The sequence below is a fragment of the Lactuca serriola genome, chromosome 1 (assembly GCF_051521515.1).
Source record: "Lactuca serriola cultivar US96UC23 chromosome 1, Lser_US96UC23_V15, whole genome shotgun sequence".
Taxonomy (NCBI): Eukaryota; Viridiplantae; Streptophyta; class Magnoliopsida; order Asterales; family Asteraceae; genus Lactuca; species Lactuca serriola.
The window spans coordinates 33,353,291-33,425,379 of record NC_136408.1 but is presented as its reverse complement, the minus strand read 5'-3'; the positions used below and the strand labels follow the sequence as shown (position 1 = coordinate 33,425,379).

The 72,089-nt window shown below is 35.0% G+C and overlaps 4 protein-coding genes, 1 long non-coding RNA gene and 3 other non-coding genes across 9 annotated transcripts in view; 3 read left to right on the top strand and 5 right to left on the bottom strand.

Moving 5' to 3' along the window:
- The first annotated feature begins 14,699 nt into the window (after positions 1 to 14,699).
- Positions 14,700 to 16,518, top strand: LOC145082073 (plant UBX domain-containing protein 10-like). Its single transcript, XM_079023296.1, has 4 exons — positions 14,700 to 15,330; positions 15,542 to 15,715; positions 16,011 to 16,082; positions 16,155 to 16,518. The coding sequence occupies exons 1-4, from the start codon at positions 14,797 to 14,799 to the stop codon at positions 16,383 to 16,385; spliced, it is 1,011 nt and encodes a 336-aa protein (XP_078879422.1). The 5' UTR covers positions 14,700 to 14,796; the 3' UTR covers positions 16,386 to 16,518.
- Positions 16,519 to 23,052: 6,534 nt separating this feature from the next.
- Positions 23,053 to 25,068, top strand: LOC145082047 (uncharacterized). Of its 2 annotated transcripts, none has more exons than XM_079023294.1 (4): positions 23,053 to 23,395; positions 23,505 to 23,556; positions 23,856 to 24,280; positions 24,520 to 25,068. In XM_079023294.1, the coding sequence occupies exons 2-4, from the start codon at positions 23,530 to 23,532 to the stop codon at positions 24,878 to 24,880; spliced, it is 813 nt and encodes a 270-aa protein (XP_078879420.1). In that variant the 5' UTR covers positions 23,053 to 23,395; positions 23,505 to 23,529; the 3' UTR covers positions 24,881 to 25,068. The 2 variants fall into 2 exon arrangements, with proteins under 2 accessions (XP_078879420.1, XP_078879421.1); XM_079023295.1 differs by having other exon boundaries at positions 23,478 to 23,556.
- Positions 25,069 to 26,436: 1,368 nt separating this feature from the next.
- LOC145080615 (U6 spliceosomal RNA) lies at positions 26,437 to 26,539 on the bottom strand. Its single transcript, XR_013695214.1, has one exon. It is a non-coding gene; the product is annotated as a U6 spliceosomal RNA (small nuclear RNA).
- A 1,168-nt stretch (positions 26,540 to 27,707) lies between these two features.
- LOC145082036 (uncharacterized) lies at positions 27,708 to 29,987 on the bottom strand. Its single transcript, XR_013696578.1, has 3 exons — positions 29,707 to 29,987; positions 29,006 to 29,108; positions 27,708 to 28,149 (listed from the first exon to the last, which is right to left on the bottom strand). It is a non-coding gene; the product is annotated as an uncharacterized LOC145082036 (long non-coding RNA).
- LOC145080616 (U6 spliceosomal RNA) lies at positions 29,807 to 29,909 on the bottom strand. Its single transcript, XR_013695215.1, has one exon. It is a non-coding gene; the product is annotated as a U6 spliceosomal RNA (small nuclear RNA).
- A 1,218-nt stretch (positions 29,988 to 31,205) lies between the features above and the next one.
- On the bottom strand, positions 31,206 to 34,755 carry LOC145082019 (uncharacterized). Its single transcript, XM_079023293.1, has 5 exons — positions 34,429 to 34,755; positions 33,766 to 33,814; positions 32,604 to 33,005; positions 31,688 to 32,028; positions 31,206 to 31,580 (listed from the first exon to the last, which is right to left on the bottom strand). Exons 1-5 carry the CDS (start codon positions 34,507 to 34,509, stop codon positions 31,365 to 31,367), a joined length of 1,089 nt encoding a protein of 362 aa, XP_078879419.1. The 5' UTR covers positions 34,510 to 34,755; the 3' UTR covers positions 31,206 to 31,364.
- Positions 34,756 to 65,014: 30,259 nt separating this feature from the next.
- On the top strand, positions 65,015 to 65,117 carry LOC145080614 (U6 spliceosomal RNA). The gene has a single exon (XR_013695213.1). It is a non-coding gene; the product is annotated as a U6 spliceosomal RNA (small nuclear RNA).
- An 820-nt stretch (positions 65,118 to 65,937) lies between these two features.
- LOC145082003 (protein MICRORCHIDIA 6-like) overlaps positions 65,938 to 72,089 on the bottom strand; it is a 6,165-nt gene continuing 13 nt past the window's right edge. The window contains exons 1-19 of the mRNA XM_079023292.1: positions 71,723 to 72,089; positions 71,401 to 71,475; positions 71,257 to 71,291; positions 70,925 to 71,003; positions 70,726 to 70,815; positions 70,565 to 70,640; positions 69,846 to 69,951; positions 69,642 to 69,761; positions 68,682 to 68,780; positions 68,501 to 68,602; positions 68,285 to 68,422; positions 68,100 to 68,192; positions 67,942 to 67,993; positions 67,732 to 67,843; positions 67,377 to 67,648; positions 67,187 to 67,272; positions 67,038 to 67,102; positions 66,860 to 66,902; positions 65,938 to 66,727 (exon numbers count right to left, since the gene is read on the bottom strand). The exon at positions 71,723 to 72,089 is cut by the window's right edge and continues 13 nt beyond it. Coding sequence (XP_078879418.1) covers positions 66,602 to 66,727; positions 66,860 to 66,902; positions 67,038 to 67,102; positions 67,187 to 67,272; positions 67,377 to 67,648; positions 67,732 to 67,843; positions 67,942 to 67,993; positions 68,100 to 68,192; positions 68,285 to 68,422; positions 68,501 to 68,602; positions 68,682 to 68,780; positions 69,642 to 69,761; positions 69,846 to 69,951; positions 70,565 to 70,640; positions 70,726 to 70,815; positions 70,925 to 71,003; positions 71,257 to 71,291; positions 71,401 to 71,475; positions 71,723 to 72,056 — 2,103 coding nt within the window. The 5' untranslated portion in view covers positions 72,057 to 72,089 and the 3' untranslated portion in view covers positions 65,938 to 66,601. The remainder of the gene's footprint in view (positions 66,728 to 66,859; positions 66,903 to 67,037; positions 67,103 to 67,186; positions 67,273 to 67,376; positions 67,649 to 67,731; positions 67,844 to 67,941; positions 67,994 to 68,099; positions 68,193 to 68,284; positions 68,423 to 68,500; positions 68,603 to 68,681; positions 68,781 to 69,641; positions 69,762 to 69,845; positions 69,952 to 70,564; positions 70,641 to 70,725; positions 70,816 to 70,924; positions 71,004 to 71,256; positions 71,292 to 71,400; positions 71,476 to 71,722) is intronic.

Below are 72,089 nucleotides of genomic sequence, written 5' to 3'. Positions count from 1 at the left end.
TATATTAATAAATCATAATCAATCCTTTCTCTCCATAATTCATCCTATCAAGTTGCTTTGGTGAAGGCAACCCAAAAGGACCATGCACCATCGGGTCAAGTATATACCAAAATAGTTATGGACTTAGACACTAATCCAACACATCATTGATGATAAGTACTTTGAGAAGCATCCAGAGTTGTAGAAGAAGCTTGATGATGAAATCAGAAATGATTACCGGGGCTATTGATTTGGATATTTTGAAATACACAAATATGAATTTGATGGATGTTGTCATGTTAAATACAACCGTTATTTTTTGTTCTTTTGATTGTGTAATGTAGTTAACAAGAAGTAATGTGGTTATTAGTTTGTAGGGATTGTACTTTGAAATTTTGAACTAGATGAACCACTGTAATGTATTTTTATGACTTAATGGAAGCTTGGTTTGGTATCTTACTTACTTTTATCTATATAATAAAAATGAAATAGTTACACATGTTATGACCAAAACAATTCTGAAATGAATATACTTGTTGATGAAATGCTAACAAACTGTACAAGTCTGACCAAAATTCCCTTGGTGCAAATCCAGATTCACAAATTATAAAGACCAAACATTATAAAGACTAAACTTATTGATGAAACGAATTAAATTAAGATGCTAAAACAGATTCATAGATTCACATGTTCACAAATTACACAAATTATCACAGATTCTCATAAGGGATAGTTAGATTCATCATAGGTTATGACCAAATTGCCCTTTGCAAGGTTCTTTATCACAAGGGATAGTTACATTACAAAATAGAATAAATTACCCCTTGTTATTAAATGAATTTAAGGTTTGTTCCCAAATTTATTCAAAAGACATAAATGATAAATATTAGAAACTTAGTTAGTGCAGCCTCTGTAATCGACAATTTTTGGCAGGACACACCTTTTTTTCTTTCCAAATACCACGAGTTTGTAATCGACAATTCAAGATTTAAGAATGGAAATTGTGTTATGTTCTAGATAATTGAATGAACAGTGGGATTAGAGGGAAGCCTGATATAGGCTTAATAACGTAATGTGAAATTAAGAGGGGGGGGGGGGGGATCATTCAATTTTTTCATCCGTTACATTAAAAAATGTGTGAGTCATGATTTTACAAATTCTTATTCGATGCTCCCAGTTGATTCTATAAAGTGTATCGGAATGTGTTAGGATGTCAAACCCAACAAATGATAGGGGTACAACAGACTCCAAATACACTTCTTTAATGCACTAAAAAGTAGTACAATGCAAGCAGCATCGAACCATAGAGACACGGGACCAAAGTCTATACCTCTTTGCACAAGGTACTTTGATCACAAAAGGGGGATTTGTTTGCAAAAGTGAAATAATAAAATAACATTCTACTTTAAAAACATGCACAAATTGAAATAGATTTGTGAACAAGTTGTAAAAGTGCTTCCAGTTCTAGTTCTCAATGTTGCTGTTCAACTTGATTATGACTTGATGTAATTCAAGATTGCTATTCTAAGTTGGTACTGAAAGATATTAACACGCTCTAATACCTCTCACTTGCCAAATTATCTAACCAAAATACGCTCTTTGACTAGACCTAACTTCATTAATTCAACCTAAACACGCTCTTAGATTGTATTGGAAAACTGCATTAAGTTTTGTTCAAGTTTCCGAACAATGTTCATTTCTTCTCATACGCTCGGAAGTGTGAAAACATGTGATATATGTTTTACAATAAGAAAACTTACGCTTGTTACCAATTATTAACTTAATAGAACAATTAGGTGCCGTAAAATTTAATTAACTACAGAAAAATTCAATTCATGAAAGTGGCCAATCAAACACAAATCAAATTTAAGGGTTCTAGTTTAAACAAAAACATAATCACTAGAATAGAATCACAAATCAAACATCAAATCAAATGCTTCAAGTCAAGCAATCAACATGTTTTGAACAAGAACTAGAAACTAAGGTTTCTTAGCCACACATGGCTAAGAACAAATCAAACAAGAATAAAGATGAAATTAAAATGTTTAATGCTTACTAAAATGAAATCAAAAGTGTTTGCAATGATTAGGTCTTCTCATAAGCTCCAAAAATTCTCCTAGAATTGCCCAAGATCGCCCTAAACTGCTCCAAAAACCATTATGCCTTCTAAAATGTCGACCTCCTTTGTTTTATTAAGTTCTCACATGCATTCCGTAAGACCATGAGTTTTTGGCATGGCCAGGCCTTTTGCCCATGTGTTTTTGGTATGACCATTTGTCTTGACTATGTGTATTTGGCATGGCCCATGCTTTTTGCTAAAAATCAAATAAGTCTTCAGTGTTGGCTCCATCTTCAATCTAGCTTCACCACGAGTTATGTTGCTCAAATATGAGATGATAAACGACAAACACGACCCGTATCAGTGTGAAAAGAACCGTATTTCAAACGTAGTCATTTGCTATGATGTTAATGCAACAATTACTCGGGTTATGTCTTCATGTTTTCTGCCATGGAATGACCGGTTCATCTTCTCTTCATGCTCCAGAGCTCCAAGCTCCATCCTCCATGCTCCATGCATCTAAGCTCCAAGCTCCATGCCCCATAATGCCTACAAAATAAATCAAAAAATAATGAAGTACCAGACATTCTTAATGAAATGTGCAATTGCCCTTATAATCAACTAAATGCAAGAATTAAGAAGTAGAATGCTATGAAAGGACGAGAATAAACATGAAAAATCGGTGCATAAAATGCACCTATCAGACCTCCCCAAGCTTAGACCTTTCTTGTCCTCAAAAAAGAACAAAATCGAGAATCACCCTAGAGAAGACGATAGGCGACTAAAAAGAAACTAAGAAGAAAAGAATGGAAGGAACGAAAAGGACTTAAAGGGAATTAAGAGTGGATGCATGTAATAAAATAAAAACTAATGAAAATGATATATGTACAAAAAGATGCTTAAGAAAAATGAACCGAAGAAAAATTCAAAAACACAAATAATTTTTTATTTTTTTTTATACAATCAGACTTTACATCAATAGGGCTCCAATCACTAATACCTATGCGACCATCCTGCTACCTTTCACATATCACAGACTCCCAAAGTGAGGAAGACCCAAAACGGTGTAACCCAATAACCCAACCATAGTTTTATTTAAACTTTATACCTTAATTAGCTTTGTGAGCGAAAATAACATAGTTCGGGATCTCATGTCCTTAAGACTAGATAGTCAAGAATCAAAATCGACGCATCCTTAAGAACCCATCACGGCGAATCAGCTTTTGCTGAAACAGTGAGCCCACCCGAAGGGGTCCAGCTCCTATGCTTTCACTTTTTCGAGAGCCACAAGTATCATATCACACAGTTCTTCATTCGCCAGATTTGACTTTAAGGCGGCTTTTGATTTTTTATTGAACTTGGATTTGTATCTTCATTTTGAGCTTGAATTCTTCAACCAACTTTTGAATTTATGATAATTTCTTCGTTTTGGCACTTGAAATTTTGATTTCGGTTATAGATATGACAGTTGTACCCTTCCTTCATTCTTGACTGTGTGGATCTGATACTTAAGCTCTCTATTACCGCGAGGGTAACGCGTGTCAACAAATAGGTCCGTGTTCTGTGGGTCCAGATTTGTCGATAAAGATTCTTTTTAAACATTCAAAAGCAAATCATCCTAAAGCTGTTATTACCGCCCACAAAAACGTTTCAGTATGCCATTTTTTTTATTATCTACGACTGGGGTCTCGAATTACGGTGTTTAGGTCCCCTAGTTATGACAGCTGATTCTACACTTCCGGTAACTATCCGGTCGCTTCGGTATTTTTTTCATTTTCCCACTTCATGGAGCTAATGTATGTAAAGATTTTCCTCATCTCTTTTTTTTTGTGATAAACAATGCAAAATGAAAAGAAATTGAGAAAAAGAAAAAAATGATTTTTTTTAATGCTTTGAAATGAATGCACGAAAATTGAAAATAAGAAAAGAAAAATCTTTTTGGATTTTTTTTGAATGATGAAATGCATTTAGCAACTCGAACCTAATGTACAAAGACCCCTCCCCAAGCTTAAGATTAAGCATCGTCCTCGATGCTCGGAGAGGGTAGGGCAACCTACTTACCACGAATGTATAGCTATATAGAGCATATGAACAAATTCTCAACAATTCTAGTCAAACAATCTTAGGATTCGTGCATCAAACTTGAGATATGGAAGGATTGTACCATTCAAATGCTTGAATTTGTGATTTGTTCTTGACCTTTTCACTTCATCTTCAACCTCAAGAAAAGTTGAGCTCTTCAATGGTGGAATGCACAAACGGAGGTAAAAGCTTCCCTTATTCTTTCCAAAATACCACCCCAAACTTGCTCTTGAAACCCTACAAAAGAATTTTGAAACCTAATACAAGAATCAAGTCAAAATTTACAAAGAAAAAAAAACTAGGGTTTTATGCAAGATTCGATTTGTACACTTTCATGGAGGGAATTCTACATAGATGAAGAAGAAGATGGAGTTAGGAACTTAAAACAAAAAACCTTTGAGCTTTAATGTTGGATTGATTGATGAAAGTCAAAAGTTTATAAGTGTTTAGGAGGAGAGAGTGCACGGTCGCGAGTTGTGAGGAGGAAGAATGACACAAAACACATGATCCAAGCCAGACCGTGCTTTTTTATGATAGCCCATGCTTTTTTAGCATGGGCCGTGAGTTTTTATGAGTACCCCGTGTACATTGTGTTTTTGTTCACAAAATTGCGATTGAATGGCATGGGTGAACCCAGGCCGTGCATTTTTCAGTATAACCCATGCATTTTTAGCATGGCCCTTGAGTCTTGGCTTCAGCCCATGCGTTTTTAACAATTAGCCGTGCAATTTTTTTTTCTTTTGAAACCTCAAAAGCCACACACGGGTAGAAAATCAGGCCTTGTGTTTTATGCCTAGCCCATGCATTTTTTGTACATGCCCATGAGTTTTCTTCTATTAACCTCAAAAAATCATTTTTTTTACCTCACAAAAACGTTTTTTTTTTATTTTTTTTAACACATGACTCACTCTCAATCTTTTAGATAGTTTTTTTTGGAACTCTAAAAAGACTCAAAAACATTGCAACACAACAAAAATAAAGTAATTACATAAAAGAATAATGAAAAGAAAAAACTCTCCGAGTTGCCTCTCGGTTAGCCGCCTTCAAGTCACAAAGACTTGACAACAAACATTACCGAGCATTCCAAAGGAGATCAACTACTTGGAAACATCCTTCATGCATTAAGTTTCCTAATCTTACACAGATTTATTGAACAACTTCCACCTATGAGATCATTTCCATATTCCCCTTTTGACTATCACTTCTGAATAAGAGTTGCCTTTTTTCAGAATATGTCAATATGGTCCTTCCAACAATTAACACTATACTTCCAACTGTCTTTGAGTAACCAATCTTTGTTAAACCTTAGATTGTCCTCAAAAATTGTTTAATCCTTTTAGTCATATCCAGTTCTAGACCTTTTCCATTCTTAATGCCCCAGGCATTTGAAATTTTTTAGAAAGGATGAATATAGCACATGTAATCGATCCTTTATCTGAAGCATATGAGACATGATTCATGATGTCTCACATAAAGACTAAACCAGTCTTTTGCTATAATATTTCCATTTCAATTTGCCAAGTTCTCATAATTCAGATTATGAAAAGGGATGCCGTAATCATAATCGAATTTTAGAACGCAAATAATGGACCCATATATAGAATTTTCTTATGTTGAGTCATTCCAACATAACATTCATATATATATATATATATATATATATATATATATATATATATATATATATATATATATACTTGACTAAATACGATTAAAACCTCAATCTAAGCTTTTAGATTTGAGATGAAGTATAATTTCCTCTCCCTTAATTATATCAAAACAACTCTTTCACAATTGAAACCTTTTGTTTTCTATAATTAACATTGCTAACTTGCAACCTTTATTAGCATAACACTTATGCTCCCACTAGCTTTGACATGTACTCAAAAATCAGTTGGACTTCTAGAAATCAATACTTTATTGACTTTCTTACCAAAGTTTAGATTTCTGATACTAGATTGCTTTGATAAAACTTTATCAATATCATACACCTTATCTTAGATAGCTCACATGTGTGTCTAAACAATTTTAAAACCTGTGAAAAGGGATGCCGCAATCATAGTCTCGATTGTTTAGGCCTTTGCCACTTCTCGCAAGTCCATGTTAGTGTGTCGGTTAACCACACATGCTCCACTAACGACTTTGAGAATGCAAATATCACAATTGCTATCTAGCTAAAATCTACTTAGTGAAAGTATTTCCTAACCATCATTTTCATGAATCGGAGAGAAACCTTATGACACTTAGATTTAATGGTGTATGTGTTCTTATCCATGTGAATTGTCAAAAGCATAGTCGCAAGACAAGGATAATGACAAATCCAAACTCATATGGACTGAACGCAATCTTAATTTCTTGCCATCTGGCAGCTCAAGGGCCTGCCATTGCTTCCAAGTTGTTGTGCAACCAATTGATAACTCTAAGAACTCATATGCAAAGCCAACTTTAATTGGAATAGGCACAAAATATGTCAACACGATAGGTTATAAACCTCAATTCGTGTGCTAGTGAAGAACTTCAGGTTTTATTCTTGATTAGTTCTTGAGACTTTCAAGACCTTTAAGACTCCCACTTTCCTCTTGACATATAAGACTTTCTTGTCAGATATTCAAGAGATTGTGTGGATTCTAATCAAGATAAACACTTCACAAAATTGGCCTTAGTTGGTCTTTGTTATATCCAAAACATCACAACTTACCAATTTCAAATGTACAAGAGTAGAAAATTTTTACTCTTACATTTGACAAGTGTTTTAAACCTTCTTTAAGACATGTCACTCAAGTTACAATTTTAGAGTATAACTCTAAGAATTGTTTTTGGAACGAAGTATGAATCATCTTCTTGTTTTAACCACTTCAACAATTCATAACTCTTCTTCTTAACTATCAGAATCCACTTAGAGGATGAATTGTGATAAGGTCTCAAAATCATTAAGATGGTCTTAAAACATGATACTAAAGTACTCTCCCATCTTTTCAGATTTGAGAAACTTTTATCTTTCTACCTAAGTTGATTCTTCTTATTCGCTCTGTCATACATTGGAACATTTTCCAATGTCTTAGAATTACACTTAAGCTTGTAAATATAACCATATTTACTGAGCTATAGACGAATAGTCTTATCGATCTTTTGTGGTGGACTTAACCAGTGCACAAGAATGTGTACTCGATCCCTTAGTCCTTTACTTGAATCACACATCCATGTGAACAAGTAGTTAGTCTTAAATTTTCCAATGCTCGAAAGTTCTCATCCATCATGCTATACAAATTGCATGATTCCAAGTATCGGTCCAATTGAAACCTTGGGTGACGAGAATCTTTCCTTATTTGGTAAATTTAGACATTACCACAAATGAAAGAATCAAATTCACTTTCCAATATTGCTATCAGTGGAATCTTATAAGCAATAATTTTTCACAAACGCCATTGTAAGGATACATAAAATAACTAAAATCAAAAGTTTTACCTTTTATTTTAAAACTTTGCGGAAAAACTTATCCTTACAATCCATATGAAAACTTGTTGTTATATATTCCTAAGCAATATATATCATAACTCTTAAGTAACAGCCCAAAAATTCTGATCATCGAACCAGCGAGTGAAATCCATCTTCGCGATCAGAATTTGTATATACTTCTTTTAAGTTTCTACACTTTTCCTTTGATTCTTAACCACCAACATGTGACCCAGTCACATCATGTAATAAGAATCTCCAAGTAGGAATTTAATAGAGTTAGACAATGGACTTTACCTGAAGTAGAGTCAAACTTATTGACTTTAACATCCTTAGGTAAAATTGGTAGCTTCGCAACCAATGCCCCTTTCTTTAGCAATGTAAAGATATGGACCCTTGATAATGGGACTATCACAGACTTAGCTTTTCTCTTTACCATTTGGTCAATCGAGTTGACTATGGCCGATCCCTTTCCATTGGGAAGAGAAAGCTTTACTGGATATCCAATGTCATCATTGTCAATGTCCATAAAGTTTTGGAAGTTGATCTTAGAAAATAGATAAGATCATTAAGGGTCTTGTCATAGTCTGTTTCATAGGAGTCCCAAAGGAACTCACTATGTGACTTAGAAAGTAGTAGAGCCACCAACTTTCTCAAGACTTTGACACCCAACTCTCCCGGCTTGTCAATATGTGACTTCATCTCCTAGATGTGATCACACCTAGACCTTGCATTTCCAAAAGGGCTTGAGTGACCTTGAACTTGTGGGTTAGGGAGAATAATTGGAGGAGGTGGAGGAAGTGAAGTTCCAATAGATTTGGGAAGATCATAGATGCCTGAACTAGATTTTAATTGGTTTTTGAAACTCCTAGATTCTTTTGAGATTCATTGAACTTTTCAATGGCATGTTTCAGTCTCGAGTTTGCCCTTTAGGTTTTGTGACTGGGATGCCGAGGATCACAAAACAAGGTGTGAAGTAACCATGCAAATTACTTGGTACTCTTAAGTGTTTACCCCTCAATCGATGTGTCGGTTAACCACATACGCTCCATTGATATTATGATAAACATTAAGTTACCCTTTGCATACCTTGTTAAATACGAGTTAGTGTGCCGGTTAACCATACACACTCCACTAACCGACTTATACAAAGTGCAAAGTGTAATTTCATGGGTTAGCACCTTATTCACATTTTCCTAAGTAACTAAGATTGGGTATTAATAAGAGTTTAGTTACTTAGTATTTATCATTAATACTTTTAATGAAGGGGGAATTATAGTCCTTGTCCTACCCGTTTGGCTAACGACCCTCCATCAGTCAATGAAGCGGTGGGTGAGAGTGGACACCCATTAAACTGCCATTTTATAGGCAGTAACCTTATACCCCTTTATAGACCGACTTTGTGAGTGAGGCCTACTAACGATAAGACTGACTTTACTCTTATATATATATATATATATATATATATATATATATATATATATTATGAACTTATAATATTATAAAGTATAAGGGTTGAATTTTAACTTATAAAATTCTAAGGGCTTAACTTGGAATTAAAGTATTCATAAGAGAAAACTTTTAAAATTCCAAAACTTGAGGGCAAGTTTTGAAACCATTCAAAACTATTCAATTTCCATAACTTATGTGTTTAAAGTAGTTTTAATCCAAAAACTCTTCAAGTTCCATAACTTAAGGACAAGTTATGGAAGAATTTAAACTATTAAAAGAATGTGATTTTTCTTTATTCATAACCTATGGAAATACTTATGAGTTTTATGAATCTTAAATGTGACTTTTCATATAACTTGAGGGCAAGTTACAAAAACACATTTTAGAATCAACTCTTAGATTAAAATGGATTGAAAAAACATAATCAATTAACTTTTCTGTTAATCTAAGCAACTCATATGAACAAAGATAATTCACATCAAACTTTTTCATGTAATTAGCATAACTCTTAAACTAATACAAAACATGAATCTATTGACAATTATCTTTGAAATTGGATTAGCTTGAACATTACCACATCAAAAACAAGTTTATAAGTTGAAAAACAGCTTATGGTAATGTTCCTAATACATGAACTTGTCGAGTTTTCTACCAGAACTCGTCGAGTTTTCGGCCCTGACAGATTCTTGGCTTCGAAAAATCTATTTGCATCAAGTATAAGAGAAAGCAAGTCTAGGCTTTGATACCACTGTTGGGTTTTGAGCATTCTAACACTCCTAAGTGTACATGCAACCCTAAATACCTTGGATCTATGTTTTCTCTATTACACATGCAAATATGAACTTTCCAAGGTATTCATCCTAACTAGCATAATAACATTGATTTATATGAATATATCAAGTTAGAATTACATACCTCTTTGATGTAGAATGTCTTCATGAAGCTTGAGTGCCTAGTGCCCCAAGTATGACAGCTCAAATGGTTCACACAACACCAAATACACTTGGAATAGATTAGAGAGAAATCCACACTTCATGGAAATCGGCTAGCCTTTTCTATCACTCATAGTGCTGATTTTGTCAACAATAAGATGCTTATATAATTAGTGACAATTAGGGTAAACCCTAATTGTCATGGCTTTCCATTTCCTTGGATCCATGGGTTCAAATATACCATGGAGCATCCATGGAGCATCTTATGGGTTTTAGCCCAACTTGACAATCCATGAAGCATTAGTCCACTATACGAGTATGGATGATTTACACAATCAACCCATATATTTAATTAGTCTTCTTTTGATCACTTAATTAATCCTAGATTAATTCTTGATCAATACTAATTAAATAATCTTATTAACATATTAGAACTTATAATATATTAACAAATCTTAAGTGTTATTTCTCTCATTATAGTCTATCCAAATGCATGATGCCATGCAACCCAAATGGACCATGTCGGGTCGAGTCAAGTCTTACCAATTATAGTTATGGACTTAGACATTAATCCAACACTAGCTTCACTAATTCAACCTAAACACGCTCTTAGATTGTATTGTAAAACTGCATTAAGTTTTGTACAAGCTTCCCACCAATGTTCATTTTTCTCATACGCTCGGAAGTGTGAAAACATGTGATATATGTTTTACAATAAGAAAACTTATTGCTCGTTACCAATTATTAACTTAATAGAACGATTAGGTGCCCTAAAAGTTAATTAACTACACAAAAATTTAATTCATGAAAGTGGCCAATCAAACACAAATCAAATTTAAGGGTTCTAGTTTAAACAAAAACATAATCACTAGAATAGAATCACAAATCAAACATCAAATCAAATGTTTCAAGTCAAGCAATCAACATGTTTTGAACAAGAACTAGAAACTAGGGTTTCTTAGCCACACATGGATAAGAACAAATCAAACAAGAATAAAGATGAAATTGAAATGTTTAATGCTTACTAAAATGAAATCAAAAGTGTTTGCAATGATTAGGTCTTCTCATAAGCTCCAAAAATTCTCCTAGAATCGCCCAAGATCGCCCTAAACTGCTCCAAAAACCGTTATGCCTTCTAAAATGTCGACCTCCTTTGTTTTATTAAGTTCTCACGTGCATTCTGTAAGACCATGCGTTTTTGGCATAGCCATGCCTTTTGCCCATGTGTTTTTGGTATGACCATTTGTCTTGACCATGTGTATTTGGCATGGCCCATGCTTTTTGCAAAAAATCAAATAAGTCTTTAGTGTTGGCTCCATCTTCAATCTAGCTTCACCACGAGTTATGTTGCTCAAATATGAGATGATAAAAGGACAAACACGACCCGTGTCAGTGTGAAAAGAACCTCATTTCAAACGTAGTCATTTGCTATGATGTTAATGCAACAATGACTCGGGTTATGTCTTCATGTTTTCTGCCATGGAATGACCGGTTCATCTTTTCTTCATGCTCCAAAGCTCCAAGCTCCATCCTCCATGCTCCATGCATCTAAGCTCCAAGCTCCACGCCCCATAATGCCTACAAAATAAATCAAAAAATAGTGAAGTACCAGACATTCTTAATGAAATATGAATTTGCCCTAATAATCAACTAAATGCAAGAATTAAGAAGTAGAATGCTATGAAAGGACGGAAATAAACATGCAAAATCGGTGCATAAAATGCACCTATCAGAATGAATGAAATCACAATTCATAGAGTTGAAGAAAGAAACGGAGGGGAATACTGATTGAAGATCTTCGACTATGCTATCTGGGTGATCAATGGAACGGGGAAGGAATGGAGGAATTGGGGGAATTAGTTGTTTATCAGATCTAAATCAAGTTATGTGCCACATAATGTATGTATAATGCCACATAATATCATTTAATGCCACATAAAATAAACTAATGCCATGTAATGTGCCAAATCAACTTAAACCTATGATAGTCGGTCATATTACTTAAGTTTGAACAGGTCAAACAAGTTCAATTAGCAAATGTATACGAAAAAAACATTGTTACCTTAATGTGAACAAACCCTAAAGTTGGTTACCTTTCTAGATCATTAACCCGCCTTAGTTTGCCTCGGTTTTTAAAGCTTTGTTTATCTCCCTTTCTCACTTTCATTACATACATATTTGTTGGTATTTAGATAACATTGTTTTAGCAGCGATCATTTGGAAATTAATCACTTCAAATTTGTCTTGTGTTCGAATTCCACTGGCTTTATCCATAAGTAATCTGATGAAAAAAATAGACAAATTGTTTTATGTATTAGATACACATATTTAAGAATTTTTATGGTTGCTATCTTTATGAAAAATCTAGATGCTACACATATCAACTTACCAAAGTTAATTGCTTTTTCGAGCTACATGTTTTTTATTTGGATTTTGTATTATATAGTATAACACACTTTATATAGTGCTCCATATGCTTATAAGACTTAAGAGAGTGTTCATGTTCATGTTCGTTTAACTTTGTTAATGTTCGTTCGTTTAACTAAATGAACGGAAATTTGTGTTCATATTCGTTTATTTATTATATAAATGAACATAAACGAACTTCCTGAAGAACTGTTCACGGAACATTCAGTTCGTTTACAGCCCTAATGATTGCAATCACTTTCCAAAATTTGTGATTTCAACCCTATAGTCGGGGTATCACGAAATCAGATTTCAGATAATCCAAAGAATTTCAGTTTAGAAGTCAGACCACTTCTAAATCAGAAACACAAAAAATACATTGTTGTTTGTGTTCTTGAGAGATAGAACAAGTCTTAAAATAAGATTTTGAGAGTATATGGTTTTTTAACCCATTTTCTAGAATATGAAGAATGTTCTTATATCAGAGGGGAAATGTTTATGGCGGTTGTCACCAAATTTAGCGTCAAAACTGGTAGGTATTAGACATAACTAACGTTTGCATCATCAAGATGTCATCAAGTGAGTTTTAGCCGAAAAATGCATGGTTTCGGGGCGTTGCCCCTAGACCCCGCCAAGAGGCTACAACCCCTTGGAACCTTGCATCAAGAGGCGCTGCCCCCAAAACCACATATTCCCGAGTTCACATTTATCACTCCGACTATGCACCCCATAGCTCCTATCTCAGTTAATAAATTAAGCTCAGTCTATCTTATAATTAATAATAATTATATCAAAATATGTTGATAACACTAATATCACCAATAGATATATATTTGATGATGTTTCAGTGTAAACTTGCATGAAATGAAAGTGGTATGTCTTATTGGATCTTCATATCTAGAGAATAGTGATGTTATGATAACATGCACATTATGAATAAAAGTTGTTCATTATTTTAGATTTGAGAATTTCCTGTAACAGAAGAATTACGGTTGAGAAAGATACGGTGTATGTTTACTTTAAAATTGTTATATGTTTTATGCGGTAAAAGTAGTGCATTTAAAAATTTATATCGAATTCAACTATTTAATCAAATCAAGAAACATGGTTCTTTTAATGATTGTTAAGAATCAAATCCCAAATAATTAGTTGTCATAAAGTGAATAAAGTGGGAGATATTTGATTTTATATTTCTTTCGAAAATAAGTTCTTTGCAACTTTTAGATTTTTTTAACCAAATTTAATAGTCACTAAAAACTAATTATTACGATTTTACAACATCATAAGATTGTGGTGCGACTTTGGATAGAATAGATTCCACAATAGGACCAATTGACCATCATAAGATTGTCCACCCAAAGACCATCATAAGATTATCCAACTAATGAGTAAAGACCAATCTCCATCATAGCGTCAAGCTCATTTTGGTATCCCCACCTTAAAGTTTTTTTTCTTCCCCACAAGCAACAATTCTTACGATCAAAGTTGTATTTCATACAGTAAAAGTAGTTATAGATAGTTTCATACCAACTGGTTTTCAATTAAAAAGAAAAGAAAAGAACGAGTCAATAGGCGATTATGAGGCTTTGAAAATGGTGGTCTGTGTCGTATCTTTATGGAACAAAACAACTCTAGTGCTTCTACAAGTTGAGATTTGCCTTCAATCGGAAGGAACCAGGCTGGAAAATGAATGCCGGGTATTGGTATGTATGCATATTTATTTACGCGAACTCATACATATTAATATGACTAATTAATAAAGTTTTGGTATCACATACCCACATTAAATAAAGAAAATATTTATAATATTAAAAAAAAAAGTTACTGATGATTATAACAGTTCATTCAATTACCTTCTTGTCCGGTTTCTTTTGTTATCGATATACAATGACATATACTCCTTTTTCTGTTTCTTCCCTCAAATACGTAACGACCGACAAATCACAAAATAGTACTCATACTATTATGTGCACCATCTATATAGTCAAAAAGCAATATACTCCCTGTAAATAAATGACCCTACAAAAAGGATAACCTACAAAAGTTTTCTAATAAGTAATATATAGTCCATTTCATATCACTTTTTTTAATCCTTAAATTCGCAAAAAACAACATCAGTATTGAATCTTGACTACTATATATGCAAACTTTGATAAATCGACTTGAAATCTTGATTACAAGAAAAATATATTGCAAATTCTTGAACAAATATTATGTAAATGTCCTAGAAAACAGTCATTTTTTTAAAATGCCTACTAAAAAACAAAACTACATGATGACAACCATAGAAACTATTGCTAATTGATCAAATAGTCAAAAAGCAACGACCTTTACCACATTGGGTTCCCATTTACTTTAATCTCTTCCAAGTTTCCATTTTGTCAGAGGAAATGCTACATAGGCAGTGATGCAAGTGTTGTGGCTCGACCCAAAATGGCTAATCCACTAGAAATGTTGGAAGCCTCATGCACTAGATTAGTACGTCGAATGGTTAGCCTCCCACGAGCCATAATGGATCAAGGACTAGACCTCATGAGAAACCACCACCAATTCCCACCACCAAATGTTCCTGTCTACAACCACCAACCTCCACTAGATCACTCCATTTCTAATCATCTTCAACCAGATCTGAGTTTTCTATCATGTTTTGAGCAACACTTTGGCATCATCCATCCGTTCTTCTATGCATGTAGGTTCGTGGAGGCGTTAAAGATGGCTCAAGATGAACACAAGTTTGTGTTCTTGTACTTGCATTTGCCTAATCACCCATTTACACCACATTTTTGTAAGGAAACTTTGTGTTCTGAAGTAGTGGTGCAGTTTCTTGATGCAAATTTCGTGTCATGGGGTGGTATTGCTGATCAAGGTGAGGGTTTGCATATGGCTACAACACTTCGGCCAGCTAGCTATCCGTTTTGTGCGATTGTCGCCCCTGGTTCAAACCACAACTTAGACGTGGTTCAACAGGTATGTTTGAACCACAAACCAAGATTTTGATTTCTTGTAGTCTTGCTTTATAAAAGTTTCTTTTTGAATAATGATGAAAGAACAATAAATTTGTCATCATTTACTTTTCACTTCCATTTCTAGAAGTATATATGTCGCACGTTTTCTCGTATATTTTTAAATTTCATTTATCTTTAATGCAATCGGTAGTTCTGAACATATTATTAAGTAGATGGAAGGGCCGGTGACCCCAGAAGAACTAGTAGAAATACTACAAACGATACTCGAGGAGCAACAATCAGCGTTCAGTAATAGAAGGGCACAAGCTGAAGAAAAAAGAAAAGCCGATATTCGATTGATACAAGAACAAGATGCCGCTTTTGCTGCCTCTCTCCAAGCGGATCAGGTTCGTTTAATTATGCATTTTTTTTATATATATTTCATGGGTCCCACACCATTCATATCACTCGGACTAGTCATGCATGTCTCATTGTCAAATTCCACTAGTATTTTTATATAGTCTGATTGGTATATAATGTCATTATCATTTATCATCCATCATTCCCCAATGCCCAAGTCAAAAATAAATTTAGATCCACTATCGTATTTTACAAAAAATTGTAATATACAAGCAGTTAAAGCGGTTATGTTTAGGTTCCGGAATTTTATATAACCTTTTATTTTTATTTTTTTGGCTTTAGGAAAAGATGTCAAAACTAGAAAATAAAGCTCAACACGAAGAAAATGCAACTGCCAATGGTCAACATTCCCAGGTTTGTTTTGTAAGTCATGGTTGTATAATTGGCTTATAGACCTGTACTTGATGTACGGTTTATCTTCTTCAGATTTTAATACGGTTTCCAAATGGAGAAAGGAAGGAGAAAACATTCTCGAGTTTAGACAAAATGGAAGCCATTTTCAAATTCATCGATTCACTAGGCATACCGGGAATTGGTGAAAACTACAGACTCGTATCAAGTTTTCCTAGAAAGGTTTACGGTGTTGATAAGGGAAGTATGACCCTTAAAGATGTCGGGTTTCATTCAGAAGCAACTTTATTTATTGAACTTGTTTGATTATGTTTCGTATTGGAGTATATTTAAGATTATTCCTAGACCATTTTTTTATTGTGAAGCATTCAGTTGTATTATTCATGTACATCTATCATTTCTTGGAGAAACCAAACCGAAGCTATCATTTTAAAATAAATGGACTTAGGTCATCCATTTCTGTGCAATGTCATTAATCTTTCATTTGTGCCACATAAACTTTGCAATGAATACTTACATTAATGCAATAACATTCATCTTTCAAAAGTGGTCCCTACGGCCACCTCATTTATCATTTTATAAATATTTAATCATTAGAAATTTGGAAATTTAAAATATTCATTTAATCATTAATATTAACATATTAAATTGTTATTAGTTAATAAAAATTATACTCCCCCCGTCCTAATATTATAGTCCATATTTCCTTTTTGGTTTGTCTCAAAGTAATAGTAGACTTCTAAAAATAAATATCATTTTTACCAAAATACCCCCTCATTAGTACTTAACCAACTAAACATTTATTAGAACATTAAATGCAAAGTAAGGACAAAATTGTCATTTTATTGTATAAAGTTAGTGGTCGTTAATGTTTCCTTAATTTGTGTGTTTTTTGTCTGTGGACAATAATATTGGGACAGAGGGAGTACATACCTAGTTAATTATCTTTAGGTTTTAACAGTATGACTATAATTACATAACAATAACTTATATACTACATTTTAATAATATAATTATAATTAGATATACAATAACTCGTTTATCAAAAAAAGGAAATAGTATTACAAGGTAAAATGGAGTTAGTGATGGAGCCCATATTTTCATTTGCAAGGCTTTCATAAGTTGAAAGATCTAAACTGAAGTGATAATTGAAATGCATTTGCAAGACTATTGCAAGATGTGATGTGATGACATGTGTAACATTTAGGTGTTGTTTGTTTTTTCGAAGAGAAAATGTGTGAAGTCTGCGGACCACCTCTGCAATCCTCTGTAGCAGAAGATATGGAATAAACGGTTGCAACATGTAATAAAAAATATATTTGTTTTTTAACGTCTGCAAACTGCTGCAGTAAATTAAACTATGGTGTGAAGAGGTTTGAAGCAGTTGGTTTAGTGTTGCGCCACGCAGCACACATGCAACAGTTTTTAAGTCAGAAGTCTTCTGAAAAACAAACAGCTGCGAATGGTCAAGTGTTGCGTGTGTGCTGCGCGGCGCAACAATAAGTGGTCTAAAATGGTTCTTAAAAAAAACAAAGAGCACCTAATGTTACACATGTGGAGCCCATATTTTCATTTGCAAGGCTTTCACATTGTGGTGACATGTGGAGCCCATATTTTCATTTACAAGGCTTTCACATTGTATTAAGATATTAATATTATATATATATATATATATATATATATATATATATATTCGAATAAAATGTATCGTACACTCGAATAATGTTATAGAGTTTTTACATTTAAAAGAGACTTTCACAAATAAACATTCATCTGGATATATTTATCTTTATAAGAATCTATCTTTATAAGAAGAGAAATTAAATATTCTCTTACATTTTGCTCCTACATATCATCCTACCCAATTAAATTGTGACATGTGTAACATTTAATGTTCCTTTAATGAAATTCAAAGATATTTTAGGATAGTAATATGACGCATGTCATTATTTTAATGGATATGAGCATTTGTAGGAATAAAAGGTAGGATGATATTTAATTTCTCAAGAAGAGATTGATTTATGCTATAATTTTTCTATAATAAGAAGACAAAATTGCAAAAATGGTCCCTGTGGTATGCATTTTTTGGGGGTTTTGGTCCAAACCTCGACTTTTTTGGATCGGTGGTCCTTATGAGCTGGTTTGCTTGTAGTTTTGGTCTCTCAAAAAACTAAAAAGACTAAAATACCCTTGAGGTATATCTTTTTACATTTTTCATTCATTTGTTATCTATTTTTATAATTAAAAAATTAAGAAAACTCTCTCTCTCTCTCTCTCACATTGCCGCCTTTATTCTCCTTTCCCACATTAATAAGAAAAACATCAAAAAACACCCTTCTTAGCCTTAATTTCTCCCAGTCAAGGCAATTCTTTCTTGAAATTATGGCTCCTTATCACTCAGACCTTTAGCTTCACGATGATTACTCCCTCCATCCAATGTTATGTAATTAGGGGCAGCAGTCCGTGATTGTCGTAGTGTCTCCCTTTTTGCCCTGATTGCATCGATCATGGCTTGATCAAGTATCACACCTCCATCTAAATTTCACCATTTTCCACCTAATCCTATCCTATTTGATTCTTCATCGTCTCCTTTTGTATTCTTTAATGAATCATCAATAATCATATCCTATTTGAACAGTTCACCTACTATCAGCCCATCATGGGTTGTAGGTCAAAGGAAGAGGCAATTTTGCGATTCGTTATCAGTTGTCTTCAATTGACGAAATGAAGCACACAACTGAAATCGCGTTGGTGAAGTTAAAGAGACCAAGACGGCGAGAGCTTACCAATGACGGCAACAGTTGGTGGTGGACCGGAGATTCTCAACAGCAGTAGTGGTGGTCAATGGGTGAAAGGAAGCAGTCCTCCGGCGATGATTTGCAAAGGGAGGAAGTCGGAGACAATCGTTGTAGTCGGTGGTTCAAAAGATGGCGATAAAGGGTGTTTGGGCTGCTGTAATAGACGAGCAACAACCAAGAAAGGAAAAGAGGGTGTTTGGGTGATTCAGTCGACGAAATGGATAAAAGGAGGGTGAAGACAGTCGGTGGCGATGAGCTATTTCCGGACACCTATTGACTGATCTGTTAGTGAAATACACATGGGAGGGGGTTTGGTGCCCCTTATCGACGAAGTGACAAGGAGGGTGTTTGGAATCCTACACAACCACACACACATACACACAGAGAGAGAGAGAGAGAGAGAGAGAGAGAGAGAGAGATAGAGGGAAGGCTGGCCCCTTCTTGCTTTATTAATTATTAATATAAATATATAGGTATTAGATTTAAAAATAAATGAAAGAAAAATAAAAAAATAAATAGGCCAAGGGTATTACAGTCATTTCACTATTCAAAGGTATTAAAAATGCAACGAAACTAGCTCAAAATGACCACGAAGCCAAAAAAGTCATGGTTTGGACTAAAACCCCAAAAAAAATGCATACCACATGGAGCATTTTTGTAGTTTTGTCTAATAATAATCAAATCTTCAAAATTTCATAATCTAATAGATTTTCTATTTTTCCACTTCGATTGATTTTATGCTATAATTTCTCTATAATAATTATTTTTACATAATTCAATTCTTAAATATAACTTAATTTTATTAGTAAATTAATTTAATATATTTTGTGGATATGATTACTATATATATAGTCATATTGAAACATGTGATCTAAGTTTCTAAGTTTTAATTTATCATTTATAAGCTAAATGTAAACTAATATGTTAGATGGAAATGGTCCTTGTAAAATTAAGGAAAAATTACGCAACGGTCTTATTATATATTTTGATTTTACCCTTTCAGAATTTAAAGTTTTTTTCTACTAATATGTTAGATGGAAATGGTCCTTGTAAAATTAAGGAAAAATTACGGTCTTATTATATATTTTGATTTTATCCTTTCAGAATTTAAAGTTTTTTTCTTGCCTTTTAGGGAATAAAATTGATGTTAATCTGTTTTTTTAGTCACTCCCACCTAATATACAAAGTTACATGCACTTAAAGCTGATGTAAATGATTGGTTGACTTAAATACACACGATTGTGAATAGTGTAAACACCACCTGCTTTTAATCAAGTCGATTTCCATAAAAGTCGAAGGTATTAGTGTGGAAACCATTGTCAAGCGGCACCAGGGTAATTCCTATAACGTTACTAAAAGGCCAAAAACATCCACCTTTAAAACTTCCGACGCCACCATTTTATCCATCGATTCCATCTTTTTCAATTTTACTCCCAAAAACAGAAATGGACATCCAACAAAATCAATCACCAACCAAACTCATGTCTCAATAACACTCGCAAACCACCTCCTCTCCAAGAAATCCCCAAACCCCTACACTGTATTTTCTCCCCTTTCCATCCATGGCGTCCCCAACCTAGTCGTTGCCTGTTCTAATGGCCAAACACTCGATCAGTTGCTATCTTTTTTCAAAACAAAATCCATCGACGACCTCAACTCTTTTTCTTCGCAGCTTGTGTCCTTGGTCTTCTTCGACGGTAGCCGAAGTGGTGGCCCTCGTTTATCTTTCGCAAACGGCATTTGGGTTGAGCTAACCCTTTCTCTCAAACCTTCTTTCAAACAAGTGTTGGATGATGGCATAATGGTGGGTGAGGGAGGAAGAGAAAGTGAGAAATGGATGGGTCTCGTGTTTTTCTTTATAGAGAGAGAGAGACTTTAGGTTTGACTCTGTAAAATCAAGAAACACAACTATGTGGCAAAGGGGTAACCGAGCTACCCCTTCATTTTGTCAAAAGTAACCAAATCAACTCGACAAAAAACAGTTTGTTCCCTTAAAAGGCACGTAAAAAAATTTAAGAACCGAAAGGGTAAAATCGGAATACATAATAGGGCCGTCATTTTCCCTAGAATTAATCATGCTTTATGTTAAATTGCTAAAAAGCATGGTATATTTTGAACTACGAAATATTAAAACTTATTTGCAACCCATCTCAATTCAATTTTTTAATAAAAAAACCAATTTATCTTTCATCTATCTATACAACCCAACTCAATTCAAGTATTCATACTTGTTGGCAATCCAAACCAATCCAATTTTATATTAAAAAAATATTTTAATATTGGTCTTGTTTTGTAGAGAAAAATAAATTATATATTTCAATATATTTTATTTGATTTTTTACCAGGTATTAAATTTAGTTATTAACTAAATTAGATTTAAATATAAAAGTTAATTTAAGTCCACCTATCTAAAAGGGAGACTTGACAACATAAAGAAATAAAACTACACAAACCTTTTAGTGAGACTTTTGATGAACTACTCGATAGGGCAAGCCTAGATCACCAAATATGTTTCATTTTTTTTTTTTTGCGTTTTTTGGTGAGCCAGTCCTAAAAGATCACCAATGGTGATAGTCTAAACGCCGATTAGTAAGGATAGCGGAAGAAGTTGGGTGTAAATAGAAGAAAGTTCGAGAACATAACTACACAAACCTTTTAGTGAGACTTTTGATGAACTACTCGATAGGGCAAGCCTAGATCACCAAATATATTCAGTCTCTTTGTCTCCCTACAACAATGCTCAAATGGTTCAAAGCTTGTGGTTTAATTTAGTTACATACAAAGGAGTGGTATATCTTGGACCCAGTGGTTGTAAAAACCTCTTTTTATATTTTTTGTAATTAGTTTTTTCTCTAGCTTCTTCTTACTAGTTTCTATTTATAAAAATGTGACTGTTCAAAGAAAAGATACAAGGGAGTGGTGCGAATTCCATGTTATAGTGTTTGCTAAGGAAAAAAAAACCGTAAGAAAATGAAGAGATGGCACAAAACCTTACCATATCGAACACAGTGTTGCCGAGGCCACATCATCTTCCATACAAATGTTGTCGAGCCACTCCACTCAATTGGATTGGATTAACTGGGTTGGATATTTTTGGCACCATAGCTACAACTAAAATTTGCAAACATACTCAATAACGTCTTTAATAGTAGTGTTCAGCCCATATGCTATTGGGTTTGTGCAGAACAAGCCAACAAGGCTTTATTTCCCATTTGGGCTTTGTATTTTGTCCCTGGGAACTCTCGGGTAACGAACAAATAATTTAAGGTGCGTCTCGTTTGCGAGTTTCAAAAAATTCGGGATGTTATTTTTTTATTATTGCATATCAAACATAACTTAATTATTGTAAAATTATTTTAAATGAATGATAACGAGATTGTTGATGATTCTATTTTACAGATAATATGACGCTTTTATTTGATATCTAAGTTAGAGTAAATTACACAAATGGTCCCTATGGTTTGGGGTAATTTGCACGTTTGGTCTCTAACTTATTTTTTTAACTCGGAAGGTCCCTATAGTTTGTTTTTGTTGCGCACTTGGTCCTTGTCTTACCTAAAAAGACTATTTTGCCATTTATTTTTTAATTTGTTTAAATAAGGTGGGGGTAGGTAAGGTAAGGTAAGGTGAGGTGGAAGTGAGGTTGGGGGTGTGTTCGTTTAAATAAATTAAAAAATCAAGGGCAAAGTAGTCTTTTTAGATAAGACAGGGACCAAGCGCGCAACAAAAACAAACAGAAGGGACATTCCGAGTTAAAAAAATAAGTTAGGGACCAAACGTGCAAATTACCCCAAACCATAGGAACCATTCGTATAATTTACTCTCTAAGTTATTAAGTTTAGTTTGGTTTCTGGATGAGATCAGATAAAAATAACGTTTAATGATTTGTTTTAGTCACTAGGGCCCTTGCAAAACCCATATAAACATGTACTCTTAATGGCGTTCTATATATATAAGTTACACAATTATGAAGTAGCTTGACAATAGCCAAAATCCACAAGTCGCACAAATTATTTGAAATATTTAACTGATATTTTATTTTTTAGGTAATCAAGGTGATCCAAATTAAATGGTATATTCAACTACTTTGAATAACTAACTACGTTTTTGAGAGCCCAAAAAAAAAAATCAATTTGAGTCTTGTATGAATCTGTGATCTCTCAAAATCCAATCAAACCGCCTTTGTGCCATCGTTATCCTGATAACCTTCACCGACATGAATTATATCTCTTTCTCTCACTCTCTATCGTCTTCACTTCTTTCGAGTTCCATTTACCTGTCACATTTTGTGCCTCCATTGATCCATTCGATCCCAATTCCCAAACTCGTACTTTATCGTTTGTTGATGTTCTTACTTTTACATTCATGTTAATCGCAGTTGTCGATTCATTTTAACCTTTGGAATTCATCGTTTTGTTCCAATTTACCATGTTTGATTTATGAGCAACAGATGAATATGTGGATTTTTTAAGTACATTTTGGAGATTCAAACAAGAGCAGTTTTCTTCCTCTGAATAGGTGAATTTCAGAAGTACTTTGTCTAAATTCTTTTGTTGAGTTTTGTGCCCTAATAGAGGATTGACTAACACATTTGCTTCCGCTGTTATCTATAATGTGGATGCACAAGTGATTGGGTGCTGTCAAAGGGAATAATGGCCTTGGTGACCCATCAGGTTCAGGTAGAAAAAATGCCCAAAATTTTGTTATTGTATTCATATATTAAGGGTGTGGTTGGATCTACTTGTTCAAATTGATTACCACGAGTTCTAGAATCAAAATTACACAATCATTTTGACCAAAAGTAGGCATATAATCTCAAAGATTCTAATACATTTACCCTAAAAAATCAGAATTATAATCACTTTTGCCAAACACTATACAATTCGATTATCTCCCCAGGTTGCCAAACACCATATAATTTGATCACATTTACCCTAAAATTTGTATGGAGTTTTGATAGATTTTATTATCTTTCAAGGGTGTCTATGCTCCATCAAGGCCTTCTTGGAAGAGAGGGACCAAATTGAGCCAAAATTCAAAGGCATTTTGCACATTTCAGAAGATAGATATCACCGTATATCTTAACAGTGTGGGCCCGCCTTTTATCCATGGATCAAAGCGGAAATCTCTAAGAGTATCATCTTTTGAAGGTAGTGATCAAGGTGATGAATACATAGACAGAGTGAGAGGGTCAAAATGGGCAAAAAGTCCATACATCTCCTCTAATGGAGGTTTGACATCATTGCCCACATCGTCACCAAGTCAAGATCTTACATTCGAAGGGCATTCCTGGAATGAAAGAGTGGAAACAGACCATGAGCTCATGAAATGTGGGATTTTAAAGAGGGTATGGTGCAACTTTTTGAGTTTGGATGCAAAAATAAAGATCCCCATGATTATATTGTAAGTAACCTGTATCTAATATATTCCAGAAAAACATTGTAGGTTATAGGTTGTTAAGTGTTTTCACACCTTTTTAATAATCCAACATGCTACTAAGGTAGTGTTTGGTGTGATGGAATCGAGGAAGGAATGGAATGATTCATTCCATTCCATTCTATTCCTTTCATTTTGTAAATTTCATTCCTCAGCAGGGCATCTTATTTTGGTTTTAATGCACATTTATTATGCTTGATTTGCAGCATACCCCTGTTCCTTACAGTGAACATAAAGTATGGTGTTCATGTTGCAAAGGAGTTGATCCCTTTGTGGATTGGTGGACCTTTACTACTTGTTCTTTACATCAAGATGGTCCATGTGATATACTCGCTCTATGTTTTCAGCTTCAAGCAATCAGTCAAATTAGTAAACAACTTTGGTCATGGAAGAATTCATTTATGGCAACAATTTGTGTACTTTAGGAACTTAGACTACAAAGATGAGTCCAAAAGAATGTGGAAAGAGTTTCAGGAATGGCTTGGGGATATGTGTATGGAGTTTGTTGAATCAATGTGGTCTTATCGCAGAACTGTTGGGTTTTTGAAGATGACCAAGATCATATAGGTTGAATACGTGTTTTTTTTTTTTTTTTTTTGAGTCTTTTGTTTCATGTAATGGTTTGTTTTGGCTAACCTAGGCATACAGATACAGGAAGCAATAGATTTGGTAATATTTGTTTACCATTTCCGGAAAGATTCTTTGAGGGCCTGTTTGTTATATGTAAGGTTGTTCCCTGTTCGGATAAACCTAAACCGAATTGTCCATTTGATTCAAAACAACATAAAGAGTAAATATGCCTAATCTGAATAACCAAAAAACAACCTACTCATCATCTACAAAGACTAAAAACTATGCCAACCTCTTGACTCTGACACAAATTTATATACCCTAAACTTATTGCCATTTAAACACTCATAATTCTTGTTTTTTTTGGTGTTTATTATTATTAATTTGGTGAACTTACTGAAACCGAGTCACAAATCAACCTTGCAAGCAACTATGTCCGGGATACCTGCCCTTGAATAGCGGTTTTGGTGTACAAAATGCAACAAAGAGATGTTGAGTTAGAATTTGAAGGTGGTCAAGATGGGAAAATTAGGGAAATCAAATAAACTATAAAAACAGAGATGATGGTGTCTCTACAATGCTTCCAATAACTATTTAATGGTGAATGCATCCTCGTCTAAGTTACTCTTTGTTTGATATCATTAAACACGAGGCATGGATCAAATCGTTCCTATATAAGTTCAATTTCTGTTTCTTGATTTGTGAAGAAGTTAGATAAGACAACAGACTTAAGTGACCATCATGTCAATGTCTATACACTTACATTTATCTTATTCTACCAAGGGGTTCGACTGGTATCACATTCCAACAATTAGAGAAATAAATCTCATCTAAATTCATATAATTATAAATGATGGATAAACTTATCTGCTTCAAGAAATAAAATATTAACCTACATTTGAACCCACACTTGTGTGTAATAAAAGACAAATAACCAAACCAGACAATATCCATCCCATGGCAAAACATACAATATATATGTAGTTACATACAGTAAAAGAAAAGAATCTTGGAGCAACAATAGACATGAAAAGGCAAAATTCTCCCAATGGCTTACAAAGTTACATTGGGCAAAAATCCAAGCAACTTGTACACTTCTGTCATATATGATGACCTGAGTCCCTCTTTGCAAATTTATACTAACTCCTCTTTTACTCTTTTAGTCACAAAACACCATGGTCTCAGATTAATATGGCTATTGGCTAATACAAATTCCCCTAACGTTAATTCATAAAAGTTGTTCCAGAAACCCCAATCCAAGTGCATAAGTAAGTGTAAGCACAAATAAACTAAGGAAGCACAATTAAAATTTAGCTCATACTCGAATGCACACAGATTCAATATGGCTGACTTTCCAAGATTCAAGTTTGATGGATACCTCCTCGAAATCCGCCAATGCACCGCACTTCAATATGAAGCCGTGGTTAATAAAAGAAGATAATCAACATTCAACAAAAAGACTTCCAAACCGCACCCTCTCGCTTGAAATCGATGTCACGTCCGAATAGGGATTAGGGTTCCGGCGAAGACGAGAAGCCGATAAAGATGAAAAAAAAAATTTGGACCATTTCTCGATTTGTGCGTGTCATCCTTGCGCAGGGGCCATGCTAATCTTCTCTGTATCGTTCCAATTTTATCGGATGTCCCCGAAGGGACGATTAAAGGTGCTGAGCTCGACTATATAACGGTACACTCAGTTCTTTATCCGGTCAATGTGGGACTAGACACTCGACAGCATCTCGTTACATGAACTAATATACTATTTATCTTTTCTTTTGAAAACGTTCCTTTTTCTTTACTTGCCTTGGTCAACCAAATTAAACGCTCTCTCACACATAAAAATTTTCATCTTTTTTGTACCATAATTTGTATATTTGATCTATGTTATAAAATATACCATTAAAAAAATCAACCTTCAAAAACATTAGATATGCGAAAGTTATATTACAAATTTGGAAGTAGAGTGGAAAACTCGAAAGAAGTAAAGAACTATTAAAAAAAATTCTCTTTTTATAGATAATGACCCTCATCTTAGTAGTGCTAAAGTTAAATTAAGGTTTTCCAACATCAATTTCTACATTCACTTTCCTTATCTATTTTGATGTATTTTATGTGGTCAAATTACTATTCTAATCCTTTGAGTAACTTGATACCGATTTAAGATCATTCTTACAAGTAAAACTTTACAACAAAAATAATTGCAGTTCTTAAAAGACTTTAAGGATCGATTCTTTCATATTTTCTACCAAAAGACCGTAGACTTCAAAAGGATGGTGGAAACATTACAACTAGATAGAAATTACAACTGTACTACACAACCAAAGCAAATGAAGTGCAAGATGCAAGTCTTTCGACCGTATTTGTAACATGTGTCACAGGTCCGAAGTGAAGAAACGATTAGCGCTGGAAATGGATTGCGACTTTTTAGGTTATTATGAAGAGATAAGAGTCGAACACTCCAAGAATACCTTTTGGAATATATGTTTTAAATTTTTTATAAGAAGACTTATTCTTACTCGATATTGAAACGTGAAGTTAGGTCATTGTCTCTTGAAGGCTTTATTTACCAACACCTAGTATGACTATACATATTTTGATTGTGAAGTTGTCCTTGCACGTTATTCATAGTCTCATAGATCAGATAAATGTTGTTTTTGTGTGGAATTAATATTGTTAAAAGTAGGCAGTACACATGTGCTTAACGTAGATTTACTTTCATTCCAATTCTTTCATGTTATACTTTATTTGCCATAATTTCAAAAGTATTTTGTAAAGCAAACGCCGCCATTTAAATAAACATACATACATGTAAATGCTGCAATCATTACATGGAAAAAAAGGCTGCAATTATTATAGAGTTTGGCATACATACATGTAAATTATTTATATTGTGGCTTTACAGAAATATAGGCTGCAATTACTACATGGAAATAGAGGGAGTTCTTGTCTCACCTTTTTTGGGTAAAACATTGGTATTGTGCCTAGCAAATTAATTACAGCATATATATTATGTCATGTCCCATCCAATCATGCATAACAAACAGTTGGCCCCTAGCAATAAAATGTTTGCAGATATATTCCAACTATACAGCCCAACGTTGCTTCTTTCATATTTACAAAAAAAAAATGTAAATTTTTTTGCAGTTTCTAAAGACTTCAAAAATGTTGGATCCGTAGTAACTAGTAGGAATACAACCTACGTAAGCCACAAGTCTTCCAACTTTTATCTTGAATTAATGCTCCTTATTGCATCAGCTTCACATTCACTTCATTTATCAAAATTAAATTATAAATCTTTCACACCCAATTTGTTATGTCATGTGTAACAAACATTATCTCAAACAACAATTTCAGAAACATGCGTGTATTTGAAAGATGACAAGAATGAGAGGCCATGAAGGTGACTTGATGTAGTATCTTGCATACGTATTGAATGCAAATTGCACAGCAATGCCAACAAGATAGTGTGCAGGTGTAGCGGATGTTGTGTTGAATGGATAAATGATGTCTTTGTTGAATGCAAAAAAGACTGTTTCTTTTTTGGAAGAAATTGAAATCTCTCAAAGGAACTGGAACATGGATGAACTGAAATTTGTCATGCGGGAAGGAAAATGAAAGGGAATCCAATTCCATTCCTTTAAATAATTGGAATGGTTCACAAAACTTATTGAAATTATCCTTTTTATTAATTTCTCATACACAAGACTTTTCTTAAACTATTTTTCAATAAAAAAAAGTAAATTGTACATATTGGTAACATAAATTTATCCACAAGGGGCAACAAATTAGGAACAAAAGTCAAACAATAAATTATGGATTTAACATACTACGATGTTAATACTAGAGTTTAGAAAGGGTACTTCAGTCATTTATAAAAATGAGGAGGATTGAATTGAATTATTTGAGTTTAGGGAAGGAAAGTTGAATTTCTTAATTGGTAGTATTTTGTGAATTCCAGATGAATTCGATTTCATACTCATTTGCAACCAATGCCGGAATGGAATGGAACTGAATTCCAATTCTGGCCAATTCCAAAGGAATCAGGCAATGCAAACTCCCCGTAGTCCTTTTTTTTCCAGACAAAAATAAAGAAAATCTAGAAGAGAACAGTTAGAAATGCACCTTGGTTATTCAGTCGCCTGCATCATAATAAGCATCTTATTGCAAATGCAATTGCACAACAAAGCATTAACACTGAACTCCAACTAAAACCAGGATGATGGACCTAAAATAGAACTAATAGAAGAGCATAACTATGGATGATCTGAATAAATGAAAACAATCTACATTGGTACTAATCTACATTGGTACTAATCTACAGAGACTAAAAACTAGAGGAATTGCAGATGCACACCTAGAATTCAAAACTGACAAACTTATTTGATTTTAGCTTGATAAACCTAATGCAATTTAAACCATAAATTCATATAATTATAAATGTTGGATAAACTTATTTGCTTCAAGAAATTGAAATGAATCTGAGTTTTGATACTCCAATAATGATCAAAAGCAGGGCAGAAAATCATCAATGGTGTAAGACTGGTTTGATCACAAAACACCATCATCTAAGATTACTATGGCTAATACATCGACCACCCTCACAAACACTATAACAACTTAAAACTCACAAATTTACTTGATAAAATATAGTTACAAACACCCTAATTTGGGTTAAACTTGTTCGACATACCCCAATCGAAGTGCATAAGTGTAGAAACAAATAAACTACACAACTGAAGTTCAAACACAATCAAACATTTGCTCATGTTCGAGCACACACACGGATTCAACATCTCTTCGCAGATATAAATTTTGATGCATACCTCCATAAAATCCGACGATTGTTATGAAGCCGTAGTTCAACAAATCATTGTCACTTCAGAATAGAGATTAGGGTTTCTGCGAAGACGATGAAGGTGAAAAAAAAATTTGGACCATTTCTCGATTTGTGCGTGTCATCCTTGCGCAGGGGCCATGCTAATCTTCTCTGTATCGTTCCAATTTTATCGGATGTCCCCGAAGGGACGATTATAGGTGCTGAGCTCGACCATATAACGATACACTCAGTTCTTCATCTGGTCAATGTGGGACTAGACAGTCGACACACATATCGTTACATGAACTAATTTACCATAATACATTATTTAAGTTTTTTTTTTCTTTAAAAGAAAAGCGCTGAAATTATTTAACTTACATTGTAATTTAATCAATCAAAATAAATGTTATATCTTCTTTAAAGTTTTAATTTTATACAAAAATTTATAATCTTGATGTCGCCAATGTATAGAATTTAGCGATTAACAATATCAACTTTTGAAAACTTTAGATTGCGAAGGTTTTGTTGTTGTATTGCTATTAGAACGGAAAAGTGTTTGTTTTTTTATAGGTTAGCCACTAAAATAACCAAAATGGATTGGATATCATCACAAAGATTATATTTGAATAGTTGTCATAGAATAACTTTACATTTTGCAAAACGGACTTAGTGAAATGTTTGTTTACATAGAATTGTGAATTGTCTAATAATAATCATCTATAGAAATCGTTGAAAATAGAAAAAAAAAAAAAAATCTTTTTTCATTATTATTTCGCAAGAAATTACGTTACATTTAAAAAAAATAGTTGTTTTATTATAAATATTTAAAAAGTAACGATGCATCCATTTTGATTGGTTGGTAATTATTTTTTTATAGGTTATGACCCTACTACTAGAGCCAAGTTATTTGTCTTTCATAGTCAATTTGTTCATTCATATTGTATTTATTATTTATTTCTAGGAACTTTGTATACTCAATTTATTATTTTAAATCCGTTAAATTAACTTGATACTGATTTTAGACAATTCTTACAAAAAAAAAAAAAAAAAAAAAAAAAAAAAAAAAAAAAAAAAACATTACAACCGAAAGATCATAGTTTATAGAAGACTTTGAGGATGGAAAACCGGTAATATTGCAATTATTTAGGAGAATGTTACCCCTTTCATCTTTGCAACAGAAAAAATTTAGCTTCTTAAAGACTTTAAAGATGGCAAGGACTTGCAAACACAACATGCATCCCAGTTGGATTGTGAGCCACAAGTCTTTCACCTTATATTCGTAACATATGTCTCAAGCATGTATCCAAAATGAAGAAATTGTTGGGATAGACTGCAACTTTTGAGTTATTGTGAACAGACTTTAACTTTTGAAAAAGACATATTTCATTAAGAAAACTTATCCTTATGTTGAAAATGTGAAGTTGGTTTATTGTGTTCAAAGGTTTTTAGTCAGTAAAAACAACATATTTTCTCATGTCGAGTCATGCATAACAAACGGGGCCATAGTAATAAAATGTCTTTCGAAAAATTCCAACTATTCAGCAGAATTCTGCTTCTTTCATATTTACAACAGAAAAAATCCAGTTACTAAAACACTCTAAAAAATAAAATATGTAGTATCTGTAACAACCTACATGACCAATTAAACTGTTTTTTTTTGTAGACTCATTGTTCAGTTATAGTAGCAGAAGGTAAAAAGCGCATAAGAAAGCTGGAAAGAGACCATATGCAAATCACCCCAAGGCACTGAAGAACATTCAACAGCATACCCAATGAACCATTTATAGCCAAATTATGTGGTGTTGACTCAGCCCTTATAACAGTTAAGGACAATGCAGTCACAAGTTGTGCTGCACGATTCAACTGATGCAATCTATACACCTGCAAAATACAAAATCATAAAAACCTTGGAGAAACAAAATCATAAAAACCTTGTAGAAACAATCTAATTCTAATAAACACGTGGTTATTGATTAAGGTTAATTTACTTGAAAGATAACGGGAATGAGAGGCCATGAAGGTGACTTGATGTATCTTGCATACTGTTCGAATGCAAACTGCACAACAATGCCAACAAGATAGGGCGCAAGTGTAGCGGAAGCTGCTGGACCTGTCCACGGCCAAACTAAACCCATTGTGACCATTGGAATCATGAGACTGAGTACCAATGCAGCCACTGAAGTGATTCTGTAAGCCAATTGAGGAGGTGGAATCATGCGGTTTTTGGTGTTGATTGGCTCGGTAGGCCTGCGTAAATTGTCTACTATCAAAAGGAATACGGCTACCCCACAATAGAATAGAGCTTCCGTGAAGAATAATATAAGGAAATCTGCAAATAACAATAAAGATTCATCTCAAAACCTAAAAGAATGAGCTTAAAGCATAATGCTAAAAGGGTTGTTTTTTTCATTAAGTGTTGTATGGATAAAGTGTTGAGTGCATAAATGATGATACACAAAAACTGTTTTTTTGGAATGAGTAAACTGGTTGAATGTGGTGTAAATGACCATTTTACCCGTGAAACACTCCAACAAACAATTTTCACCATATTCATCAACAGATCAATATATTTAATAGGTTATGTTATATATGGTTGTTTCTAAGGCTAACTCTTTTTGGGACTGGATAAACTATCTGAATATGAGTAATTTTACCCTTCTAACACTCCGACAAACAAAGTTACACATGGGTGTTTCTTTTTGACTAATGAGGCTTTTCCCATTAAGTAAGTCATAACTTTTTACAGAAATTCCCTTGTTTATTTCTACTCCATTTCCCCAAGTGTGTCATCATTTTCTAAAATATTCTTTAAACATTATTGGTCCAGACAACACTTAATAAGAAACATAAAAAATTAAACACTGAAACAGGGTCTTTCCTAAACGGGTTTTACAGAAATTATACCTGTCAACAGAGAGTCCTCAAAAACAGTAGACAGGATCTTTCGCATATAAAGTGATGGGAAAATGAAAGAGGCTACAAGAACAGCGGGACCCACAAACCAGTAGAGTTTCGTTTGACCCGAAGTTGAGATTGTGGGTGTAGATACAAGAATTTCAGGTTCATTTTTGTATCGGTGGTTATAAAAGGAGATAAGACCTGGCTTTCCTCCTCCACTTCTTTCAAGTCTTTTAGATGCTTCATCTTCAATCAAAAGATCATCATCTTCTTCTTCTGTTCCATCATCTGAATCTATATCATTGCTTCCTGAGATCAGATCCTCCACAGAGGCAAAGAATATAAATCGTCTTTTTGGGAACCTTTGGTTCATGTTCAACCTTCCATTTATGGAACATCTTGTATTAACTGCAAAGCATAATTTTAAAACAAGGCGTAAAACTAGAATCTGCATACACAAATGAGAAACTGGTTTTGAACAACACTAGAAATTAAAAATGGCAAATGCCCCTCAAAAGAAATGGATGTAGGGGTGTTTGGTTTTGGGGAATGTTTTGGAAGTAATTCTAATTTGTCAATGCACGTGATTGGTTGGCTAGAAATGGAATGGGATTCATTTCCATTCCTTTAAATAATTCGGTTTGGTTGTAAATCTGTCATGGGATTTGGAATGCAAATAATGACAAATGACAGAATTACCCTTTATTTACGGAACTTATTTGGATACTTGTAATATTCAAATTACCCTTTTAATAATTTCTTGTTCGCAAAATTTTCTAAGACTACTTTTGGGTAACAAATTATATCATTAGTAACATATAATTATTGACGCATCGTAAAAAGAAGAAACCAAAACATACTAAAATGTTAAAGATAGAGTTTACAAAGGGTATTTCAGTCATTTATAGAAATGGAGGAATTGAATTGAACTGAATTTCATGTGTTTATCGAAGGAACTTTAAATTCCATCACTGGTAAGATTTTGTGAATTCCAACAGAATGCATTTCTGTAGCCATCTGCAATCAAACACCGGAATGGAACGGAATTGAATTCCAATTCCGACCAATTCCTAAGGAATCAGGTGAACCAAACACCCCCTAATCCTTTTTGTCAGGAAAAAATGAAGAAAATCTAAATGGGAAATCAAGTAACAAGTTACAAACGCACCTTTGGTTTTCAGTTGCCTACAATCATGTAATCTTGGAGGCAAGCTGACCTGAGAACAGAAGTTGCTAAATTACTACAGGAACAAAAATAACTTTTATGCGAAATTAGGAATATGGAGATGTGATAATAATGACACAAAATAAAGATATAGCTATTTAATAACTTACGACACACTAAGCAAATACTCAAGTCCACAAACTACACATAAAAACACATGAAGGATGTCTGATCTTATTAAGTAAAAAATGACGCCATTCATGTTTAAGAAAAGGTAAAAACTCATCGTTTTCCCAAAGAAAATAGAAAATATTAACCTTTACGTCAAACCAAAGAGAATAGGGATGGTATGAATAACAAAAAAGCAACGAAGAAAGACAAAAACCAAACGAATTAGAGATGCGAACCTAAAATTCAAAATTGAAACAGATTTATTTGATTTTAGTTGCATAAACCCATCGCGATTTAAACCCAGTATTCATATAATTCTAAATAGTTGATAAACTTATTTGTTTGGAGAATCGAAATGAATCTCTGAGTTTGAAACCGTACTCGTCATAAACCCTAGACGAGACTTTCGTATAACGGAAAACGTAGTACGCTAGCAAATTGAAGGGTACATAAACAAATCAACTAAGGTGTTATTGAATTACTTAATATTTGTACCTGGAGAGTTCTTCTGGATGGGAATGAAGCACAGAAAGATGTGGAAACGCAGGACAATGAAGAAGAAACTTTGACTGCCATTCTTAAAGGCAATATATTCTAACTCAGACTTGAAATCTACAGGAACCGCATTTGAAAGAAACGGAATTCGTAGAAACCCATTTGATAAAAATTGAAACACTTCGTTGATTTTGAGGAAATGGTAATTGGGCGTTGGATACAATCCAAGAAAGCGGCTACTCTGTCGTTGTTTTTGTGTCCAAGTGAAGTGAAGTGAGGTTGGTGAAATACAACAATCAAGTACAGTCGTAGTTGTAAATTTCAGTTGGGAGACGGTTCATTCCAAAGAATTGTGTAGGATAATTGTATAGGATGATTGGTTTTTACCAAATCCAGATGAGTATCATTGACCGGTATCGAATTTAAAAATACAGGACACGGTATTTCAAAATTATAAATTTCGGGACTTGGTACCGGTATAAGTATCGAAAACCAATATCATTCTCGGTACCGGTACCGATAACGTTAATTCGGTACAATACTCGGAATTGACTTTCGATCAAATTTGGTATTCGGAAAATTGAGAACTGTACCGGTCGGTATCAGTTTGGTCCCACACTCATCCCTAGAATTGTATACAAAGTTTTATGCAGTTCAGTAAAGTCAAAGTCAGAGATACTAATTTTTTGATGTACTTGGTCCTTGTGGTTTGCAAAAGTTATATGAAGCTCTTTTTGTAATTCAGTCTAATTTGAGTCGTTTGGTCATATCAAGTTCAAAAAAGGAGGAGGTGTTTTGGTTTTTTCATATATTGTCTTCTCCATCCCTTTTAAAATGTCCAAGATAATGCTCAAAAAGTCCAAGCTCTTTCTCTCTCAAAAAATTCAAGCTCTCATCTCTCAAAAACAGTGATTTGTATGTGTGGAAGCGTAGCTATGAGAGTCACATCTTGGACGAACCTCAATCTAGGAAGGCGATTCTGGTCTTGTGCTCGAAAAGGTCGAAGTTGTCCATTTCTTGGGTGAGTGGACGATTTGATGTGTGTTAGGGTTATGGAGGTGATTCTTGGCTTGCTAAGAAAATTAAACAATGTTGAAATGATGTTGAATCGAGTTTGTGCAAATGTTGTGAAGCTGAAGCGGATGCTTCTTTTGTCTTGGACTTTTTCCGGTTATATATGTAAGCACTAAGTAGGAGTGAGATTTGGGAATTTATTTTGGTCAGTGCAAGTCTTTTGTATTTTGGGATGTATTTTGGGTCTGTATTTTAGGATGGGTATTAAGAATTGGAATGGGAATTACCACTTGATTTTGGGATGGGATGTCATGTATTGGAATGTTAATGTAATGCATGGTTTTTGTTAATCAGTTTAATGGTATTGCATATTAAGGTAACTATCAAGCATTGTTTTTTTTTTTGTCATAGATCATGATTTTTGGAATGTTGGAATGGAATGGAATAGAATGAGTTTTGGTCATATAGGTTGGTTTTTGGTCATTGATCAAACATTGGAAAGGAATGAGAAACGCACACAATCAAAACACTGGAAATGACAAATGAAAGTACAAATGACCAAGAACATTGGTCATTACGATTAGAAATGTAGCATGACAAAGGGATTGCATCAAGTTAATTACATAAGTAATTTAGCTAGTAGCAAATGATTTAATTATCCAGATAAAACATGTTTGAAACAAAAACATCTAAACACCATCATTACAAGTTGTTAATCTAAAACAAACGGTAGTGAAATAACTTGATTAGTCATGATTTCATGTGTATCCAACTTTACTTAGCTCCTACTTTCTACACTTTATGCTTTTTTCCCTTGTCCCTATTATTTGCTCTTTATCCACTCACTGCATCATGACTTGATCCACCCACTGCACTTTGACTTGACCCCCTTTGCCCCTTACATGTTCAGGATAGTGTCTTTTATTATGACATTTGGAACAAGTAACATAGATTTTTGGACTAATTAATAGGCTTATCTATAGTCATCCTCCTTTTTCCTACAAGAAGATTAAGGAAATCAAATAATTGGATGAATAAAAAAACTATTTTACCCAAATAGAATGTAACTTTAGGGGCTAAAAGAGTTATTGGAAATCTAGATTTTGGCGACATGCTCATGTCTTTGATTGGGTCTGTTAAGCGTGTCATAAGCGCCTAAATAAATAACTAAGGGGTCTAGGGGTTATTGATTGGTTGCGCTAAATGGTAACATAGGAAGGCATGGTTGAATCCACAGGGACACGTCTTAACTGTCTATGACCTTTTGCATAAGGCGCGTACTAGTCTGATAGTAAATTAAACTAGAGGGATGATTAAAACTAATATTAAAAGTTGATTTATATTAAATAAAATGCAACAATGCAACTAAGTAATTTATGAAAATTTAGACAATTAAAAGCAATTTCAATCCTGTAGTGACTCTCATAATCATGAAAATACCAATCAACTTGATTGTTTGAATTGTGTTCTATCTAAACCGGTACTGAAAATCATTAACAAACTCTAATAATCTTTTTTTTGCCAAATTGTTTAATCAAAATAAGCACTTTGAATTAAGCCTTATTGTTACTAAGTTAATCAAACAAGCTCTTAATTAATTTAGAAAGGCAGCTTTAATCATATTGTAAAATTCCCAGTAAGTTCAATACTTTTCATAAGCTCGGAAACGTAAAAACTTATTCAATCAATTTATATTAAAATTAAATCGTAGCACAAAACCAATCTAATATTCGTTACTTATTATCGTTTGATTAAAATGACTATGGATTCTAATAACCAGTTAACTAGAATTATCAAATATCAATTCAAGTGACCAACAAAAACTGAATCAAAATCACACATTCAACTAAACACAAAACTAATCAAACTAAACAAAAATCACAACCAAATATCAAGCCTAATGATTACTTGCAGGAAAAGTCGAGTCGATACGAAACTGAAATCTAGGGTTTTTAGCCAAACATGGCTAAAAGAGAATTAAAAATAGTAAAAATAAGGTCCGGAAAATAAATATTACTAAACTAGATGAACGAGTCAAACAACAATCTTCTAATCTAGAAATCCTCCAGAAAACTTCAGAAAATCGCCAAATAATCGTCTGCAACAGTTTAGGGTTCGACTGAGAAGACATTCGGTATTTATATAGTAGGTTTGGCCTTAAACAAGGGCTTCGGCAAGAAGCACGACCCATGTTTGGTGGTGAGTGGAGTCCATACACATTTAGTACAGTGCCAAATTAAGACTTTTTTTAGAAGCACGGGCATGAATCTTCCAGTGTTTAAGTGACCAAGTCGTGCTTTTCAGACGTCGAGTAATAATCTTTGAAATCTTGAAAAATTAGGAAAATGGTCATCAGGGAAGTGAGCACGGCCCGTACTTGTGAAGCACGGTTCGTGCTTGTTTTGTTGCGTTCACATATTGCCCTATTCCTATTCTTTTGAGGTAAAGGTTAATGATGTTGCTTTTCGTTAGAAAAGTATGAGGTTTTATTTTTTTCCCATCTACTTTCTTGATATTGTCATGTGTTGATTAAATAGATTCGTTCTTTATTTTGCATCATATCAAATCTTTATGTTGTTAATTTCCCATGAATTTATTTTTCTTCCATTTGTAATTTAGTAAAAACCATTCACATGTCAGCATGCCTCCATGATTACATTATTGCAGGCAACAACTGAATACCAACCTGAGGTGCATTTGGATTGTTCCTTGTGAACGGTATCTCTGCTTTGGACGATGGTATCGCTTCATGCAGGTCCATCGATAATCAGGACAAAGATCTTCATACATCTTCATCGCCCCAGGATGAATGGGGAATCTAGATTTGTGCGCTTCCTCCATCAGAACCTGACACACACCACCCCAATAAGGAACCCACACTCTCCGATGGAGAGTCAATAACCTCCGGTTATCATACTCAAAGGACGCCACCTGACCTATTATGCGCTCACTCTTTCGGTGCTCTTCCTTCATAGCCTCCACCTGAGCCTCTCGAATATGCTCCAAGAGTGAAGTAATCATTGTCATCCTCATAAAAATATCCTTGATCAGAGTCGTAACCGCCTTGTGGCTAAGAGCATCAGCCACCACATTGTCCTTCTCCGGATGGTAAAGGATCTTGTGATCCATCCACCAGCGCTGCCTCATAATCATAATCCTTCACCACATCCAACCACCGGCGCTGCCTCATGTTCAAATTTAATTGATCCATCAAATACCTCAGGCTCTTGCGATCCGTGTAAATAGTACAACATACCCCATAGAGGTAATGCCACCAAATATTAAGGGTGAAAACCACTGCCCCCCAGCTCTAAATCATGTGTCGGATAATTTCCCTCTTGAGGCTTTAGCTGCCTCGAAGTGTAAGCAATCACGCGACCCATCTGCATCAGAAGTGCACCCAAACCCATGATCAATGCATCATAACAAACCAAGAAATCCTCGATACCCTCTGGCAGGGTTAAAATCGGCGCCTCACAGAATCTCTTTCTTAGGGTCTCAAAAGCTGCCTGCTGCTCAAGCCCCCAGCGAAAAGTAACTGACTTCTTCGTCAACCAAGTCAGAGGAACCGTTATCTAGGAGAAATCTTGAATGAACCTTCAATAGTATCCTGCCAACTCAAGGAAACTCTGAATCTCAAATGGAGACTTCAGAACCTCCCATCCCATCACGGCCTCGACCTTGGCCGGATCGACCAGAATACCGTTCCAGTTGACAAGGTTCCCTAGAAACTGTACCTCGCGTAACCAAAAATCACACTTGGAGAACTTTGCATAAAGTCTCTCCCTCCTCAAGGTCTCTAACACCTCTCTTAAATGCTCCTCATGCAATTCTAGAGTCTTAGAATAGATCAGGACGTCATCAATAAACACAATCACAGAACAATCCAACATCGGGTTGCATACGCGGTTCATGAGGTCCATGAACACGGTCGGAGAATTGGTGAGCCCGAAGGGCATCACCACAAACTCATAATGACCATAACGAGTCTGAAAGGCTGTCTTCTGCATATCCGTAACTCTGACCCTCATCTGATGATAACCCGAACGAAGATCAATCTTGGAAAACCAAGATGCACCCTCAAGTTGGTCAAACAAATCATCAATCATCGGGAGTGGATAACGGTTCTTCACCGTTAGCTTATTCAGCTTCCGGTAGTCAATACACATCCAATGAGACCCATCCTTCTTCTTTACAAACAAGATCAATGCTCCCTATGGCGAGCTGCTCGGTTGAATGAACCCCTTGTCTAACAGCTCTTGTGTAACGCCTGTAGAACCGGGCTAGCTAATTTAGAGATAATATGGGTCGAAAATGACTTTTCGACAAAATATTATTTATAATAAATAATCTTAACCAAGTTGTAAAATACGTCTCAAGGGTTTCATACATATAAAGAACGCTGAAATCCGAGTTATAATGAAGAAGTTATGGTCCGTCGAAGTTTTACGGCAAAACCGGCACGACACCGGGAGACGTAAATAGTGAATTTACGATGGATGAATTCTTAGCCTTATAAATCTAAACAAAAGTTGTATTATACGTTAAATCGAGAACATACAAAAAAAGAACGCCCAAATCTGACTTCGTATGAGGAAGTTATTAATTTTCTAAGATTTGGCTTAGCAGTGCACAACCCGAAACTCGAATTTTAGATCGAGCGGTTCTTGGCCTACGCGACCTAAATGAGAATTTAATATCTCATTAATAGGAACTCAACGGTAAAAAAAAAAGACGAAAACAGAGTCTGTATGTAGAAGTTATGAATTTTACGCGGACATTTAACAATATAATCTCCTCGTATGGTTAAATTTAAGATCAATCGAGAATTAGCCGACAGGATCAAAATGAAAGTTGTAGATCTTATTTTTATCTATGTGTGGATATAAAGAACGTCAAAAACAGAGGTCGTATATGAAAGTTACGGATTTTAGAAGTCAGAAGTGTGTTGTGCGAAAATGGGTGATGTGGCACAATCTTGGCCATTGCTTTCTCTCCAAGTCTTGCCACTAGATGGTGACATGTGGCACAAAGTTCAGCCATTTTTCACCCTATAAATAAAACCTCTCCCACCCTCATTTTTTTCACACCTTTCCCATTCTTTCTTCTCTTTACTCTCTTTCTAGAACCTCTCTCTAGCCCTGAAACCCCCCGAAAAGCCTAGGGAACCTCCCTAGCACGAGACGGAAGCCCCGGAGTGCTCGACGACTCCGAGAAGAAGAGCTTTTCGGCTAGGGAACGCTGCTCCAAGCATATCCCAGTTTTCTATAAAACCCGTTGTAAGTGAGCTATGTCTGCGCTATTTTTAATATAGCTTTTATTTAATTATAGCAACGTTATTAGGAACTTATAATAAGTACGTGAGATATTATTATGGGTTATAATACTAGGCTTCGTCGAAGGAAATTATTTTTAAGAAGCGAAGCGCTGTCTGAGTTTGGAATCACCACCTTTTCAAGTGAGTGCATGGTCTTTTTCATCTTACACATAGATATGAAGTATTCTATATAAACTACATGTTATGTGTGCATATTATCTGTATACTTGCTATCTATGCTCGATGAATGATTTTATACAAGTTTTATATGATTTAAACTGTATATGTATTTATATCTACGTAATATGTTGGGTAAAAAATGGGTAGATGAAATATGAGTTGGATGATGAGTTGAGATGTGATATAGACCATGAGGTAAGGGTGAGAGGTGGACGATGTGAGAAGCCTTGTTCCCAAATATTGGCCCCGTCATCTAGCAGAGTATGGATGACAACCACGGACTATTCTAGACAGTCCAGTGGAACACTAGCAGGATCGCAACCTGTAGGTGTTGTGAACGATGTGTTCACCGGTGTACTCTAAAAACCCATTGACATGTATTGCGAGTGGACTCTCGAAAACGATACAGTCAATAAAAGAGATAACTCTAGCAGCTGTGCTCGAAGGACAATAGTGGCAGCTACGCCTCACATAGAATGTCACAATTATGGCAGTTGCGCCTAAGTGATAGAACTAGCAGCTGTGCTTGACAGCTGTGTCATTGACAACGATGGACATCGTATCTATTCCTTAGTATAATCCTTAGGAATGAATGAATGAGAAATAGTTGATTCTTAGGATAGATCCTTAAGAGTAAAGAAGATAATGGGGATGAGTAATTGAGTTAACTGTTTGATGATTAAACATAATAATTATATTATTGCGGGTTGGAAACCCTATGTACTCACCAGGTTTCCCATCCTGACCCACTCAGTTTATTTATATCGCAGGTGTTGATATGAAGTCACATTACACTGAGAGATTAAGGAGATATAAATCACTAGTGATAATGAATGTAAGTTTTGTTTATGCTTATGTTTCTGTATTGACGATGACATCCCAAATGTTTTAAAATGAATAAAAATACTTTTCTTCGGAAATGCCCTGATAAAGTATTTATCATGTTTCACTGGGAACAAGTTCCGCACATTTTTATTAAAAAGGGGTACTCTTATTTTTATAAAGCATAAACAAAATCGGTCTTTTCTGGCCGTGAAAATGGGGAAGTCACATCTTGTAGCTATGTAGAAAAATCTTGCATCTCTGGAGGAGCTAAACGATACAGTGTTTTGGCTATCGGAGTCGCACCCGGAACCAAGTCAATCCTAAACTCCACCTGCCTCTCCGAAGGCACCCCATGAAAATCCTCCAGAAACACATACGGTACTTCCATATAACTGACACATCATCCACGATCGCCTTACACTTATCTTGGGTAGGGGTGTCGAACGGGTAAAATTTTCGGGTTTCAGGTAGAACGGATATTTCCTTAAGAAAATAATATCCGATACCCGACCTATATTGTAATTTGGGTTTTCGGGTTTCGGGTATTCGGGTTTGAGGTCGGTTCGGGTAATAATCGGGTATACCCGAAAATTTCTTAAATGACACTTATTAACATTTTTCTTTTTACATGTTGGTTGGTTTAATAAATAATTGGGTAGGAAAATACCCCATATAACTAACAAGTACATCTATAATAACAATACAAATCATTATAATATGGTATGTACTTTTTTAATTCCATTACGTGCGATAGAGAGAAACTGAGAATTGTGATGACTGCTCAAGACTTCAGCTTCAGCGTCGTATTCCCTTTGCAAATTTGCATCGACTATCGAGTCGTCGTTCATAAGAAGGAAACGAAGAGTTTTGTTTTATTTGAAGTGTGCGTACGTGACTGCATTGTATATTTGGTATTATTTAAAAAAACGAATTCGGGTATTCGGGTATACCCGTAAATAAATATTCATACATAAAACCCGACCTATATTATTATCGGGTTAACCTATTACCCGGATGTTCATACCCATTACCCGTTCTACCCGAACCATTCTACCCGAATTCAGAACGGGTCGGGTGGGTAGAGCGGGTTTCGGGTTTTTTCGACAGGCCTAATCTCGGCTATCCATAACGTAGGAGATATATCTGGAATAACACTGATGAATATAATGTTTGGCCCTAGCTGCTGAACATAGAATCCGCCTACGCTAAGCTCTCTCTCCTAAACCATTAACTCTCCCTCACTTGGGGACCGGATACGTTCCAACTGATGCTTGTAATCAATCATCGCCCCATTGTACGACTTGTCGCACTTGCCACAGCGTCTCCGACCTTGTTGGCCTCTTGATCTCGAATCGAATATTGTGTGCCTCTTGCCTAAACCCCCTGAAACCTGAGCCTGATCCGACTTCCTCTTCTTCTACATCTCTAGATCAATATCCCTTTCTCTGGCTCTCGCAATCATATTCTACAGCATGTTGCAACTGGATCGGCTCATAAACTGCTGAATATCACTCCTCAACATCTCATAGTATCTCGCCTTCTGTATTTCCTCATCTGCCACATACTGCAGAACCAACAACGCCCTCTCGCGAAATACAGCGGTGACCTCAGCCACCATATCAGTTTTCACAAAATCATCTCATGTCGTCAAATTAATTGTTGCGTCACCCACGGAGCGCCCAATCTCCTCCCACCAATCTCAAACTTTGTCTTTCATAATACAGGAAACAAGTCTGACCTTTTCACCATCGAGATAATTTCTAGTGTGGAAGGTGTTAATAATAAATATTGAATGATCGAAAAGATTCAAACAGGTAAAAGAATCAAAAACACACAAAGATGATCAAAGTATGTCGAATGATTAATATGAGCAGCCTTAGAAGAGTTTGATGAAAAACTGTTACTGTAAAGGTTGTATAGGGTTTACAAGAATGACGATTACAAGATACGGTCCATGTATGCACCTTAAATAGTAAAACCCTAATAATAAATAATCGGGTGGGCAGGCCCAGCCCGTTATACAAAAACGGACTAAACTATTAATACTCAACGACGCAATACAAATGACCCAACAATCTCCCCCTTTGTGTCAACACATACACAGAGCAATAGCAGATAATATCAATAAATAGCATTTCCTAGGCTAAGGCATCACAAATCACACAACTATATCCCTAAGATATGAAATAACTAGCCTATCCTCTAGCATGCATCCCTAATATCTCATGAGTATCTCATAACACAAATAAATAAGGGTATTTTGGGAAATCATCTTTCGGGCTCTGGCTGATTGTACACACTGCTCCAACTCGTTTTTCTCTTAAAACTCTTTCTCATTTTGAAAAAAAAAATCAATTCTTTTGAAATTTTTTCTCAAATCCTCAGTTTTAGTCCAGACACACCCGAAGTTATATCCGAATCCCTCAAACCAAGGCTCTGATACCAACTTGTAACACCGTAAATTTTCAAACAAAATTGTCATTTTAAAATCACATAATTCTCATGAATACATTTCACAAAAATCCCAAAGTATCAAATTATTAAAGACACATATCCATTATAAAAATCTAGGATCCTCAAACATAACTCCATATCATGTGTACAATCAAGTCGGCGCCTTCCCACGATCCTGAGAAGTACCTGAAACACATATCACATAACACGGTAAGCACAAATCTTAGCGAGTTCTCCAAAATACCACACATATCTCATTAGCCTCTCATGGCTATACTCAAGTAAGACCCTCCGGTCAATGTGTCTCAGTATAACCCTCCGGTCCCACAACTCGGGTGGACCCTCCGGTCCTAACTTAGTAAGCTCAGAATAATACACAACATAAATCACAAAGACAATATTGATATCACAATACTCAATATAAACACATAAGACCCACCGGTCACATAAAGATTACCACTCTAGGTAAGTATAGTGAGAAGACTCAACTCGGATGATGAACAGCTCCTAAAGATGTTGTTATTGCACACCGGCCTCTAACACTAAACCAAAACCCACAATTACCCAATTAAGAGCTAAGACCAAACCTTACTCATTAGGTCTAAAGATAGCTCACTACCTAGCCTACAATTAACTCAGGTTGATTGGGCCGACCAAGGCCCAATACTACATGGGCTCTCCCACGGCCCAACTCTTAAACTTAAGTCCAAATGGCAAGTCCAGCACAAAGGCCCAAGACATATACATATATTTTTCTGATCAAAATATCCAGCACAACAAGCCCAAAATCCAGGCCCATCACTAAACGCTCAATATGAGATTTAGCCCAAAAAGCCCACGGCTAGATTACGCGAGGCGTACCTCCCTTGGTACACTCAACGTACACAAGCATACACGCGAATCCTGATTGGGGACACTAGATCAATATGTGGGGCGTACTGGAATTGCGTTGGGCGTACGCCCAGTTTTGCTTAATCCACTCTCTTGGTCTTAACTCGTTAAGACCATAGCTATACTCTCAGATCTGGACTCCTGTTAGGTGCATTTTGTGCACCCTTTTGCACAACTTTTAGCCTTTTTTTTATGCATGTCCTTAGCTAATTTCGTTGTTTTTATTGCATTTTAGCATATTTAGGTTAATTTCTTAAACAACCTTATTTGCACTCCTTCATGTCCTTTTCAGGTGAACCAGAGGTTGGAGCGCGCTTTTGGAGGTGCTAGGGAGCGTTGGTGAAGATTACGGGATGATTGGGCGAGAATCGGAAGAATTAGAAAAATCAAGTTTGGATGAGCATCCAGAGGGCAAAACGGTGCGTGTTGGGTTTGCCTTAGAATCCAACACGGGGCGTGTTTGACTATCTCAAGCATTTTTTGACTTCGATGAACACGACCCGTGTTCATTCAGCCTATATGGACACGAGGCGTGTTGGGCTAGCTGGGCATTTTTTAGCATCGTACTTCAAATTTAGAATCGAGAATTGAAGGGTTGGTTTACACTCAACACGACCCGTGTTGATTTGCTCTATTTCGACACGGGGCGTGTTCAACTTAAAAACTGTCTTTTTGGCAGTTTTCCTCTTTTCTTATTACGGGAATTAGGCCATTTTTTGTAACGCCCGCAAATCCGGGCTAGTCAATTGGAGGCAATAGGGGTCGAAAACGACTTTTCGACAAAAGGTTATTTAGAATAAATAATCTTAACCAAGTTGTAGAATATGTCACAAGGTTTCCGTACATATAAAGAACGCCAAAATCCGAGTTATAACGAAGAAGTTATGACCCGTCGAAGTTTCGCGACGGAACCGGCACGGCACCGGGAAGCATAAATAGTGAATTTACGATAGAGCGAGATTTAGCCTTAGCGATCTAAACGAAAGTCGTAGAATATGTTAAACTAAGAACATCGATAAAAAGAACGCCGAAATCTGACTTCGTATGAAGAAGTTATGATTTTTCGAAGTTTCGGATTAGCAGTGTACAGACCGAAATTCGAATATTAGATCGAGTGATTTTTAGCTGACACGACCTGAACGAGAATCGAAGATCTCGTTAAGAGTAGCATAACGAGAAAACGATGGGCGAAAACGGATGTCGGTTGAAGAAGTTATGAGGATTTAACGGACCAATCCTGTCCCGGCCTGTTAATAATATAAAATTTAAAACCGAGCCAAAATTAGCCGACGGAGTCTAAACGAAAGTTGTAGAGTACGTTCCCGCGTTCGCGTGGATATAAATAACGTCAAAAACAGAGTTCGTATGAGAAAGATACGAATTTTTAAAGTTGGAAGGTGAATTTGCAAAGCTGATGCATGGATCGATGACGAGGCATGATCTGGACCGTTGCTTGCTGACCACAGTGCTCGCTTCGGATGATGACACGTAGCCTCACATTACGCCCCGCGTCCGAGATTAGTACGCCCAACGTACCTTCGCTTCCTATCCGACCGGTATGCGAGACAGCTGGAACCAAGGTGGCGATCTTATCCGAAGTCTACGCCCAGCGTAGTCCGAGGTCTCGTACTATAAAAGGCAGCGAAGGCAGCCGACTTTCTTGCACATTTTCCACTCTCTCTATAGATTACTTTCTCTCTCTAAAGCTCCAAACCACCCTTAAACCCTAGATAAATCCCTTAGCTCCCGAGGGAAGCCCCGAGGCTCCCGGAGTCCCAAGAAAAAGAGCCTTTCGATTTCGAAACGCTGCTCCAATTAAGTTCCGGTTTTCGATAAAATTCGTTGTAAGTGTGCTACGCTTACACAATTTTTAATATAGCTTTCAAATAATTATAGGAATGTTATTAGGTCCTTAAAATAATTATTTGGGCTATTATTATGAGTTATATTGAGTGTTATCAACACTTATATAATAATAATAATAGTCAAACTAATTAATTAGTCACGGTTAACGTTAGACTAAACCCTAGTGGTATTGGTACTAGGTTTTATCGAAGGAAAATCGTTTTGAGAGTATCGAAGCGCTGTCCGAGTGCTGAGTCACCACCTTTCAGGTGAGTGCATGGTCTCTTTCATCTTACACATAGATATGAAGTATTTTACTTAAATTACGTGCTATGTGTGCATATTATCTGAATACTTGTTGTCTATGTTGGATGAATGATTTTATACATGTTTTAAATGATTTAAACTGTATATTTATTTTATATCTACAAATATGTTGGGATAAAACATGGGTAGATGAAATAGTTGGTGTGTGATGAAATAAAATAATGAGAGATAGGTGATGATAGGAAGGTGATGATAATTAGGTGAGGATAGATAGGTGATGATGAATCGGTGATGTAGGATACTACAACCTTGTCCGACAATTTGGAGATGTAGTCATCTACCAGAGTATAGATGGCGACCACAGACTATTATAGACACTGATATGTGCATATTTAGTGTGTATTTAGTATAGTTTTTTATTCATATATTAGCTAAATTATCGCATATTATGGACAAAAGGTACTTAAACGTGTTAAATTATATTTTTCAGTCCAAAAATGAAGCTCGGAAGCGAAAGGAAGCAAGAGAAGCAGTTAGAAGATTGAGAGTGGAATGAAGAAGGAAAACACTGAAAAAGAAGCTTCTACTCGTCGAGTCAGATAGCTACTCGACGAGTCCGGTCGAGGAATCAGAAGGATAATGACTCGGGATCCCAGATAGTTATCGCAATACGGAGAATGTGAGAGGGACTCGACGAGTCACCACTTAACTCGATGAGTCAGACCGCTTATTTAAAGATAATTCCACAGATCGAGAGGCAGAAGTTCTGGGACGATTCAGAAGTGCTCAGCTGCGAATAAGAAGCCAGAAGAACCCTAGAAGTCGACCAAGGAAGCTAGAATCCAATTCCGGGAGTAATTAAGGCATAATTCCATCATTCTACTTGTTTCTTTTGTTTTGTCAACATGATTAAGCAACTTGAACTTATTTGTTTGCTGTTATTTACCTTAGTTATGAGCTAAACCCTTTAAACTTCTATTTGGGGATACGAAATTGGTAATATGGTTTGATTCTTGGTAGGATTAATTCTATGTTGGTTAATTTAGTTATTTTAGCTTGCTAAAGAACCTTGTGTATGAATGATAATTGATTTTCTGTTAATAGGGAGATAATTAATTAGCATGAACATCTATTAGTTATCAATCTCATATGCTTAGTGAACACTTTTTGTCATATGTCTAGTGTAGTGAACATGAAACTAGGATTAATAAGAAAATCAAGTAAATTTATGTGCAAGCTTGTGAGATGACCATTAAACAAGAAGTTAATTAAAAGATAAATTAATTAGCTATTGCAAGTCTAACTTAACCCGAATATTATATCTAGTAAATTTAATTGAAATAGACAACTGGCCATTGTTTAAATTGATTTATTTGCTAAGGATTAATGAAGTGAATACGGAATTAATCAATTGAATCGGTAACTAGCAAAAGAATTAATCCATTGCACTTTTACCTTGAAATCAACCATAGGATCAATTAAGTTGAACTAAATAGAAGTACTTCTCTGTTATTGAATCTAGTCAAAGTCTTTGTTTTCTAGCTTAACAAGTAATCATTAGTAAGTTTCTAGTCTTGTAAAACTAGAGAAAACCCCTACTTATTAGTTAAATTAGATAAATTAGTTTTTAGTATTTAATTTGCCGTTCCCTGTGTTCGATACCCTACTTGCTTGAACTATACCACAATTGATAGGTTCACTGCCTTTTGTGTGTTATTTGATAATTAAAAGTAGGTTTAAAACTAGTGGGTTTTACACACATCAGACACCCCCATGGAAACACCAGCAGGCTCATAACATGTAGGTGATGAATTACGAGTTCAGGCGATGTTGTAACTACGTATTCATGTGATGATACTCTAACCCCCTTACTATGAATTACGAGTTCAAACGATGTTGTAACTACGTATTCATGCGATGATACTCTGACCCTTGGTGGGCACGTATTGAGGGAGTAATCCCTGAATCAATACCGTCTAGGCGATGTAGGTGATGATCCTTAGGAAAAGTCCTTAGGAACAAACATAAAAGGAGATGCGATGTAAGGAGATGAGAGGTAAAATATGATGTAGGAGACTTCCCTTAGGATAAATCCTTAGGGAAGGTACTTAGGAATAAAGAAGATAATGGGGATGGGTAATTGGGTTAATTGTTTGATGATTAAACATAATAAGTATATTATTGTGGGTTGAAAACCCTATGTACTCACCAGGTTTCCCAACCTGACCCACTTAGTTTATTTATATCACATGTAACGATATGAAGTGACATTACACTGAGATATTTAAAGAGATGTAGATCACTAGTGTAAATAATTGTAAGTTCTGTTTATGCTTATGTTTATGTATTAACGATGACATCCCAAACGTTTTAAAATGAAACAAATATATTTCTTCGAAAATGTTTTAATAACGTATTTACCATGTTTTACTGGGAACAAATTCCGCAACATTTTTATGAAAAGAAGTACTCTGATTTTTACAAAGCATAAACAAAATCGGTCTTTTCTGGCCGTGAAAATGGGGATGTCACATTTTTGGGGGTAAGCAGAGAGAGAGAGAAAGCATTTTTGGGAGAAGGAATTAAAGGTTTTAGCAAGGATTGTCCGTTAAACATTTGGAAACATTTTGATTTCATATTTGTAAGCACTTTAGTTCTTGATTTCATCTTCTAGATTTCTAGTTTTTGTTCTAGTCATGAGTGGCTAGAACCCTAATTTCTCTAACTCATGTTTTGACTTTCTAGTTGTGAATCTAATCATATGACTTGATGTTTGTTCTTAATTTCTATCTAATGAATTTGATTTTGCTTCAATCGAATGTTTGATTCTAATTGTGATTCTTATTGGCCATTTGAATTAGGGTTAGTTCATTCCAGTTATCTCTTTTACAAAATCCGTAATTGTTTTGTGAAATTGAACAAGTAACAAGCATTAAATTGATCTCTATTGAATGAATTTAGTGTAAATCTTATTCATACACTTTTACACTCCCGAGCTTATGAGGAGTATTGGGTGTTGTTGGGAACATTCACATAAAGCTTCATGCAATCTTCCAATCTAATTCTAAGAGCTTGTTTAGATTAGGTTAGTAAGGTTAGGATTAATCAAAGAGCTTGTTTTGGTTAATTATTGTGGTGAATGGAAAGTGTTAGAGCTTGTTAACACTTTCAAGTACCAACTTAGATAGAATGAAACAAAAGTCTTGTCATCTTGGATTCACATTGTTGAACTGTCATACATGAAGTTGGAGTCTTTAAATATCTGAATTTAATTTACTCATTCATTCAATTACTTGTGATTTTACTTTATTTGTCTAATCATTGCAATCAAACCCCCCCCCCTTTTCTTTCATCTTTTGTGAACAAGTACCTTACGCAAAAAAGGTATAGACTGATTGTCCCGTGTCTCTGTGGATCGACCCTACTTGCCTTGTACTACTTTTTAGTGCAATAGAGTAGTGTTACTTAGGAGTATATCGTACCCCTATTATTTGTTGGGTCTGACACCCCTAACAAGTTGGCGTCGTTGTCGGGGACACGGTGTTACTAATTGTTTATGCCTAGATTTTTGTGAGCAGGTACATCTCTATAAAAAAAACAAAAAAAAACAGAAAAAATGTGTCCCTCAGAAATGAATACTCCTTACATAGAAGACCAACTTTCTAAGCTAGCTCAGTTAGTTATGATGATTGGAAATGACCAAAGTACGCAGCCCATATCTATTCCTTGCGATTTTTGCACTCAAAATGGACATCATTCTGATATGTGTCCATATCTACAAGGAGAATGGGAAGAAGTGCAAGAAATGGGAAGCTACTACTAGCCAAACCAATGGAGTTATGATCAACCTCAACATGATCAATGGTGGGAAAACAACCAAGCTTGGGGAAACAACCAATGCCAAAACCCATACCAAGCTTGGGGAAATGACCAATACCAACTAACTCCACAGTTCCAACAACTATATTCTCCACCTCCCCAACAACCTGAAACGCCGAGCATGTCCTTGGAAGACATTGTCAAAAGCATTGCCACTACTACCCAGATCTTCCAAGAAACAACCAAAGCTAGCCTCAAAAGCTTAGAGCAACAAATTTCACAACTTACTCAATCTGTGAGTATATTGGAAACTCAGGGAAAACTACCATCGCAGACGGAGGAGGACCCAATGCATACCGTTTCTTCCATCACCTTGAACGATGGGAAAAATGTTGATGACCCAAGATTGCAATTGGAAGATAGGGAAGAGGAGGAAGAAGCAGAAGTGGAGAAGGTTGTCCAGGAAGAAGTAGAAATTAAGAATGTTGATATGGAAGTTGTAGAGGAGGTGTTGGAGGTTGACAAAAAAGAGGCTGAGCCACCCACTAAACTCATTTCACTGGGAGAACAACCACAAGAGCCGAAAACAATAAATTTGCTTGACCCTTCAAATGATATGTACCCCGAGAAGGTCGACACCCAACCGGTCATCAAATCGACCACCTTATCAAAGAAGGAAGATTTGACCACCTTACTAGACAAGTACAAGAAAGGTATCGACTGGACGATTAGTGTCATTAAGGGTCTAAGTCCAACATGGTTTCCACGCAAAAAGAAAGTCAAGTACAAGATAAGTGTTCCATTGATGGAGATGGCGAAAAGTTTAGTGAGTTGGAGAGACCTACATACTTAGATTTATGCATATTCAGGGGTCATGTCGAGCTAACGACTTTAAAAAAAGGGCGGCTAACTGGGAGGCAACCCGGGGGTATTTTTTTTCTTTTCTTTTAAAACTTCCTAGTCTTTGGTAAATTTCAAAATTTTAATGTCCCAAATGGTTTTAAACTTGTTTTTCCCTAGAAAATGACTCTCGGGCTCCAAAAATATTTCACGGATAGCTTGGGGAGGTTGAAGAGGAGGTTCTCACCATCAACTGCAAGGCTCCAAGAACGATTCGGTAAATTCTTTACATATCTTTAATCGTTCATATTTTGCTTTAAAATTCAATATGTGTGCACTTGTGACTGTTTTAGACTCTTAGCCAACCCGACTACCATCCCCCACCACCTTCCGGTGATTAGATAGGTTGTTCCGCCCTCTCCGAGGATCGGGGACGATGCTTATCTTTAAGCTTGGGGAGGGGTAGAGTTGTACATTAGGTGCATTTTCATATTTCATACTCATGCATGCATTTTCTTATTTTCAAAATTTTTATTTCATTTTCCAAAATTTTTATTTTATTTTCTCTTATTTTCCCTTTTCTATTTTATTTTCTTATTTTCATTTTCCTTGCATTCTTTATTTGTTTTTCAAAAAAAAAAGTGTACGAGATGATGACACTCTTTACATACAATTGCTCCATGAAGTGGGAAATCGAGAAATCAAATGAAAGAATTCTGAGGCGACCGGATAGTTACCGGAAGCGTAGAATCAGCTGTCATAACTAGGGGACCCAAACACCGTAATTCGAGACCGTAGCCTTAGATAATAAAAAGAATTTATATTGAAACGTTTTTTGGGCGGTAATAACAACTTTAGGATGATTTGCTTTTGAATGTTTAAAAAGAATCTTTATCGGCAACTCTGAACCCACAGAACACGGACCTATTTGTTGACACGCGTTACCCCCGCGGTAACAGAGAGCTTAAGTATCAGATCCACACAGTCAAGAAAGAAGGAAGGGTACAACTGTCATATCTAGTACCCAAATCCGAATTTCAAATGCGAAAACGAAGAAATCTAAAGAAATTCCAAAAATGAAGATTGAAGAATCCAAATTCAAAACGAAGTACAAATCAAAGTTCAATCAAATCAAAAGCCAATTCAAGTCAAACCTGGCGAATGAAGAACTCTGTGATATGATACTTGTGGTTCTCGAAAAAGTGAAAGCATAGGAGTTGGGCCCCTTCGGTTGGGCTCACTGTTTCAGCGAAAGCTGATTCGCCGTGACGGGTTCTTAAGGATGCGTCGATTCTGATTCTTGGCCATCTAGTCTTAAGGACATGAAATCCGGACTATGTTATTTTCGCCCATAAAGCTTAGTAAGGTATAAAGATTAAATAAAACTTTGGTTGGATTATTGGGTTACACCGTTTCGGGTCTTCCTCACATTGAGAGTATGTGATATGTGGAAGGAAACAGGATTATTGATGTAAAGTCTGATCGTACCTTTATTTAGTTACAAAAGTACATATTTTGTGTTTGTTCTTAATCTTCTTTTCTTTTGCTTCATTTTGTTTCTCAAGTGCATTTTGTACATATCTTAAATTATCATGGCATTACATCGCATGCATTCATTCTTAACCTTTAGGATCCTTCATCCCCTTTTCGTTCTAAGTTTCTTTTTGTCATCTAGAAATCGTCCTGTTTTGTCTGTTTCTTGTTCTTTCTTGAGTACAAGAAAGGTCTAAGCTTGGGGAGATCTGTTAGGTGCATTTTGTGCACCTTTTTGCACAACTTTTAGCCTTTTTTTTATGCATGTCCTTAGCATAATTTCGTTGTTTTTATTGCATTTTAGCATATTTAGGTTAATTTCTTGAACAACCTTATTTGCACTCCTTCATGTCCTTTTCAGGTGAACCAGAGGTTGGAGCGCGCTTTAGGAGGTGCTAGCGAGCGTTGGTGAAGCTTGCGGGACGATTGGGCGAGAATCGGAAGAATTAGAAAAATCAAGTTTGGATGAGCATCCAGAGAGCAACACGGGGTGTGTTGGGTTTGCCTTAGAATCCAACACGGGGCGTGTTTGACTATCTCAAGCATTTTTTGACTTCGATGAACACGACCCGTGTTCATTCAGGCTATATGGACACGGGGCGTGTTGGGTTAGCTGGGCATTTTTGAGCATCGTACTTCAAATTTGGAATCGAGAATTGAAGGGTTGGTTTACACTCAACACGACCCGTATTGTTTTGCTCTATTTCGACACGGGGCGTGTTCAACTTAAAAACTGTCTTTTTGGCAGTTTTTTCTCTTTTCTTATTACGGGAATTAGGCCATTTTTGGGGGTAAGCAGAGGGAGAGAAAGCATTTTTGGGAGAAGGAATTAAAGGTTTTAGCAAGGATTGCCCGTTAAACATTTGGAAACATTTTGATTTCATATTTGTAAGCACTTTAGTTCTTGATTTCATCTTCTAGATTTCTAGTTTTTGTTCTAGTCATGAGTGGCTAGAACCCTAATTTCTCTAACTCATGTTTTGACTTTCTAGTTGTGAATCTAATCATATGACTTGATGTTTGTTCTTAATTTCTATCTAATGAATTTGATTTTGCTTCAATCGAATGTTTGATTCTAATTGTGATTCTTATTGGCCATTTGAATTAGGGTTAGTTCATTCCAGTTATCTCTTTTACAAAATCCGTAATTGTTTTGTGAAATTGAACAAGTAACAAGCATTAAATTGATCTCTATTGAATGAATTTAGTGTAAATCTTATTCATACACTTTTACACTCCCGAGCTTATGAGGAGTATTGGGTGTTGTTGGGAACATTCACATAAAGCTACATGCAATCTTCCAATCTAATTCTAAGAGCTTGTTTAGATTAGGTTAGTAAGGTTAGGATTAATCAAAGAGCTTGTTTTGGTTAGTTATTGTGGTGAATGGAAAGTGTTAGAGCTTGTTAACACTTTCAAGTACCAACTTAGATAGAATGAAACAAAAGTCTTGTCATCTTGGATTCACATTGTTGAACTGTCATACATGAAGTTGGAGTCTTTAAATATCTGAATTTAATTTACTCATTCATTCAATTACTTGTGATTTTACTTTATTTGTCTAATCATTCCAATCAAACTGTAACGCCTGCAGATCCGGGCTAGTCAATTTAGAGGCAATAGGGGTCGAAAACGACTTTTCGACAAAAAGATTATTTAGAATAAATAATCTTAACCAAGTTGTAGAATATGTCACAGGGTTTCCGTACATATAAAGAACGCCGAAATCCGAGTTATAACGAAGAAGTTATGACCCGTCGAAGTTTCGCGTCGGAACCGACATGGCGCCGGGAAGCGTAAATAGTAAATTTATGATAGAGCGAGATTTAGATTTAGCGCTCTAAACGAAAGTCGTAGAATATGTTAAACTAAGAACTTCGATAAAAAGAACGCCCAAATCTGACTTCGTATGAAGAAGTTACGATTTTTCGAAGTTTCGGATTAGCAGTGTACAGTCCGAAATTCGAATATTAGATCGAACGATTTTTAGCCGACACAACCCAAACGAGAATTGAAGATCTCATTATTAGTAGCATAACAATAAAAAGACAGACGAAAATGGACATCGGATGAAGAAGTTATGAGATTTTAACGGACCAATCCTGTCCCGACCTGTTAAAAATATAACTTTAAAAATAAAGTCAAAATTAGCCGACGGAGTCTAAATGAAAGTTGTAGAGTACGTCTCCACCTACGCGTGGATATAAATAACGTCAAAAACGGAGTTCGTATGAACGAGTTACAAATTATAATAGCATATTTACGTATTAAAATAAAGTATAAATCATATATACGTACACATATATATACATATGTATATATCATTAGAAAGGTATCGACGATGCGGTCATTATAAGACTAATGTTGAGTTCTTTCGACATTAGTTTAGTGCAAATATCATTAAATCTATTTAAAATAGTATTATAAAGGGGTGTTTAGTTGTTTATATAACTATAAGGTCATTAAGTAATTATGAAGGGTAGTTTTTGTAAATTCAATTACTATAAATAAGAGGCTTGGGCTCTCATATTTCTTGCACCATTCTCTTGATTCAAGAGTCTTTCTCTCCTTATCCCCCGAGCATTTCGGTCCCTCGTGATTCGACTTCTCTTTTTGTAGTTTTAGTATAGTAAGGTGAGCGCTGAAGCGCTGCACGAATCTTTCTTAGAAAGATTCAGCGACGAAGTTCTGCCCCTACAAAGCCCGACTCCTAGCTAAAATCCCCTTGTAAGTAAGTTATGCTTACCCTATTTTAAATATAGTTTATATTTAAAATTAGTATTGTTATTATAAATTTATAATAAATATTTGAGCTATTATTATGACTTATATAAGTGTCGTTATAATATCTTTTTAACTACTCGCGGTACGGGGAATCTGGTTTAAAGGGTCGCATAGGGTTGTTGGATTTCAGAAGTGCTATATGCCAAAATGGTCCTGCCCTCCGGTGTTTTATGTCTGGCCCCTGTCTGTACATAGTGGTTGGAAAGTATTGTTTAAACGCTTATATAATAATAATAATAATAATAAGACTAATAATTAGTCACGGTAAATATTAGACTAAAATCTAGTGGTAATAATACTAGGTTTCGTCGAAGGAAATTATTTTAAAGTAAACGAAGCGCTGTCCGAGTACCGAGTCACCACCTTCTCAAGTGAGTGCATAGTTACTTTCATCTTACACATAGATATGAAGTATTTAATATATATTACGTGTTGTGAGTGCATAGTTACTTTCATCTTACACATAGATATGAAGTATTTAATATATATTACATGTTGTGAGTGCATAGTTACTTTCATCTTACACATAGATATGAAGTATTTTATATAAACTACGTGCTATATGTGCACATTATCTGAATACTTGCTGTCTATGCTGGTTGAACGTTTTATACATGTTTTAAAGGACTTAAACTGTATATGTATTTTATATATACGAAAATGTTGGGTATGAGATGGGTAGATGAATGATGAGAGATAGAAGATGACGTGAGTATACATTGGCAGCTACAGACTTAGTGCCTATGGGACAAACACCGGTAGCTATGGACTTAGTACCTTTTAGACGTTGGTAGCTATGGATTTAGTACCTGTAGGAATTGGTAGCTATGGACTTAGTACCTGTTGAACATTGGTAGCTATGGACTTAGTACCTATTAGATAAAGACTGGTAGCTATGGATTTAGTACCCGATGAATAGACTATAGCAGCTATGGAATTAGTGCTTTATGAACGAACATTGGCAGCTATGGATTTAGTGCCAGTCCCATAACCCTGGAAGTAAGGGACTTCGGAATAAACGAATGCAGGATAGATGACTCTTAGGTTAAATCCTTAAAGAGTAAAGAAGATAATGGGGATGGGTAATTGGGTTGATTGTTTGATTGAACATAATAATTATATTATTGTGGGTTGAAAACCCTATGTACTCACCAGGTTTCCCAACCTGACCCACTCAGTTTATGTATATCACAGGTGACGAAGTGAAGTGACATTACACTGAGAGATTTAAAAGAGATGTAGATCACTAGTGTAAATCATTGTAAGTCTGTTTATGCTTATGTTTCGGTATTAACGATGACATCCCAAACATTTTAAAATGAAATAAATACGTTTCTTCGAAAATGTTTTAATAACGTATTTACCATGTTTTTCTGGGAACAAATTCCGCAACCTTTTTATAAAATGAAGTACTCTGATTTTTATAAAGCATAAACAAAATCGGTATTTTCTGGCCGTGATTTTGGGGATGTCACACAACCCCCCCCCCCCTTTTCTTTCATCTTTTGTGAACAAGTACCTTACGCAAAAAAGGTATAAACTGATTGTCCCGTGTCTCTGTGGATCGACCCTACTTGCCTTGTACTACTTTTTAGTGCAATAGAGTAGTGTTACTTAGGAGTATATCGTACCCCTATTATTTGTTGGGTCTGACACCCCTAACAACTCCCTAAGCGCTCATACTCCATAAAGCTCATGACTTTAAGCCTTTGCATGTCTAAGGAAGTCCCAAACACAAAAACTCTCACTCTTTATTCCCATAAATGCTCATATCTCATGCATGGGGTGGTTTTTGACGTCCAGGACTCCATTTTTATGAATCCACTCCATTAAAAACAGTCAAAGGGACAGATATTAGGCTCCGGAGTTCAACAACTCATAAAGCTTCAAGCTTTGGGACCAAAAACCTTAAAATGGACCATATTATGCACAAATAAAAAAGGATGAGAAATCTCTGAGCTTTATATCTTCAAATAATGATCCAACCACAGTAAAGCTCAGATCCAAAGCCTGGACTCCAACTCCATTCTCTTCAATACTCCTTCTTCATTCAAAGAATCCCACAAGAACACATAGAAGCTCACAAATGGTTACTCAAGCTCAAGGGAAGGAAATTAGGGTTTTGAGAGGGTTGAGGGTTGGAAATGGTGGCTGGATATGAAGACATAACGTTCCTTAAATAGGGACACTCCAAAATATTAGGGTTTCTTCCTGGACCTAGTATGCACAACGTACCCTCTGGTACGCACAGCGTGCTAGGTGGCCTTCATGTTCCTTCTAGGCACATGAGTACGTCGAGCATACACATAATTACGCCCCGCGTACTCAATTGCCACACATTTCACTATGAGGACTAAACTTGCCAAAACTTCAAACTATCGTAGCTTCTTCGTTACAAGTCCGTTTCCAACTAACCTTATATCCCTGGAAAGGTGGCGAGAATCCCTACGCTTCTAGCAACTCGCCGCAGGCACGCGACTTCCTTATGCCCATGTTGCAGCCCATGAAATCTAAATCACGGACGATCCGAAACAGGATGTTACACGTATGTTATTTCTATGGTTAATGAAGACCGTGTGGAGGTTCCCACGGCAGATAGCCAAGACCACGTGGGGGTTCTAGTGTTGGATAGCAACGACCATGTGAAGGGTTCCTATGGCAGATAGTTAAGACCACGTGAGGTTTCTAGTGGCACTTGGTATAAGACCTTGGAAGGTTTTCATGACATCATTATATGTTTGTATGCATGGCTTATGTGGTTTATGTAGCTATATTGTAGTTGATATGGACTATGTGATTATGTGGATTGTGTGGGGTATGCTTTGGGGAACTCACTAAGCATTAGCTTATAGTTTGTTGATTGTTTCAGGTACTTCTGAGCCCAAGGGCAAGGGCAAGGCTTGATGACGCAGCATGCACTCTCTCATGCATTTTATGGGGACACTCTGATGTTTGAAATAAAGTGTTGATGTTATGAATTTGAAAATGATTGTCATTGAGATTTTATGGATTATGGGAATGTTTTTTTTATTTTAAAAACAAAAAAAAAATTGAAAAATTGAGTCGTTACAAGTTGGTATCAAATCATTGGTTTGAAGGATTTGGGCACACTCTCAGGTGTCTTAATGGGACCCTAAAACTCGATTTTGTCCATTAAGACCCATAATAAGGGCTCTAACTCAAGCATGGACCAATATGATTCATCGAGGGACTCAAACTCCTAAAGAGAACCCAAAAGACCATAATAAGCTAAAAAAGCAAACCCTAATCTCAATCTAATTCAAAGAGGTTCTAAGATAAGAACTTTATACCTTCTGGAACTAGCAAACTTGATGAAGATTCTGGATCTACAACTTCAAGTCCAACTAAAGCTTTGTCACCAAGCACCAACTTCTTTAATGCACACAAAACAACACAAAATTACTTCCAATGCTCAAGAACACACTATTGGAGGCCAGGGTTTCGATCTTAGGTTATAGGGGAGTCGAGGTTGATCAATAGAGGGTCCAAGTGTGTTATAAGTTGCTTAAATAGGGCACAAATTCTAAAAATTAGGGTTTGTCCCTGTATCGTATGCGATGCGTACGTGGGTGAATCCCCCGTTCAAAAATGTGCTAGCATGCCAAGTGTACTCATAGAGTACGTCCCCGTACTAGCTAGGGACCAAAAGATAGAAATTTTGCATAAAGGGGGTTAAAAGGGAAACATACCAAAACTCGAATGTTACATAAAAATATGAAAAATATTTAAAAGGTTAGGACTTAATGGAATACTCCAGTTCCATAACTTGTTATATTTAGTTGTTCTTTTTGTATTCCTATTATTAATTATAGTCTAGAAAAATGTATGAAAAAATATCGACATTTTGCGAAATGGAAAAAAAGTATAAATGATGGCAAATTTATAAATAGTTCAAACTTAGTAGGAAAAAAATTCCTTGAAACTCGTTCTTTATGCATTAAATCAAATAAAAACATATTGAATTAAGTCATGTACCTATTAAGTCTTTCAAGTAAAATTAAACAACTTAAGTCATGTCCCTTATGTAGTTAAAAAGAAATAATGCATCAATGTTATGATTTAAAGGTTATTTAGATGATTCTCTGTTATTATTTGTATGATTTCCTTATGTAGTTCTTCATGGAAGCTCTATTCAATTGTGGGGTAGTCGTGTTCTTTTTGATAGTGGACCATTTACATAGGCCAAACGATCACGCCAACGCCAAAATAACATGATACCGAGTATTGGTTTATAGAATTACTTTTGTGGTTGCATTTATACTTAGTATCATGATTCCACTGGTTAAAATGGGCTTAGTTTGGCCATGGATAGACTTTGCAGCCTCTGCTACACTTGCTCCATATCTTGCCGACGTGGTGGTGCAATTTGAATTCAAGCAATATGCAAGATACGTTAAGTCACCCTCATGGCCTCTCATTTCTGTCATCTACCAAATAATTAAACACATGTTATGCGTAAACTCCTTTAACCCACATACGTGTTGTTTGGGTGGAAATTATTTTTGGAACTTTAGAACATGAATTATAATATGAAATAATTGGACTGAAATTAATATAGATTGAGCACGTGTGTGACACCCACCTTTCACGGTGTTAGCTCAGCACATAAAATACATGAATTACACATAATATCTATAATTAATAGGATGGTCTCTAACCTAACTTCCAAGGAGCATTACTAACAAAAATCATCAAGAAAACAATATACTAATTTTACATTTTTACCATGACATAATAAAGACTTCTCTTAGTAAAATATGTCTCCTTCAAAATCCAATATGTATGCTTTCAACTCCTCGTAATACAACACAAAATTGCAATCTATTTCAAACCCTAATTATTTATTCACTTTGGACGTGTGTGTTAGGGGTGTTGATCGGGTAATTTTTTCGGGTTTCGGGTAATTCGGGTTTTTCATGTTAGAAAAAAAATACCCGTTACCCTACCCAAACTAAATTCGGGTTTGGATAATTCGGGTATTACCCGTAATATATATATATATATATATATATATATATATATATATATATATATATATATATATATATATATATATATATTTTGAATTTCACCTGAACATAAATTTAATGAAATAAATACGTCGTGCTTTATTAGTCTTGTTATAAAGAGTAAATTACATGAATGATCCCTATGGTTTAAGGTAATTTGCGCGTTTGGTCTCTAACTTGTTTTTTTAACTTGGAAGGTCCCTACTGTTTGTTTTTGTTACACGCTTGGTCCATGTCTTACATAAAAATACTATTTTTACCTTCATTTTTTAATTTATCAAAATAATCACACCCCCAACCTCATCCCTATCACCTTACCTTACTTATCCCACCATTTTTTCCTATTTAAATAATAGTCTTTTTAGGTAAGACAGGACCAAACGTGTAATAAAAACAAAAAATAGGGATCAAACATGTAACAAAAGCAAACAGTGGGGACTTTCCGAGTTAAAAAATAAGTTAGGGACCAAACGTGAAAATTACCCCAAACCATAGGGACCATTCGTGTAATTTACTCTTATATAAACAAACGAGACATAAACGAAGTTACTCAAGCTTTGAACATTGAGATTTTTTAGTCAATAATACCTGAGATATCAAGTAGTTTTTTAACAACTTAATCTAATCTAATAAGATGTTAAAAAAACAAATACTTAAATATCTTAATTTAAAAGTTTAAAATGTTTAAGATAATTGTAGCCATAAGTTTTGTAATGTTCTGAAGTTTCGTCAAGATAATGAGTTTGTTAGTTGCAATAAAAACTATAATCTAGAAAATAGTTAAGTTTTAAAGAACATGATGATATATAAACAATTACTTTTAATATTGTTAGTGTCATATTGTCATAATAAATATATTCATGTTTTACAATAATGATAGTTAGTTTTTGCGTGATCAAATACTTGCTATATAATACAAGCTCTAAAAAAAAGAATTTTTAAAATAATTCAGGTAATTCGGGTATACCCGAAACCCAAATAATGTGCCCTTTACCCGACCCGAAAAAAAATCGGGTTACCTGATTACCCGAAAAAAATTTACCTGATACCCGATTTACCCAACCCAATTTACCCGATACCCGAAAAAATCGGTCGGGTAATTCAGGTATTGGGTATTTTCGACAGGGCTAGTGTGTGTGGGATGCATGTTATGTATACCGCTTTCTAGCAACTGATAGTGTAGATTTTAGTTGTATTGGTTCTCATTATTTTCAAAGTTTTCTAGAAACTACTATTATAGAATTATTATCCTCGTATTCCAAAGTGTAATATTACAAAGAAAAAACATCATAAATGGTCCCTGTGGTTTACCAAAATCTGAAGTTTAGTCCATGTGGTTTAAAAACCTCATAGATGGTCCCTGTGCTTTCAAAACTTTTGACGATTGGTCCTTATTGCTAACTCCGTTAAGTTTTGTCTGTTAACTGAAAGGCATTTTCGTCATTTCACTACAACAGGGGTCATTTATGATGTTCTCTAGAAATCAGTTTTGAAGAAATATTTTAGTTTTTGGTAGGATATGTCATTAGAACAAACTGCAAGGATCGAATCTGTTAAGATTGTGAACCCTACTGTCTTCTTCCTAGTAAATTAATTCGACGACTGTATATATTCTTCACCATTTTGGAAGCCTACAATTCGATTCCTTTGAAATATCAAATGATCCCTACCCTAAATAAACTATTTTATGTCCATTAAAAGTTGTTCCCCATCGATGGTCTGGTAGTCTTGGATTAGTGACTCCCTGGTTGTCTCCCTAAACACACTATCACTTCCAGGTGTGTTTATTCTTATGAGATGTGAATCTTTAAGTTGGTATAAAAGACCTTTTTTTTACTAAAATACCCCCAAATTGTGTGCTTCATGATCTCTACGTTTGTACTGATTCGTGTTTTAGAGTCGAAAGCTCGGCTTCCAGCTTTAACACAAAGCAATCTTCCGCATTGATTGTCTTCTCCCCTATGCAAATCGAGTTGTCGAACAAATTTGCGGTTGCCTTTAGGTCAAGACCCTGTAAAAATCAAGAGTTGGCTTTATTTAGACATGAAATTGGAACAATTAGCAACTAAGATGTGTGAAAGGCGTGTTCCACTATAGAAGTGTGAAATATGAAATTGGAACAATTAGCCATTGAAGCCTCCTACACAAGTCAGATTGAATACTTCATTAGCACCAATCAACACAGAGAAAACTAAATTACATATTCATTCAATTCAAGAAATCTTGGAATTGGACTTACTATGGGGTTATCAATAATGTTGGGGTGACCAAAAGAGATGGGAAGAGCGACGAGGGGAGCTCCAACGACGCCGAGCAAGATATGAATGTCAGCGTTCCGACCACCGTAGTCAGAAAATTGGCGTCTTGGATCGGCGGAATAAGGTTTCATCCACGATTTCAAGGTTTTCCAAGAGGTGGTTTTGTGGTTGATCTTGTTATCATCGAAGGTTTCCTCCGGTATCGGAACTTCGAGCACTGTTTCAAGAGCATCTTCATTGTCTACGTTTGGGCACAAGGTCCTCATCATCAGGTTTTGAGAGAGAGAGAGAGCGCTTTTATATATTAAATAGTTATATTTAGTTTTTTTTTTTTTTTAAAAATTAAGAGAAAACATCATAAATGGTCCCTATTGTAGTTAAATGACGAAAATGTCTTTCAGTTAACGGGTAAAATTTAACAGAGTTAGCAATAAAGACCAATCGTCAAAAAATTTGAAAGCACAGGGATCATCTATGAAGTTTTAAACCACGAGGACTAAACTTCAGATTTTGGAAAACCACAGGGACCATTTATGATGTTTTTTCTATTACAAATATAAATGATATTGCTATATTTATACATATATTTATGCATTATATAAGTATATTTTAGCTTTTTTTGGTTAATTACAAAGATATTTGATGTTTAATAAGTGTAAAATCTATTTTGTAGCCAGAGAAATACATTATCAAGAAGAATGACTAAAAATAAACAAAGTTGGAAACTTGGAAGTTGGAGATTGTATCAAGAGGAAAAGAAAGATAAAACATGCATGAAAGAAGATACCACCGTGTGCAAATCTTATTATGTCCCATTATAATCTAATAGTTTTTAGGTGTGTGTATGAGAGAGAGAGTGTGTGTGAGAGAGTAATGATTTTAAAATTTCAACTTTAATACCATATTACAGAAATGATTATCTTCATTGTCTTCCAAAGTACAATATTACAAGTACAAATATATGAGAGTAATAACATGGGCTAATAACTAAATAATTTACATACACTAAGTCACTAACAACTACAATCTTTTATCTTTATGTTGTGATGACATTTTATTTGTATGAATAGTCCTTAATTGGTATTGAGCAACTCCACAAGTTAAAATAATATACATATAATTCACTAAAGAAAAATAATAGAATAAGATGAAAAAAATTAACGTTGGTACACCTTAGAGTTCTTTGAATTTCCTACTCTATCTCCGTATACCTAAAGTTTGTGAGAGTTAGTAATGGTAAATTTTGATAATACATAATAAAATTATAAAATCTCGTATAAGAAAAATGAAAATTTAAGTGAGAAAAAGCATGTCATCTGATTGACGGAAATATAATAAAATATTATATATGAATGGTAAGTAAAATAAAATATTATATATGAATGGCGATGTTTATTTTTAAAAGAGAAAAAACTAAAACAATGTATTATTTAGTTGATGTAACAAGATGCTGTCAGCTGTCTAGTCCCACATCTACCAGATGAAGAACTAAGTGTAGCGTTATATAGTCGAGCTCAGCATCCATAATCGTCCCTTCGGGGACATCCGATAAAATTGGAACGATACAGAGAAGATTAGCATGGCCCCTGCGCAAGGATGACACGCACAAATCGAGAAATGGTCCAAATTTTTTTTTTCATCTTCATCGGCTTCGCAGAAACCCTAATCACCATTAAACTTACCGATACTTATGTCATGCGACGAGGAAACGGAGGTTACGATTTGGACATTTATTATCTTCTCGTTTTCTCAACTAGGGCTTCGTATTGATGAAACGGCCATTGTATGCATCAAAGCGTGTGTTCCAAGATGAGCCAATTTTTTATTCTGTTTTAAACTCCAGTTCCTTAGTTTATTTGTGTCTCACACTTCGATTGGGGTTTGTAGATCAAGAAAATTTCAATTATTTCTGCTATCAATTTGGCAATTTGTTTTTCAGCGTATTGTTAATTCAAACTAGGGCATTTGAAGACGTTTTTATCAAGTAAACTGCAACGCTGCTAGTTATGGTCATTGATGCAATCGAAAGGAGGTTAGGGTTTTGATGGTATTTTGGTTGATTATTTTCTCCTTTCGTTAAGTTGTCGCGGATTTTGAGGACATATGCATCAAAAGTTGCAATCTTTGGAAGCTATGTAGATACTAGATACTGTGCGTTCAAATATGAGCAAATGTTTGATTGTAGTTTCAAGCTTACTTCCTTAGTTATATTTGTCTACACTTATGCACTTCCATGGGGGTTTGCTGTGGATATTGATTTGGTTTGGTTTGTTGAGCTCCTCAATCCGTAATCAACAATGGAACTTAAGATTTTATTTTGTGTTTTTATTAGTGTCAGCTGCTGCGTGTTCTTGTATGATATTCTTTTCATCCTAATTTATGTTTAGGTTTACATAATATTTAACCTGCTAGTCAAATTATACACAATAAATAGAAGAGAATGTTCCATTTGTTTACGTTTCACATCATCTTTCAAGTGAACACAAATTTATGGAATTGTTCCTTGAAGGAGGCTGGCTGTTTTTATTGTGTCACTCACATTCACATAGTACTGGACTAAAGAGCATTTGGCAAATGTCAACATGTCATGTGCTATCTTGACTCTTGTTGTGGGTAACAAATAGGGTGTTGACTTGAGGTTTTATGATTTTGTTTAATACATGAAGTGGACTAGGGAATTGTGTATAGATGCAAGTGTAGTAGTTTACACGACATTCAAATTAGATATATCGATAGATATATAAATTTCTAGAATACTTTGTTGTTATTATTTATTATAAGATTCAAAAAATATCTTGGCAATTTGGGAAATATTTAACCATCTCATAGTAAACATGTAGCAAAAAGGACTTCACTTGACAATAATGTTTTTGTCGGTCCTAAATGTATTTACTAGTAGTGCCATGTGCCATGTACCTCTCATAATATATTCACATTTACAGCTTTACTGCCCCCTACCTAAACCTCATTCTCTATTCCAAAAAACACATTATATATATATATATATATATATATATATATATATATATATATATATATATATATATATATATATATAGAGAGAGAGAGAGAGAGAGAGAGAGAGAGAGAGAGACTCGTGGAATCATATCTACTGCCTACATGTACAAATATCCACTTCTGCTGCTATTATTAACATTCACATTCTCGAAAACCATCAACTCTGCCAACAAAGCAGCGTATTCTTTTTGAGCCTCACCTAATGCTATCTTCAGATTCATCACCTGCCAATTGCCAATTCCCATTTAATAATAATATGACATTTGACATTAAATTAATAAACAAAGGCAATGCAGTGCAGATAGATTGTCTGTATCTGTAAAAACTAAAAAATATTACTAAAATCAACTACATACTTTGAGATTAAGTTCTTCCCCTGCCTTCTCGGATTTCAAGCATCTGAAACAAAACAAACATACAAATAAACCAAATGACATTCACAAGTCACAACACAATATATATATATATATATATATATATATATATATATATATATATATATATATATAATTTAATAAAAAGATAGATAGTCACTGTTGTTGGAGCTTCTTGTTTTCTTGCATCAAGATCATCAACCTTTGACTTTGTGCGGTATTAGGCTACAAACAATGAACACGATGTTTGTTATGATGAAAGAAATAAAGATAATAAAGAATATTTCTTCCAATCTAAACATTTATTACCATATTTGAGTCTGGTTGATCAGCTTCTCTCATATGGGATCCTTCTCCCTCTCCCTCTGGTAATTTCCTCTTCAAACCTGATCCTCCTGATTTAATAAAACATGTGATTATCAGTGTATAACCTCAACAATAAAAACAAATTATTATTATTATTATTATTATTATTATTAAAATGAAATAATGATAATACCCTCTTCAGCAGCTTGTGGGACAGCAGGTGGTTCTATGATGGGATTGGGATTGGGTGGTGATTTAGCATATAAAGCAGCCCTGCTGCTAACTGTGGTGATTACTGGTGCGCTTTTAGAGCCACCAGTATGATTAGCAGTGATGGTGCTTTTTCTCGAGTGTGAGGGTGGAGGCGTTTGTGTCAAATGAGCTGAATTCGGGGTCAGGGGAGGCAATGAAGAAGAGCGAAGCTTTTTAGGAACTTGATACCCAATTAGGCTACAATGAACATCCCTAACAACAACAAATAAATTTAAAGTTTAAAGAGTTATGTTATAATATTATTTGGCATGAAACAAGTAGTAGCTAGGTCTCACCAGTACTCATGCGTCATGTCTTTTAATCTAGTCACAAGCTTTTGGAAAACATTTGTTTTCTCAAAATCTTGTTTACTATGTGTTGGTTCGATAAAGTTTGCTTCAAGTACACCTACATAAGAAATAAAAAAAAAAAAAAAAAAAAAAAAAAAGTCAACTAAAAATGTCATTTGGATGGTATGATCAACTATAACAAGACAAAACACTCACCAACAACACCTCTCCCTCGGTTGCGGCTAAAAGTAACCACGGGATAAAAAGGCTGAATAAAAAAATTAAACAAAGTAACTGTTGGAATTTCCATTTTTTTAACAAGAATAAATAAATAAATAGGTAAAAATGAAGAATGTTATGTAAATGAAAATCACCAGTATCAAACGGCCCTTGTGGTAGATGTTAAAGCCATGGACATTCACATCTGGGGCCTCCTTAAGGAACCCTATTGTTGTTAACACTTTGCCCTGAAATAATTTGATCAGATTGAAAATCAGGTGATTGCCTAGTTTTTGAAGTTAATTATGAGAATAAAAAGTAATACTCATAATCACCTCACCTCGCCACTATGCGGTTTATACTCGATAAATTCAGGGTGCTTGAGATCAGTTGCAATGTTATCATAAAGAACAACTTTTCCTCGCAATACAATGCAGAAAGTCTCCGGAAGGTTGACGTACAAGATGGATAAATATGCCTGAAACATATGTTACAAATTTAAGGAAAAAATGCATCTGCATGGTTCAAAAAACAGAGTTGAACTCCTCACACTTACACGAAGAGAATATTTTAGGCGATTGGCAATGTGATTTTCATTTTTTGCCTTGAGAGAATCATCCTTTGCTTTACTTTTTCCATCCCATTCTATACGAATATCCTGCAGAAAATTCAAAATTCAAAATTGTGTTAAGAATGACCACAAAAAGGGTAATGTTGGAAAAGAAAGAAGTTGAAACCTCGGGATCTGACTCGAAATCAAGCTCCACATTACCCTCATTATCGAGCCATAAATTGTAGATGACCACTTTCGTCCCATGAGGACCAACATTATCAAACTACAAAAGTAATAACAACCCATTAGCATTATGGACAATCTACAATGCTATATCTACTAGTATCTTGTAATACAAACTGATTGTGGTAAAAGTAAAACTTCAACAAAGAGATGATTGGTCCAAAGCTCAATTTTAAACACAAGATCAGCCGATTTAAATGCAACAAATAACAATATGTATTTTTTTAACTTTTATTCCTATCCTTCTCTTTACATAATTGTATTTTCTAATTATTTATTGTAATTTAAAATCTACCCAATTATAACAACAATAACTTTCTACCTTTTAAAGTAAAAAAAAAATCCCATTGTTATATCTGTTTCAAAGTACGATACCCTAATGAGAAATCATTTGATTTGAAGGTATAAGATGAAATGAAAGTACAATGGGTAGATTATAAAGCCTTTTTGGAAACTACATTGCTATTTCTTACATTTAGCCCAAGAAAGAAACGGTATACTATTAACATAATATGACTGGCCCAAGAAAAATCAATTTTAGACAGAAGACAGTAGTATCATACTTTGAAGAATTTAGGCAATGTCCTCTACAAATAAATATATATTATAGCATTGTACTTTTGGTTCTTTTTATTACAACTTTGTACTTTCAAAATATCTTTTATTAGTTAGGGCATTGTAGTTTGAAAAATCTTCCCAATTATATTATAGCAATTAGCAAATGGGATAAGATAACCATTTTAGTTATCAGTTACAATAACTGGGTAGATTTTTCCCCTAATAAGAAATAACAGGAAAGCATAATGTTGTAGTAAGAAGAAACAAGAATATGCTTCTTTTGAAAAGTAGATTGGTATTTTGTGCATTTAGGCCAAGAAAGAAACAGAAACAGTATGCTTACTTGCTTTAGCAGCTGTTCCTCTGTGGAATAAGGAGACCACTTCAAAAGCACAGATAGATTTGAGTCAGAGTGTTGGCGTGGCTGGAAAACGTGTGTCTTAAAATTAAACTCATAGTGTACCTGCAGTATACAATTGAGTAATTCAGGACCTAAATAAAGAATGCGTGAATGCAAATCACAAGAAATTTAAACTCTCTCACACACCATGGGAACAACGATTCTGTCATAGCCTGATTGAGTCAGAAATGTGTATGATAAAAGGCCAATGCTCTGTGTCAAACTCCCATTCCCTTTCAAACATTCTTCAAAACTGTAGACAAAACAGTTAGGATACCCGAATGTCAAAACTCAAAACAATAACATAACTTTTTATGGATACAATAGTTGGTCTTAAATTATTTTAATACAACATGCACTATTTGCTGTAAACTGCAGGTGATCTGTAATTATCATTTCTGGGTCCACATGCAGCATAAATTCATATTACACTTCGATAACTTAACATTAAAGATATAAAAGTTTGTAAAATCTTTTTGTTATGTGAGAAACGACTTGTTGTTAACTTGAGGTGAACATTGTTTTTGGATCCACATGGACTTGTTAAAAGTTCTTTTTGGAGCTTGACTTTGATAACATAGTTTTAAAAATATTAAAGTTGGTCTTTCATTGGTAAAAAAATCTTTTTGTTGTGTGAAAAATATGAAAATAATGTATACAACAAACAAGATGACAGCTTGCTGTCAGCTGCAGATCATCCTTGTTTCAGGATCCACATAGGGTTCTTACAAGTTTGTTTAGCTTAAATGCATAGTATACATTGAGAATACTATAATTTTAAAGATATTACAAGTTTTAAAAACCCCTTGGTGTAGAATAGAAAAACAATAGAAGATCTAGTCATGTTGATAACCCAAGGGCCAAACCTGCCAACAAAGTTGCGACTGAAAACTATGGCATCTGCTCCAAGCCTCATGGAACTTGTTTTAAATCCATTCCCATCTAAATCTCAACAACACAACCAATTAAAACAAAGAAAAAACAAAAAAAAAACAAAATGACAACAATAAGAAGACTGTGTTCCTACACTTTCCAATTGCAGAGTCTGACTTTTTCTCTGAAAACCCAAAACTCAGACATCGGCGCATTGCTTCTGGATCCATTCCAGTCCCATCATCTAGTTTAAAATTTAAATCATCAAGACAAAAGCCACACTCCACACATATAATGATAACCTTGCAAGAGTTGGAATATGACAAAGAGAAAACCCTAAAGCACAACATTACCTTGAATCAACAATGCTGGACTTCCATTTCTTGGGTTTGAAGTCTTATCTATGTACACACAGGTGGCCCCTTTTGGTATCTACACAACAGGTAAAGCATGGAAGACTGTTAGGTAATATGCAGAAGCATTACAAGTCAAATACTTCCATTTTCAAGTAATTGGGTAAAAAGACTGATTAGGGAAGGAAAGAAATGATTAGCTATCATAAAGACAAATGTAACTGCATCCAAACAAAATAAACAAATAGGCAACAACAAGAATGATGGTATATAAAGAAATAAAAATAAATTTCTTGAAGAAAAATCAACTAGAAATACATTAACATGATTACCTCATCCACAGCATTATCAAGAAGCTCTGCTATGGCTGCAGATACAAGATGGCAAATAGAATGAGTTAGAAATGTACAAAATGACTATTCAGTGTACCATTATATAACAACATAGAACAAATAACAGTGTGAAGATCAACATACCACCAAATGCCCATTTGTGTGAAGTGGCATTTGAATGAAGAAACTTCGGGTGTATGTGTAGATAACTTGAACCAGCTGTTAATTACATACAAAGTTACTAATGCATCAAACAATATATTAATAGAAATTTATTTATCTACACCAGCAAGCACAATAACTAATAAGATCTTCAAATGACTCTTTAAGCTTTCTGAAGCAACCAACAATTATTTAATCATGAAATTGGGATTCAATCATATCAGTATAATCGCATGCATACAACACATTCACCAAGAAGAAACAACGATAAAAGAATCATGAGATTAGTTTGATTGTGAAGTACCATGTGTTTTGGTGACAGGTGTAAGATCCTCGTTATAAGCTCCAGCTTTCCAAAATTGGCGACAAATGGGTGCAGCACATGTTGATGATGTAGAACAAGGGCTTGTATCATCAACATGTGATTTTTCATGATCCAAGATGCAAGTGCCACTTTGACCTGTACTTGAGGCACTTCGGCTCCTATTCCCTTCAGATTCTGGTATTCTTCTATGGGCATTTGACTTTGTATGCAAGTGCTCAACTTGGTCATCAGTTATCCTGACAGAATTTGATTCCATCTTAACCAACCCTGCATCCACTTCTCCAGGATTATAATCCCAACCTGCTTCAACCATATCCTGATTGTTGCAATCTGCTGAAAAGTCATA

Bases quoted from the DNA above. Each gene is read 5' to 3' on its own strand.
- LOC145082073 (XM_079023296.1), top strand. From the start codon at position 14,797: ATGGCTAATCCACTAGAAATGTTGGAAGCCTCATGCACTAGATTAGTA. The intron at 15,331-15,541 runs GTATGTTTGAAC...ATTATTAAGTAG, and splicing joins ACTTAGACGTGGTTCAACAG to ATGGAAGGGCCGGTGACCCC. The intron at 16,083-16,154 runs GTTTGTTTTGTA...TATCTTCTTCAG, and splicing joins CCAATGGTCAACATTCCCAG to ATTTTAATACGGTTTCCAAA.
- LOC145082047 (XM_079023294.1), top strand. From the start codon at position 23,530: ATGGCCTTGGTGACCCATCAGGTTCAG. The intron at 23,557-23,855 runs GTAGAAAAAATG...TTATCTTTCAAG, and splicing joins TGGTGACCCATCAGGTTCAG to GGTGTCTATGCTCCATCAAG. The intron at 24,281-24,519 runs GTAAGTAACCTG...CTTGATTTGCAG, and splicing joins AAGATCCCCATGATTATATT to CATACCCCTGTTCCTTACAG.
- LOC145082019 (XM_079023293.1), bottom strand. From the start codon at position 34,509: ATGGCAGTCAAAGTTTCTTCTTCATTGTCCTGCGTTTCCACATCTTTC. The intron at 32,029-32,603 runs GTATAATTTCTG...TGTTATTTGCAG, and splicing joins TGAGGACTCTCTGTTGACAG to ATTTCCTTATATTATTCTTC. The intron at 31,581-31,687 runs GTAAATTAACCT...TGTATTTTGCAG, and splicing joins TCATTCCCGTTATCTTTCAA to GTGTATAGATTGCATCAGTT.